This window comes from Mobula birostris, chromosome 3 (assembly GCF_030028105.1).
Source record: "Mobula birostris isolate sMobBir1 chromosome 3, sMobBir1.hap1, whole genome shotgun sequence".
Classification (NCBI taxonomy): Eukaryota; Metazoa; Chordata; class Chondrichthyes; order Myliobatiformes; family Myliobatidae; genus Mobula; species Mobula birostris.
Genome location: NC_092372.1, coordinates 39,586,774 through 39,658,862, shown reverse-complemented (window position 1 = coordinate 39,658,862; position 72,089 = coordinate 39,586,774).

Here is a 72,089-nt window from a genome sequence, read left to right as displayed (position 1 = left end):
GGGGTTTTTGGAAAGCATCAAGTTGGATTAGCCACCGGGACCGGACGGGATGTACCCTAGGCTACTGTGGGAAGTGAGGGAGAAGATTGCAGAGCCTCTGGCAATGATTTTTGTATCATCAATGGGGACGGGAGAGGTTCCAAAGGATTGGATCGTTGTAGATGTTGTTCCCTTATTCAAGAAAGGGAGTAGAGATAGCCCAGCAAATTATAGACCAGTGAGTCTTAATTCAGTGGTTGGTAAGTTGATGGAGTAGATCCTGAGAGGTAGGATTTATGAACATTTGGAGAGGCATAATATTATAGGAATAGTCAGCAGGGCTTTGTCAAAGACAGGTCATGCCTTACTAGCCTGACTGAATTTTTTGAGGATGTGACTAAACACATTGATGAAAGTAGAGCAGTAGATGTAGTGTATATGGATTTCAGCAAGACATTTGATAAGGTGCCCCATGCAAGGCTTATTGAGAAGGTAAGGAGGCATGAGATTTCAAGGGGACATTGCTTTGTGGATCCAGAACTGGCTTGCCCACAAAAGGCAAAGAGTGGTTGTAGACAGGTCATATTCTGCATGGAGGTTGGTCACCAGTGGTGTGCCTCAGGGATCTGTTCTGGGACCCTTACTCTTCATGATTTTTATAAATGACCTGGATGAGAAAGTGGAGGGATGGGTTAGTAAATTTTCTGATGACACGAAGGGTGGGGATGTTGTGGATAGTGTGGAGGGCTGTCAGAGATTACAGCGGGACATTGATTAAAATGCAAAACTGGGCTGAGAAGTGGCAGATGGAGTTCAATCCAGGTAACTGTCAGGTGGTTCAATTTGGTTGGTCAAATATGATGGTAAAATATAGTATTAATGGTAAGACTCTTGGCAGTGTGGAGGATCAGAAGTATCTTGAGGTCGGAGTCCCGAGGACACTCAAAGCTGCTACGCAGGTTGACTCTGTGGTTAAGAAGGCATACGGTGCGCTGGCCTTCATCAATATTGGGATTGAGTTTAAGAGCCAAGAAGTAATGTTGCAGCTATATAGGACCCTGGTCAGACCCCACTTGGAGTACTGTGCTCAGTTCTGATTGCCTCACTACAGGAAGGACGTGGAAACCATAGAAAATGTGCAGAGGAGATTTACAAGGGTGTTGCCTAGTTTGGGGAGCAAGCTTTATGAGAATAGGTTGAGTGAACTCAGCCTTTTCTCCTTGGAGTGACGGAGGATGAGAGGTGACCCGATAGAGGTGTACAAGATGATGCGAGGCATTGATCGTGTGGATAGTCAGAGGCTTTTTCCCAGGGCTGAAATGGCTAGCACGAGAGGGCACAGTTTTAAGGTGCTTGAAAGTAGGTAGAGGGGAGATGCCAGGGGTAAGCTTTTTTACGCAAAGAGTGGTGAGAGCATGGAATGGTCTCCAGCGATGGTGGTGGAAGTGGAAATGATAGAGTCTTTTAAGAGGCTTCTGGACAGGTACGTGGAGCTCAGAAAAATAGAGGGCTATTGGTACCCCTTGGTAATTTCTAAGGTAAGGACATGTTCGGCACAGTTTTGTGGGCCAAAGGGCCTGTATTGTGCTGTAGGTTTTTCTATGTTTCTATCACTGGCACATAGCATCTGATAAGTAGCTTTCCCAAAAACAAAACATAAATCTCCTCCTCCCTTCACTGTTGCTGTTAACTATTTGAGTTTAAATTGTGCTAATGATAACATGAAATTGCCCCAAGGGGATCTAAGGGTTGTATCAGTGGCTGAGCAATCATCTTTTCCAACAACAATCTTCCCTCCACCACAAGGTTAGATGCCGGGATATACATAGATGGTACAGTATGTTCTTCAGTTCCATTGGTAGCCAACAAAACCCCCATGAACTTACTCTCAAGATCAAGCCAGGATTTGCAAGTACAACTTTCATCACCACAGTGCTCAGGAATAAACATATCTATCGAAGGCAGTCTAGGCACATCTCAGCGACATCTTGTCCACCACTCAATGAGCAATAAAAAGCACCATGAATATTTATACTGGAAACTTAACTGTGACAAATACACAAATGTTGTGTATATAAGAACAGATCAGATTGTTCCATGAATGACTCATGTCCTGATCCCCAAAGTCTTTCCAATAGACATATCAAGATTTTTGTAATGTAATATTCTCCACTTGTTTGAATGAGTGCAGCTTCAAAGCATCTCAGTTTATTAACATTTTATCCATTTCTTAAACTTTAGTTCCCTCCTCAGTCCCCATTTTGGAACTGCATTATGTACCATCCAAAAAAAGCAAATTGCCCAGTTCAGAGATTCATAGTATATTTATTATCAAAGTATATTAAAAAATTATACAACTTTGAGTTTTGTCTGCTTATAGGCAGCCACAAAGCGAGAAACCTGAAAGAACCCCAATTTTAAAAAGACCAAAACTCAATGTGCAGAGAAGGAGGAAAAAAACACAAATCATGCAAACAACAGAAGCAAACAACAGCATTCTGAACCATATTGAGTCCAAAGACCTGAATCCCCAGAGCAGCTGGAGTAGGCCCAAAGCCTTGGTCTCAAGTTCATCATGTAACAGGGGCAAGTCACCGTGAAGCTCACAGACATGAAGTGCATAGTGGTGGGAACAGACTGACAGCTTCAGTGCAGTGGGGAGTTGAGTAAATATCAGGGGAGAATGAGTGAAATTGGCCTAACGCTTGCTCTGGTCCTGGCACCCTGCATTTCCAGTCTATCTGCGATGGTATTCAAATTGTCCAGACATTGGATTGTGCCCCATAGGCCCCAGCACAGGGCCCAGTCCTTGCTACCCAGTCTGAAGATGTTCCCAACCTCTCCAAATCAGCTCGGCTCTTAGAGCGATCCTATCTCACACCTGGTTAAGGCGGACAGGTACTGAAACTTCTTCACCTCAACTCCTCTCCAAATCATTCGCCCTGACTCAATCTCTGTCTCCGAAACCACCTCGAACATGTCGCGTTGTGGTAAACTATGTATATATGTTGTAACTTGGTTACCTGTCTGGACACACCCCTCTGCTGACTGCCCCTGTGGCTCCTCCCACAGAGTCCTGTATAAAGGTGTTCGCCTTGCCCCTCCCTCTCAGTCAGCAGACCTCCAATACGACCTCCACAGCAGGCAGACACTCACTGTGGAGGTCGTATTGTACAGCGAATAAAAGCCTTTCAGTATTTTACCAAACCTCAGTCTTTTGGAGTAATTGAAGGTGCTTCACGCGTCCCGGCTTTGCAATGCACCAGCATGGCTCATCCCTTGAGTTAGCTTCAACACCACTTCCTCTTCATTGTTTGCAGTGATAGTATACCAGCAGCAGTCTTCTGTTATGACTGTTGTCAATGTCACAGGACAGGCAATGAATCTGGTGATATAATGTAGAAATCTTTGTTCAGCACAACAGGTAAGCATTCTTATTAAGGCACTCTCAGTAGAGGCTCATCAAACAAAAAGGTACATCACATTTTTACACCCTTAAGATCAAAGATAAGCATCAGTGATACAATATAATTGCTTACTCAATATTTTGGGTTAACAATGCTTCCTTTACATAGGAGACACCTCAGAATATTCAAACACCTTTGTCACCATGTATTTCACACAGGTAGTCCAAAAGCTTTTGGGGAAAGAAATTCCAGACACACAAATTAATGTTGTCAGGGCTGTCTTTGAGTACACATGCAGTATATCCTGAATGCCCAAAAACTATTCATTTCCTACATCTGTGACCATGCTAAGTGACATCAGCCTGATCTGCCAGCTTGAACACATCACGTGGTGCAAATAAGTTAGCCCAATGAACTCTTCTTGGGCTTCCAGCTGGGTACAGATATCGATTAAAACTGATGTTTCAATGACAAACTTTGCCAGCTTCATCAGAGATGGTGTCTGGGCATGACTTGTCCAATGGTATTTATACCCCCATAGTCTGTCTCTTCTGATTGGTTAGACCTCATCCAATCAGATTTCCACTCCCCCACCTTGATTACAATTGAATTCTGATTCCTATTGGAGTGAGACCTTTGTCGTTGTTAAAATATCTTTTCCTCTAGTTTTATTAAAAACTAGATAACTATACCCGGCTGGAAGCCCGAAAAGAGTTTATTCATCATATACACCAGGAAAGCACTAGGTCCTTTTTCAACTTAGCCCACGCTGCCTGGTTTGATGCAGGCCAAACAATACAACTCCACTGCCTCAGTGTTTGCCTCAGGCACATGTAAAAGCCTCATGGTCAGCAGCAGTATAGCACCCAGAAGGACAAGGACAGCAGGCAGATGAGTCATCACCCTCACCATCCCAAGATGGAAATATTACTGTTTAATTGACACTAAAGTGAACATCTGGCCCTTCTTACAACACCTGATAGAGGTGTATAAGATGCTGAGAGGCATTGATCATGTGGATGGTCAGAGGCTTTTTCCTAGGGCTGAAATGGTTGCCACAAGAGGACACAGTTTTAAGGTGCTGGGGAGTAGGTACAGAGGAGATGTCAGGGGTATGTTTTTTACTCAGAGAGTGGTGAGTGCGTGGAACGGGCTGCCGGCAACAGTGGTGGAGGCGGATACGATAGGGTCTTTTAAGAGACTTTTGGATAGGTACATGGAGCTTAGAAAAATAGACGGTTATGGGAAAGTCTAATAATTTCTAAGGTAGGGACATGTTTGGCACAATTTTGTGGGCCGAAGGGCATGTATTGTGCTGTAGGTTTTCTATGTTTCTATATGTTTCTAACACTGTTGGAATATTCAACACAGAAATTGCAAAGGCTCAGGAAAACAGCTCATCACTATCTTTTTAGAGATACGTTGAGATGGGTAATAAATGTAACCTTGCCAGTGATACACGCATTTTATGTAGCAACGAAAACAATGTGTATCATGCGTTGTCACACTGATGCTTGAAATGATGCCTGGACCTCACTGGCACTATCATAATAAATGTAATCTTTTCATCAGTGGCTTCACTAGACATCTCAACAAGGAACATCACAATCTACTGGAGAAACTCAGCAGGCTGAGCTACTTCTTCAGAGGAAAGGAACTGTCAATGTTTCACTTCGAAATCCTGCATCAGTTCCTATAACTTTAGTTTTTATTACGTTTCAAACACCAAATAATAGATGACAATTTTGTGCTTTTCTGTTTCCCTTAGACTCCATCAGTTAAGTTTGAATGTAAATGGAAAAGCAAGCATAAAATAGACTCAAGATTTAAGAAACATTTCTCTTAGTTTCCCCTCTAATAATTTGTACAATGCTAAATTCCTCTATGGACCAAAAAGATTCATTTTAGTACAAAATCTTAAACATAGATTAATTTTAAGAATGTCATTTGACTTTTTTGATGTGATAACTTGATTAATCAACTAATTTGATTACTGAGAATAGATTTATCACTAAAATATATATATGGACTGATATTTGAGAGCAGGAACGAGGAAAAGAATTAAAATGATTAGCCACCGGGAATCCCTTGCGTTTGCAAGGGGAAATACTGCGAAGAGAGGAGTTGGTGTAGAAATAGACCAGGGTGTTATAAGAAGAATGGTCCATACAGAGGGTGAAAGTGTGCGGGTAAGCGGGGATGTATCTACCGGTGGCATTTTGTTTAACATAGAAGAAATTATAGAAGATGACCTGTCAAATGTGTAATTTAATGAGGGACAAGACAAGTGTAAGAGGAATGCTCTTGCTCTTGTTGGAAGGGGAGTGAATGAGTATGTACAAAAGTACAGGAAATAGAGGAGATACTGCTAAGGGTTCTGTCAGCTATGGTAGAGGGGAAGTCACAGTTAAGGAGGAAAAAATACATCTCAGAAGCATTGGTTTAGAAAGTCTTTTCCTCAGAAGTGATAAGATGCCATTGTTATATTTGTTGCCAACAGTTTTTCGAAGTGAAGCAACAAATTATTTGCATCTCCTACAATGTAATGTACTCCCTCTTTTTGCACTTTTCAGACTGATCAGATGTAATCAATTTAGACACCATCAATAGCCTTTATGTCATCTAAATAATCTTTGTCTCCAGCATTTTATGTTTTTTTATTTCAGCTTTCTGGCATCTACTAGCTTTTCATTCCCAGTCTGTTTTGTTGCAACTAATCATTACCTGGCACTTACATGGAACATACTTTATACTCTGTCTTTGCCTGAATGTTGTGCTTATCTTTCAGAGTGTAGCCATGGTTTGCTTCATGGCCTGATACACTCCAAATAGGATTGAAGCAGCTGAAGGTGGCTGAGTCTTGGATAGTGCCCTGAGGAAGTCCTAAAACTGAGATAATTGATCTCTCAAACACGAGGGAATCTGCAGATGCTGGAATTTCAAGCAACACACATAAAAGTTGCTGGTGAACGCAGCAGGCCAGGCAGCATCTCTAGGAAGAGGTACAGTCGACGTTTCGGGCCGAGACCCTTCGTCTGGATAATTGATCTCTATTCATCACAACTATTCCATTGTATGGAAGGTGTGATTTTAGCCAGTATTGAGTTAGCAAATCCAATGTATGTAAGCGATGCAAATACTATACAAGTGTTGAGTGGCAGGTCAGGCATTGTTTGGTTTAACATTTTTGTTAAGATGCATTGCTGAAAATATTATTCTATGATTATTCTATCTTCTCGAATTGTCTTCATTGTCAGATAATGTTTTGCTGCTCAACCTGCAGTATACCTTTATACTTAATTAACAAAGTTCTCTGAGGAAAATTTAGAAGATAAAATTCGGAGGAGCAGGAATAGGATACTCAGACTCTGAAACCTGCCTCACCATTCTACACGATCATGAACATTCTGCACCAGGCCTCATCTTCTCTTCCATGTTAGTCTTCTGCAGCCCTCAGTTCCCTTATCTTCCATTCAACATAGAACATAGGACAGTCCAGCACAGGAACAGGCCATTTGGCCCACAATGTTGTGCTGAACCAGCTAAAAAGGAAATCAAAAATATCCAAGCACTAATCCCCCTTACCTACACAATGTCCATATCCCCCCATCTTCCTAACATCCAAGTTCCTATCCAGGCGTGTCTTAAAAGCCTCTAATGTAAACCTCTACCACCATACAAGGCAGTGCATTCCGTGTCTCTCTCAGTTAAAAAACTTGCCTCTCACAGAACTGCATCTACAAGCGTTTGTATTTCCTTTTTAATTAGCACTGATAATTTAGCTTCCACAAGCTTCCAGGGTGGAGAATTCCAAAGATTCACCACCCTCTGCAAGAACAAGTTCCTATACACCTCAGTTTTAAGCAACCACCCTCTAATCTTGTAATTATGTTCTTTATTTGAGTTTCCCTCACTAGCGGAAATATATTGATACCTACCCTGTTATGTTTGGGAAACAAAAGACAAGGATAGAAATTTGCCATCAGCCTCTTCCAAAAACTGTGCTTATTTCATGGAATATGTGCACTGAATGCTGCTTAGGAAAACAGTCACCTTTTAAATGTTTTTTATTGCAGTGGTGTCACGGAAATTATTCCTTCTTTCTAGGACATTGCACGTCAAGCCTAACTGATTGGTATCTCTGGTCAGTGCTGCACTGTGGAATGAGGAAAGTCAAAAAGACCATGTCAAATCACAGAACAAATTATGTACTGCTGAAGGATGGGAACTGTTGTAATGCAGGAAATGCAGCAATTTGTGAATAACAAAGCTACACAAGCAAAAATCTGCTTATGATCAGATGATCAATTTACACAAAATAGACTTAGAGAGAAAAAAAAGCATTGTCCAGGATTCCTATTTTAAAGGAAAATAGGACAGTTTAAAAGGGATGTATAAGGCAATTTTATTTTGCATAGGGAGCAGTAGGTGGTGCCTGGAATGCACGGCCAGGGGTAGTAGTGGAAACAGTTTAATAGTGGCATTCAAGTGGCTTTTATAGAGCTACGTGAATATGCAGGGATGGAGGGATTTAGATTGTGTGTAGGCAGAAGGGGTTAGTTTAAATTGGCATCATTTTGTCACAATGATGTGAACAAGATGGAAACCGGGGATGTGGGGTAAATGGTATGGGGGTGGGGGGATGTTGCCGTGGGGGTACTGCACTTGGCATAATTTCCCTGCATTAGGAATAAATTCACAAAGAGATTCCTCAGAAGGTATTGCCATTTACATGTTCAAGCTGCTTCCTGTTTTAGGTATTCAAAATCATAGGATCACCGTGCCTCTGAATGAGCCCAATCTGCCCACTGAGTTTGTGCCAACTCCCTTTAAAGCACTGTAGTGAGCTTAATTCCCCTTCATCTGCCTGGAATCTATATCTACCTAATCACGTTGATTGTTAAGCAGATGAAGTTTTGAATTTCAGCTTTGAAATGCTTGCTTTTATATCTGTGAATACTTGTAATTACTTCTCAGCATTTATAACATTAGTTGTAATGAAAACGTGACAAATTACTGTAGGTATATCTTCCTGCTGGACCCATATGATATTTCAGCCCTGAAGCTGGAAAAAGGAAGGCTTATAGTTTGGGGAGAATTGTGAGGTTTCTTTACCCTGCTTGTAGCTGCACTTAAGTATCATGTTAAGCCTGAGGCAAGGTGACTTTAAATGGCCTGCTGAGGCTCAGTTGATGTTTACTGCACTATCCTCAGAAAGCAGTCCAGGATCCTATCTCTTATAAGAGGGCAAGGTCTAGCAGACAGCAGAGTCAAGTTTCCCCTTCCAGGCAATGTTGTTTTTTTGTCCATTGTTCCCCCTGACAAAAGTTTTACCAATCCCGCTGCTTGAATTTCGGCTTTATTTTCCCAGTACCACCTCAGGCGAAGAAGCAACATTATAAACATCTAGAAATGGCTCAAAAGGCTCCCAGGAGCACCAGCAATATGAGGTGCCGGGTTTGGATATATATTAAAAAAAATGTTTGCATTCAGAGCAGTTATTATAAAGTTGTACAAGCAGCCTCACAGGGTTTGAAAAGAAACAAGAAACAATTAAATACTGTGTAGAAGGAGATACTTATCCTTGAGTTTATAAAAGAGTAGTTCAACTGGGATGGCAGGCGGGGTTTCTTGATTCACACTTGTCAGTGCTACATTGATGTTCATCTAGCAAATATGTGGATGAGTCAACAGGATTTAATTTCTTCCTTTCAAGTGCTGACTTCAATGGTATTTTATCTCGAGTTAACATTTCACAACATCAACATATTTTCTTCAAATATTATGCCATATTTTTATTGCTTCCCATGATGTTTTTTTTCATGGAATTAACCACAAAACATGATATGAGTAACTCACAACAGAGTGGATTCTTCTTCCTTCAAGTTGATTATATGGTGCAAGAATATGCTTGGAATAACTGCCAATTTGTATTCATGACAGACATTTAAAACTCATTTTTCATTAACTCTAGTGAAATAATCCGAATTTCAAGTTACTTATAAATCAACATTGTAATACCTCTGAAATAAATTTATTGAAAATGTTATTGTGCTAATAGGTTGGCCACGATATATTGTGGAGATCATTGCCTTCAATCACAAACGCCTGGACATATCCTCTTCATATGTCCAATATGTTACTATTCCAGAGCTTTACTTTTTATTGAATAGGCCATTAAAACACTCACAAAAGAAGAAAAGAACCTACTGCATTTGATTAATGGTCAAGCAGCCAGTAGATTGGGGTGCTGCTCTGATTCAAAATTTGAGAAGTTTCTATAATTCAGTACTAATCCAGTTGTACACCAGGACCCAGCATACTTAAAATCAAACATTATTAATAAGTATGTGTCACTACTACATGTTCTAATGCTTTCTTCTCTTGTTAAACAGTCCCTCAGGATTGAGGATGTCTTACTAATGTTCCAGGTTTATGGGTTAACATACCGATTCTCCAGGATTATAGGTTTTTCAGGTTAGTTAACAAGTCAATGTAGGAACCACAGACTTTTCACAGATGGGGCATGATGGGGTGATGGGTTGGATGAATGATGCCTTGTGATGAAGACATATTACTTTGCGATGCTGATCACAGCTTAAAGATTCTCAATACTATCCCAGATCTTCTTTATCTGGCAATCATGGGTCAGAGATTTTCAGTAGTCAATATAACTCTCAATTTCTTTAAAGAGGCCCGAACCACATCCTTGAATCTTTTCCTCCATCTGCTGGTAAATTGGTAATGATAGTGCTGGTCTTATTTCTTCACTGTCTCGAGATGCAATCAAAGTCACAGAAGCATATAAAAGAGTGGACATCATTACAGCATGAATATCAAGCCAGATTTTTTGGGTATTGATCTTCTAATAACCTGGTTTCACTGTTAGTTTCATTGGCCAACCCTGACACAATAAAGGTAATAATGAATTTCATCATTGTTCTCTGATTTTGCTAAGTGTTAGCTTCCAAGATGTGGAGGTGGCCAGTTTTTTCCAGCAATCTCACTGTGAACTTTTAGCCTTGGAGTGCAACCTGGTGCAGCAGTTGTTAGAGAACATTAACTTGCAGATGTTAAATGTAAGGCCCACTTTATTGTATGCAAAGATTAAATACTAGCTTTATTTGACACACGTGCGTTGAAACAGGGAAACATACAGTGAAATGCATTGTTCGTATCAAATCAAATCAGTGAGGATTGTGCTGGGCTTCCTGCAAGTGTCGCCACACTTCTGGCACCAGCATCGCATGCCCACAATTCGCTATTCCTTACCGACAACTTTGGAAGGAACCAGAGGACTCGGAGGAATTCCACATGGTCACAGCTACAAACAGACAACCTCCTTACAGACAGCTGCAGGAATCAAATCTTTATTTACAGTTGGTGTGCTGTAAAATGTTGTGCTAACCACTATGCTACCATGCTGCCCTCTGCTTTATTGAAAGCACCAGTAATGGTTTGGAGCTCAGCTTTAGAGCATGAGTAAGTGCAAATGTTACTGCACCTGAACTACTGAGGTCAGAGTGACCTTTGACCTGATGTATAGCTGTCCTATAGGTTAGACTCATTATTTGCATCTGAGAAGTAGTTAGCCCAAGGGGATCTTGAATAGTGTACCTGCCCTGTAAAGGTTCACAAATTTTCAATGCCTATTAATTCTGATTTAAAAAATGATTTTAATTTGGAGAAAGTTCTTATGCATCAAGCTCTCATGCATAAATAACATGTAAATCCCAGTTTTAGGCTTGTTTTGTAGTACTTGTATACACTTCATGGTGAAGTCATGCTTAATAGGCAACTGATTTTGGGCATTATCTGGTACAATTCACCCTAATGATGATGTCAGTTCAGTGCAGCAGTTTGTGCATAGAATAATGGCAGAAGCATACATATTGAGTATTATGATAGCAAAGGTGTTAAGAAAAGATTATAATTTATACCCAATGTTAGTCACATGCAGTTCAACGAGGAGTACATCAGCCGAAGGCAATGAAGCCTGCATGATTAAAAAATGACTCTTCAGTCACCATGGTGTGGCATGTGGATGACCGTACTCTGTTACTTCCATTACAGTGGCATCCGTGCTCCTGTCAAAGTCAAAAAGAACTACAGATGTTGGAAATATGAACAGAAAACCTTGGAATCACTCTGCCCACTGAGCATCTTGATGAACAGTCTTAAACACAAAACATTAAAACTGTTTCTTTTTCCACTGATACTCTCTAGTCTGATGGGTTTTTCAGGCATTTTCAATTTTTATTGTAGATTCTGTGAAGTGATAACTGTAATTGTTGATGACCTGCTCTGCGGACCTGGGACCACCCAGAGCTATGGGACACTACCTATGGCCTGGAATGGTCAAGAGGTCTCACCTGGGCAATTCACTCACTCTTCCTTCAGTCCCTCCCAACATCAAATCTCCCCCATGCAGTCTTTTTTTAAAAATTTTTCCTCTTTGATATTTATCCTCTTTGATATTTGCCATGGATCAGGGCCCTGGGGTTTAACATCCTTAAGGTGCATAAGTCTCAATCGCACTTTTTTAGTGTGAACAAGCCTCAAATTCCCAATTGTTTTGTTAAATTCTAATTGGGTGATCGCAATTATCTTAATGTACATTTAGCACACAAAAAATGAATGTAAGCAAACAATCCAAGTTTCAAGATTGTTCTTTTTAGTCTTACCATTTAAAAAAAAAATTTTACCTGATGTAACTATAACAGGTATAGTCGACATTAATTGACCACCTGTAGTTAATGGCTGGGCCCTATTGAACCATAGTGGCTTCACTACACAGATCCACTATGTTATTTTGACCTTGACCCACGTGTGTGTGTGTGTATATATATATCAGAAGTATATAGTTTTATAAAGGACAACTTTTTTAATGGAAAGGACAAATTTGAGTTTGTTGACTAATTTGACTAATTCATAATTACCTTTACATCTTACTGGCTTTTAATTACTAGATTCTCTAAAGAAGTTTAAATTGTCATGGTGTAATTTGGTATTTGACTGCATATTCTTCACATTATTAATAATCAGTACACAATTATACCCATGCAGCTAGACCAGGGTAAGCAACACACACAAAATGCTGGCCAGCATAATCAGAATTACGCAGGACAGAATATTCACAAAAGTAGATTCGAAATTTTGTCGAATATTTGTTGGCTGAATTAAGGGCAAGGTTGTAGTATCATCAGAAGCAGAAGTAAATAGTACAGAGGAACTTTTGACCTCTCACGGTTGGTAAACAACACTCGGGCAGAAGACGGGAATAATCTAAAAAATAGAGGGGATAAATAACACATTAATCATACAACTGATTACTGTACCCAGATATAGCACAGATGGCATCAGCTGATGGAGACTTCAAGCTTTATATGCATCAGGGTTGGCATGGGATCATGGAGCCATAAAACTGTATGTCACAGAAGCAGGCCCTTCAGCCCATCATGTCCATGCTGATCTTTCTCACATTTGCCAGCATTATGTCCATATCTTTCTCTGCCTTGCCTATTTAAGTGTCTGTCTAAATGTAGTAACTAGATCAACCGCCATCATCTCCAGCAGTAAGATCCAGATATCAAACGTTTTGTGTGTAATGAACATTCCTCTTGAAACCCACTTAAATCTTTTTCTTCTCACCTTAAACCTATGACATCACTTTTTTCTGCCAGCAGTGGTATTTTGACGAATATATATCCATAAAAATTTGCAAGGACATTATAGAAAACGCTCCATTGCTCTGTTTCTGCAACAAAGTCATGAAAATTGTGGAGTGGTATTCCCCAACATGTATTATTCTAGATGTGGGACCCAAATCACCTCTGATTTGCGACCTCAGTAGAATGTCAGTGAGATGCAGGTACCGTGATTAGCATTGAGGTGTTTTGTTTTTCTGGCTAAATTATAGATACTTTCCAAATGGCAGTTATTGCTGTTTCTGATCTTTCCAGGTTGACCGCTCATGTGTGCTGTAATTTCAGGCAGCCTGAAGAGAGGAGGGTAGCTGGCACTTGGGTGTTTGGGAGTTGCCAGATAATGGAGTTTTCAAAGAACAATATTGTTGGTCATGACTAGACTGAACTCCTGCCTCAGCAGGGACCTGGACCCATTGCAATTTGCCTATCACCCCACTAGGTCAATGGCAGATGCATTCTCAATGGCTCTCTAAACGCTTTAGTCCTCCGAGACAACACAAACACTTACGTCAGGATGCTGCTCATCAACCATAGCTCAGCATTTAATACCATCATTTGCACAATCCTGACTGAGAAGCTGCAGAACCTAGGCCTCTGTACCTCCCTCTGCAATTGGATCTTCGACTTCCTAACACAGGGGTCCCCAACCTTTTTTGCACCGCGGACTGGTTTAATATTAACAATATTCTTGCGGACTGGCCAACCGGGGGGGGGGGGGGTGTTCAAGTAGGGTTAAACTCACCTCAACATGTCTTTTACAGTTAGGGTTGCCAACTTTCTCACTCCCAAATAAGGGACAAAAGTAGCAGTTAAATCCCAGGACACTTTACCCCAGGAAAGACTACCATGACCATTAAGCCTTGCGTGGGCACCTGTGTGCGCATGCGCGTACGTGCCGATTTTTCCCCACACAAATCGGTTTTGCCTTCATCTTCCTGACTATACTGCACATACATTATTTCTATTTCATATAGGCTGTGTATTTATCATATCATTCCTGCTTTTACTATATGTTAGTGTTATTTATTTTCGGTTTTATGTGTTATTTGGTATGATTTTTCAGGTTATTTTTTGGGTCTGGGAATGCTCAAAAATTTTTCCCATATAAATTAATGGTAATTGCTTCTTTGCCTCACGCCATTTTGGCACGAAAGGTTCATAGGAACGCTCTACCTTAGCGGTGGAAATAACAGGACAAGGGTGCTCCCGTATGGGACAAACCAATTTAGCCCAATATATGGGATGTCCCGGCAAATGCGGGACAGTTGGCAACCCTATGTTCAAGTTCAATAGTGTGTGACAGGGAATGAGGAAAGGTGCAGCTGACTCATATAGCTTCCTCATGGCCTGGTAGCAGATGCTTTGCGGCCTGGTACCAGTCCATGGCCCGGTGGTTGGGGACTGCTGTCCTAACAGGAAGACCACAGTCTGTGCGGATTGGTGATATCGTATCCTCCTCGCTGACGATCAACACTAGTGCACCTCAGGGGTGTGTGCTTAGCCCACTGCTCTACTCTCTGTATACACATGACTGTGTGGCTAGGCATAGCTCAAATACCATCTATAAATTTGCTGATGATACAACCATTGTTGGTAGAATCTCAGGTGGTGATGAGAGGGCGTACAGGAGTGAGATATGCCAATTAGTGGAGTGATGCCACAGCAACAACCTGGCACTCAACGTCAGTAAGTTGAAAGAGCTGATTGTGGACTTCAGGAAGGGTAAAACGAAGGAACACATACCAATCCTCATAGAGGGATCGGAAGTGGAGAGAGTGAGCAGCTTCGATTTCCTGGGTGTCAAGATCTCTGAGGATCTAACCTGATCCCAACATATTGATGTAGCTATAAAGAAGGCAAGACAGCGGCTATACTTTATTAGGAGTTTCAAGAGATTTGGCATGTCAACAAATACACTCAAAAACTTCTATAGTTGTACTGTGGAGAGCATTGTGACGGGCTACATCACTGTCTGGTATGGAGGGGCTACCGCACAGGACCGAAAGAAACTGCAGAAAATTGTAAATCTAGTCAGCTCCATCTTAGGCACCAGCCTACAAAGCACCCAGGATATCTTTATGGAGTGGTGTCTCAGAAGGGCAGCGTCCATCATTAAGGACCTCCAGCACCCAGGGCATGCCTTTTTCTCACTGTTACCATCAGGCAGGAGATACAGACGCCTGAAGGCACACACTCAGCAATTCAGGAACAGCTTCTTCCCCTCTACCATCCATTTTTTAAATGGACATTGAACCCTTGGACACTATCTAACTTTTCTAATATTCAGTATTTCTGTTTTGCACATTTTTAAAAAATCTATTCAATATAAAACCTATTCAATTTAAAATCAATTCAGTGAGAACAGCAGGAAGGGTTTAAATGCGAGCAGAGTTGAAAAGGTGACAGTTATTTCTTCAGCAGTTTGAATGGGGCACAACTGCGCAAGCACGTGGAGGTCAGCCAGTGAGAACAGCGGGAAGAGTTTAAAAGGAAGTCAGATTTACAGAGCGGGCAATGGAGCAGTGGGAGACAGAGTAGGAAGGCTTTGGGTCAACGGGGCTAAGGCAATAAAGGGTCGAGGCCAGGTAGGTTATCTGTTTTGTCACGTGACCGACAACAATAAATATAGAATTGAATTGAGTCAGGTTTTATAAAAACAATCAAACATTTATTCAACTCTGCTCAATATATAAAAAAATAAATAATCTAAAATCTTAACCGGAAGTAAACTGCTACGCGGCCACTTAACAAACCGCCACTCAGTACTAGTTCTTAAAGCAATTAATGCGAAAACAGTTCTTAAAGTGGTAAATTCAAACACAGTTCTTAGAATGGTAAATTCAAAAGTTCAAGAGATTTATACAGTCAATTAGGAGAGACTTTCCTGAAGTAAACAATTCCTCGAAGACACGACGTCTCGCCAGTCCCAGCCGGATCCTGCCTTGTCCGCAGGATTCACGACGACGGAAATAAAACGGTTTAAGGGCACTGACCTTTCCCTTCTAGATACTAGATCCTGCACAGCCTTTTCTGCCACTTTTAGCAGAGGCTATGTCATGCAGATCACTCTTTCTTGAACGAATTCAATAATAGTCGATCCTTCCCAAACCCGTCGAACGTCTCCTTCAGGTTCCTGTCTTCACTCTCCAATACTACTGAAAAGATACGTCAACAAACCTGGCAGCGATTGATTAAATTGCCAGCCCAACACTGTTGTACCTTACAATAGAATGTAAAACATGTAAAACTCTGTTTTAAATCGAAACTGCGTCATAAAGCAAATACGCAGCGGATCAGAGTATCTGGCTAATGTTCTAACTGGAAAACCAGGGGTCCACACTTATATACCTGGTGAGAACAGGTCATCACATGACCTCACATTGGTGGGAAAATTACATCAGGTGACCTCCAAAAGACCATTACATCATCCTCATAAGACAGTCACAAGATATTCATGAGGTATGTAACAGTTTAAAATAAAGACAAAGTATGTGTGCGAGGCCGGTTTTCTGTGCTCGGTGTCAGATGTGGGAGGTCCTGGAGACTCCCAGTCTCCCGGACGACCACATCTGCACCAGGTTTGTCGAGCTGCAGCTCCTTAGAGACCGTGTTAGGGAACTGGAGCTGCAGCTCGACGACCTTCGTCTGGTCAGGGAGAGTGAGGAGCTATAGGCAGGTAGTTGCCCCGGGACCGCAGGAGACAGAGAAGTGGATAACAGTCAGGAGACGGAAGGGCAAGAAGCAGGTACTAGAGAGTACCCCAGTGGCTATCCCCCTTAACAATAATTATTCCTGCTTGAGTACTGTTGGGGGGGACGGCCTACCTGGGGGAAACAACAGTGGTCGCGTCTTTGGCACAGGGTCTGGCCCTGTGGCTCAGAAGGATACGGAAAGGAAGAGGATGGCAGCAGTGATAGGGGACTCGATAGTTAGGGGTCAGTTAGGCAATTCTGTGGACACAGGAAAGAAGCACGGATGGTAGTTTGCCACACAGGTGCCAGAGTCTGGGATGTCTCTGATCATGTCCACGATATCCTGAAGTAGGAAGGGGAACAGCCAGAGGTCATAGTACATATTGGTTCCAATGTCACGGGTAGGAAAAGGGAGGAGGTACTGAAAACAGACCACAGCGAGTTAAGGAAGTTGAGAAGCATGACCTCAGAGGTAGTAATCTCGGGATTACTGCCTGGGCTACAAGACAGTGAGTATAGGAATAGAATGAGGTGGAGGATAAATGAGGTGAAGGGACATGTTCAGTCCGGTGTGTCTATTTTAATGCAAGGAGTATTATGAATAATGCAGATGAGCCTACAAGAAGAGAGGCTGTACTTGATCTGGTATTGGGAAATGAACCTGGTCAGATGGCAGATCTCTCAGTGGGAGAGCATATTGGAGATAGTGATCACAATTCTATCTCCTTTACCATAGCATTGGAGAGGGATTGGAACAGACAAGGTAGGGAAACGTTTAATTGGAGTAAGGAGAAATATGAGGCTCAGGCAGGAACTTGGAAGCATAGATTGGAGACAGATGTTTTCAGGGAAACATACAGAAGAAACGTGGCAAATGTTCAGGGGATATTTGCGTGGGGTTCTGAGTAGGTACGTTCCAATGAGACATGGAAAGGATGGTAGGGTACAGGAACTGTGGTGCACAAAGGCTTTGTAAATCTAGTCAAGAAGAAAAGAAAAGCTTATGAAAGTTTCAAAAAACTAGGTGATAATAGGAATCTAGAAGATTATAAGGCTAGCAGGAAGGAGTTTAAGAATGAAATTAGGAGAGCCAGAAGGGGCCATGGGAGGCATTGGTGGACAGGATTAAGGAAAAACCCAAAGTATTCTACAAGCACGTGAAGAGCAAGAGGATAAAACCTGAGAGAATAGGACCAATCAAGTGTGACAGTGGAAAAGTGTTTATGGAAACAGAGGAAAAAGCGGAGGTACTTAATGAATACGATGCTTCAGTATTTACTATGGAAAAGGATCTTGGCGATTGTAGGGATGACATGCAGTGGATTGAAAAGCTTCAGCATGTAGATATTAAGGAAGAGAATGTGCTGGAGCTTTTGGAAAGCATCAAGTTGGAGAAGTCACCAGGACTGGATGGGATGTACCCCGGGCTACTGTGGGAAGCGAGAGAGGAGATTGCTGAGCCTCTGGAAGTGATCTTTGCATCATCATTAAGAACGGGAGAAGCTCCAGAGGATTGGAAGGATGCGGATATTGTTCCTGTATTCAAGAAAGGGAATAGTGATAGCCCAGGAAATTGTAGGCCAGCGTGTCTTACTTCAGTGGTCGGTAAATTGATGGAGAAAATCCTGAGAGGCCATAGAAGCCAAAGGGTGTTTGTAGACAGGTCATATTCGGTATGGAGGTCGGTGACCAGTGGTGTGCCTCAGGGATCTGTTCTGGGACCCCTCCTCTTCGTGAATTTTATAAATGATCTGGATGAGGAAGTGAAGGGATGGGTTAGTAAATCTGCTGATAACACAAAGATTGGGGGAGTTGTGGACAGTGTGCAGGGCTGTCAGAGGTTACAACGGGACATTGATAGGATGCAAAACTGGGCTGAGAAGTGGCAGATGGAGTTCAACCCAGATAAGTGTGAGGTGGTTCATTTTTGTAGGTCAAATATGATTGCAGAATGTAGTATTAATGGTAAGACTCTTTGCAGTGTGCAAGATCAACGAGATCATGGGGTCCGAGTCCATAGGATACTCAAAGCTGCTACACAGGTTGGATCTGTGGTTAAGAAGGCATACGGTGTATTGGCTTTCATCAATGGTGGGATTGAGTTTATGAGCCGAGAGGTAATGTTGCAGCTGTATAGGACCCTGGTCAAACCCCACTCAGAGTACTGTGCTCAGATCTGGTCGCCACACTTCAGGAAAGATGTAGAAGACATAGAAAGGGTGCAGAGGAGATTTACAAGGATGTTGTCTGGGTTGGGGAGCATGCATTTTGAGAACAGGTTGAGTGAACTCGTCCTTTTCTCCTTGGAGCGACGGAGGTTGAGGGGTGACCTGATAGAGGTGTACAAGATAATGAGAGGCATTGATCGTGTGGATAGTCAGAGGCTTTTCCCCAGGGCTGAAATGGCTAGCACAGCATAGTTTTGTGCTTGGAAGCAGGTGCAGGGGAGATGTCAGGAGTAAGTTTTTTAATGCAGAGAGTGGTGAGTGCGTGGAATGGGCTGCCAGTGGCAGTGGTGGAGGCAGAAACGATAGGGTCTTTTAAGAGTCTCCTGGATGGACACATGGAGCTTAGAAAAATTGAGGATTATGAGTAAAGCTTTGGTGGTTCTAAGGTAGGGACAGGTTCGGCACAGCTTTGTGGGTCGAAGAGCCTGTATTGTGCTGTATGTTTTCTATTTTTCTGTTTCTATATGTAATTGATCTACTTGTTTATTTACTATTATGTTTTATTTTATTTATTATTTGTTTTCTCTCTCTCTGCTAGATTGTGTATTGTATTGAACTGCTGCTGCTAAGCTAACAAATTTCATGTCACATGCAGGTGATAATAAACCTGAATCTGATTCTAATTCTAAGTCATTCAGAGGTCTGTTGTCCCGTCAGTATCTACCCAAGGAACAAACTTTATGTATTTGAACTGCTTCACCTTCATCGTTAAAGATTAGCTTTGTTTGCAACATTAAGGCATATTGCGAAATGCTCCATTTCTGTCCAATCAAATCAATGAGGACTGCCCTGAGCAGCCCAAAAGTGTTGTCACACTTCCAGCACCAAACTAGCATACCCACATCTCACTAATACTACCTGTATATCTTTTTTTTTGGAATGTGGGAGGAAACCAGAACATCCAGAGGAAATCCAGGCAGTCAAGGGAAGAACTTTCCTACTCCAAACAGAATCAAATCCCAATCTGGAAAACTATTGCTCTCTAATTGCTACGGTACCATGCTGCCATTGATAGAGCATATACAACCTTGAAGTTCATTGCATCTACAAAAATATGTAAGGTATTACATGTGCTTTGGCCATCCGTGGAGCATCAAAGAAAAACGAAAGCATCAAAGAATTTGCAAATGATCTATTCTAATCTAAAATGATAGTTGGGAAGGTGGATGAATTCAGTGGCAAGTTATGGAGTATATGACAATTCCTGAATATTTGCAAGCAACAAATCAGAAACATGATTTTAAATAGTCTGATTAAACAGAGGTGTGGGAAGGACTGAGAGATGTGGCTCTGCTTATTTTTCATTATATCTACTTATAGCACTCTGGCCAAAATCCAGCTTTTTTCCATTTTCTGACAATACTATATTGAATATGTTATTGTAACAGTGATGACATCACTGATACTGGTCGATTCAAAGGTGGTGATCATTTAGCAGAAATGAGAGATATTGAAAATCTGCCAGATGAGTGCCACAACAACCACCTCTTTTTCAACACTAGCAAGACCAAAGAGTTTGCTGGTGATTACTGACTTCAGGAGGAGGAAATCGGAGGTCCATGAGCCAGTCGTCATTGGGGGATCAGAGCTAGAGAGGGTCAACAACTTTAAGTTCCTCGACGTTATCATTTTATAGGATCTGTCCTGGTCCAGCATACAAGTGCTATTACAAAGAAAGCACAGCAGCACCTTTACTCTCTTAGAATTTTATGCACACTTGGCATATCATCTAAAATGTTGAACACTTCTATAGATGAGCAGTGGAGAGTATATTGACTGGTTGCATCATGGCAGGGTATGGAAAAACCAATGCCCTTGAATGGAAAACCCGTCAAAAATTCAATATCCTAGAAACATAGAAACATAGAAAATAGGTGCAGGAGTAGGCCATTCGGTTCTTCGAGCCTGCACCGCCATTTATTATGATCATGGCTGATCATCCAACTCAGAACCCCGCCCCAGCCTTCCCTCCATACCCCCTGACCCCCGTAGCCACAAGGGCCATATCTAACTCCCTCTTAAATATAGCCAATGAACTGGCCTCAACTGTTTCCTATGGCAGAGAATTCCACAGATTCGCCACTCTCTGTGTGAAGAAGTTTTTCCTAATCTCGGTCCTAAAAGGCTTCCCCTCTATCCTCAAACTGTGGCCCCTCGATCTGGACTTCCCCAACATCGGGAACAATCTTCCTGCATCTAGCCTGTCCAATCCCTTTAGGATCTTATACGTTTCAATCAGATCCCCCCTCGATCTTCTAAATTCCAACGAGCACAAGCCCAGTTCATCCAGTCTTTCTTCATATGAAAGTCCTGCCATCCCAGGAATCAATCTGGTGAACCTTCTTTGTACTCCCTCTATGGCAAGGATGTCTTTCCTCAGATTAGGAGACCAAAACTGCACACAATACTCCAGGTGTGCTCTCACCAAGGCCTTGTACAACTGCAGTAGTACCTCCCTGCTCCTGTACTCGAATCCTCTCGCTATAAATGCCAGCATACCATTCGCCTTTTTCACCGCCTGCTGTACCTGCATGCCCACTTTCAATGACTGGTGTATAATGACACCCAGGTCTCGTTTCACCTCCCCTTTTCCTAATCGGCTACCATTCAGATAATAATCTGTTTTCCTATTTTTGCCACCAAAGTGGATAACTTCACATTTATCCACATTAAATTGCATCTGCCATGAATTTGCCCACTCACCCAACCTATCCAAGTCACCCTGCATCCTCTTAGCATCCTCCTCACAGCTAACACTGCCACCCAGCTTCGTGTCATCCGCAAACTTGGAGATGCTCCATTTAATTCCCTCATCCAAGTCATTAATATATATTGTAAACAACTGAGGTCCCAGCACTGAGCCTTGCAGTACCCCACTAGTCACCGCCTGCCATTCTGAAAAGGTCCCGTTTATTCCCACTCTTTGCTTCCTGTCTGCTAACCAACTCTCCACCCACACCAATACCTTACCCGCAATCCTGAAGTGGGAAGGTAAATATCAGAGGTCATGGTACATATTGGTACCAACGACAAAGGTAGGAAAAGGGAGGAGGTCCTGAAAACAGACTACAGCGAGTTAGGAAGGAAGTTGAGAAGCAGGACCTCAAAGGTAGTAATCTTGTGATTACTATCTGTGCCACATGACAGTGAGTATAGGAATAGAGTGGGGTGGAGGATAAATGTGTGGTGAGAAATTGGAGCAGGGGGCAGGGATTCAGATGTCTGTATGATTGGGACCTCTTTTGGGGCAAGTGTGACCTGTACAAAAAGGATGGGTTGCACTTCAATCTGAAGGGGACCAATATCCTGGCAGGGAGGGTTGCAGAGACTTTTGGGGAGAGTTTAAACTAGAATTGCTGGGGGGATGGGAACCGATCTGAAGAGATGGAGGAAGGGGCAGTTGGCTCATAAGTAGAGAAAGCTTGTAGACAGTGCGAGAGGGAGGATAGGCAGGTGATACAGAAGGAATGCGCTTTGACCAATGGTTTGAGATATGTCTATTTTAATGCAAGGAGTATCATGAACAAAGTAGATGTGCTTAGAGCGTGGATCAGTATTGGAGATATGATATTGTGGCCATTAAAGAGACTTGGATGGCTCTGGGGCAGGAATGGTTACTTCGAGTGCCATGATTTAGATGTTTTAGAAAGGACAGGGAAAGGGGCAAAAGAAGTGGGGGCATGGAACTGCTGATCAGAAATAGTGTCACGGCTGCAGAAAAGGAGGAAGTCATGGAGGGATTGTCCACTGAGTCTCTGTAGATGGAAGTTAGGAACAGGAAGGGGTCAATTACACTACTGTGTGTTTTATAGACCACCCAATAGTAACAGGGACATTGAGGAGCAGATAGGGAGACAGATTCTGGAAAGGTGTAATAATAACAGGGTTGTCATGGTGGGAGATTTTAATTTCCCAAATATTGATTAGCATTCCACCCCTTCCTCCCAGATCAAGAGGTTTAGATGGTTAGATGGGGTGGAGTTTGTCAGGTGTGTTCAGGAAGGTTTCCTGACACAATACAGTATGTAGATATAGATGAGCCTACAAGAGGAGAGGCTGTACTTGATCTGGTATTGGGAAGTGAACCTAGTCAGATGTCAGATCTCTCAATGGGAGTTCATTTTGAAGATCGTGATCATAATTCTATCTCCTTTGTCATAGCATTCAAGAGGGATAGGGGCAGACAAGTTAGGAAAGTGTTTATTTGGAGTAAGGGGAAATATGAAGCTATCAGCAAGGAACTTGGAAGCATAAATTGGGAACAGATGTTCCTAGGGAAATGTATGGCAGAAATGCGACAAATGTTCAGGGAATATTTGCGTGACATTCTGTATAAGTATGTTCCAATGAGAGAGGAAAAGGATGGTAGAGTACAGGAACCGTGGTGTACAAAGGTTGTTGAAAATCTAGTCAGGAAGATAAGAAAAGCTTTCCAAAGGTTCAAAAGAGTTGGTAATGATAGAGATCTAGAAGATTATAAGGTTAGCAGGAAGGAGCTTAAGAATGTAATTAGGAGAGCCAGAAGGGGCTATGAGAAGGCCTTGGCGACCAGGATTAAGGAAAACCCCAAGGCATTCTACAAGTATGTGAAGAACAAGAGGATAAAACATGAGAGAATAGGACCAATCAAGTGTGGCAGTGGAAAAGTGTGTATGGAACACGAGGAGATAGCAGAGGTACTTAATGAATACTTTGCTTCAGTTTTCACTACGGAAAAGGATCTTGGCGACTGTAGTGATGACTTACAGTGGACTGATAAGCATAAGCATATGGAAAGCATGCAGCTTCTGGAAAGCATCAAGTTGGTTACGTCACCAGGACTGAAGGAGGTATATCCCAGGCTACTGTGGGAGGCAAGGGAGGAGATTGCTGAGCCTCTGGCAATGATCTTTGCATCATCGTGGGGACAGAAGAGCTTCTGGAGTATTGGAGGGTTGCAGATGTTGTTCCCTTATTCAAGAAAGGGAGTAGAGATAGCCCAGGAAATTATAGACCAGTGAGTCTTACTTCAGTGGTTGGTAAGTTGATGGAGAAGATCCTGTGAGGCAGGATTTATAAACATTTGGAGAGGCATAATATGATTAGGAACAGTCAGCATGGCTTTTTCAAAGGCAGGTGGTGCCTTACGAGACTGATTGAATTTTCTGAGGATGTGACTAAACACATTGATGAAGGTAGAGCAATAGATGTAGTGTATATGGATTTCAGCAAGGCATTTGACAAGGTACCCCATGCAAGGCTTATTGAGAAAGTAAGGAAGCATGGGATCCAAGGGGACCTTGCTTTGTGGATCCATAATTGGCTTGCCCATAGAAGCCAAAGAGCGGTTGTAGACGTGTCATATTCTGCATGAAGGTCAGTGACCAGTGGTGTGTCTCAAGGATCTGTTCTGGAACCACTCTTCCTCATGATTTTTATAAATGACCTGGATGAGGAAGTGGAGGGATGGGTTAGTAAATTTGCTGATAATACAAAGGTTGGGGGTGTTGTGGATAGTGTGGAGGTTTGTCAGAGGTTACAGCAGGATATTGATAGGATCCAAAACTGGGCTGAGAAGTGGCAGATGGAGTTCAACCCAAATAATTATGAGGTGGTTCATTTTGGTAGGTCAAATATGATGGTAGAATATAACATTAACGTTAAGACTCTTGGCAGCGTGTCCCGCTTGGTGGTGCAATAATATCAGCGCCGGACGCTGAAGCGAAGGTTCCCAAGGTTGAATCCAAGTCGGGTTGAGTGTCGAGCCAGCAACTCAGCCTCGTAAAAAGAAGAGAGCCTGCTACAGAAACACCGTCAAAATACGGTGCCCCGATAACTCCACTGCCGAGTTAAGGGTTATTCTTCTTCTTCTCTTGGCAGTGTGGAGGATCAGAGGGATCTTGGGGTCCGGGTCCATAGGACATTCAAAGCTGCTGTGCAGGTTGACTCTGTGGTTAAGATGGCATATGGTGCATTGGCCTTCATCAACCGTGGGATTGAGTTTAAGAGCCCAGAGGTAATGTTACAGCTATATAGGACCCTGGTCAGACCTCACTTGGTGTACTGTGCTCAGTTCTGGTCACCTCACTACAGGAAAGATGTAGAAACTATAGAAAGGGTGCAGAGGAGATTTACAGGGATGTTGCCTAGATTGGGGAACATGCCTTATGAGACTAGGTTGAGTGAGTCGGCCTTTTCTTCTTCGAGTGGTGGAGGATGAGAGGTGACCTAATAGAGGTGTATAGGATGATGAGAGGCATTGATCATGTGGCTAGTCAGAGGCTTTTTCCCAGGGCTGAAATGGCTAATACCAGAGGGCACAGTTTTAAGGTGCTTCGAAGTAGGTACAGAGGAGAAGTCAGGGGTAAGTTTTTTACGCAGAAGATGGTGAGTGCGTGGAATGGGTTGCCAGTGATGGTGGTGGAGGCCAAAATGATAGGGTCTTTGAGACTCCTGGAAGGCTTCATAGTGCTTAGAAAAATAGAGGGCTATGGGTAAAGCCTAGGTAGTTCTAAGGTAGGGACATGTTCGGCACATCTTTCTGTGCCAAAGGGCCCGTATTGTGCTGTAGGTTTTCTATGTTTCTATGTTCTATGTTTTCTAAAAAGTAATGGATTCAGCCCAGTCCATCATGGGTAAAGTCCTCCCCACCACTGAGCACATCTACATGGAGCGCTGTTTCAGGAAAGCAACATCTATGATCAAAGTCCACCTGCATCCAGGCCATGGTCCTTTCTTGCACGTTGCCATTAGGAAGGAGGTACTAAAGCCTTTGGGACACACCACTAGGTGCTAGAACAGTTATTACCCGTCAATAATCCGGCTCTTGAACCAGAGAGAATAACTTCTCTAAACTTTACTCATCCCATCACTGCCTGTTCCCGCAACCTAAGGACTCGCTTTCAAGGACTATTCATCTCATGTTCTCAATATTTACTGCTTAATTATTATAGTTGATTTGTTGTTGTACAGTTTGTTGTCTTTTGCACATTGGTTGCTTTTTTATCTTGTTGAATTGAACTGTTTTGACTTTATTTCTTACATCCTTCAAATACATGAGGAGTAAAATTCCTTACATTACATCTCCATCTAAATGTGCAATGTGCAATTTATAGTAATTTATAATAAATAGTATGTACAACAGGACAGTCAATATAACATACATGAATGAATCAGTCCAATGGCCTAGTGGAAGAAGCTGTCCCAAAGCCTGTTGATCCTGGCTTTTGTGCTGCCGTACTGTTTCCTAGATGGTAGCTGCTGGAACAGTTTGTTGTTGGGGTGACTCGGATCCCCAATGATCCTTCGGGTCCTTTTTACACACCTGTCTTTGTACAAACATAAGTGTCCTGAATAGTGGGAAATTCACATCTACAGATGTGCTGGGCTGTCCACACCACTCTCTGCAGAGTCCTGCAATTGAGGAAAGTACAGTTCCTATACCAGGCAGTGATACAGCCAGTCAGGATTAGATTAGATGAGATTATGAGGACACGCAGTCCTCTTTTATTGTCATTTAGTAATGCATGCATTAAGAAATGATACAATATTCCTCCGGTGTGATATCACAGAAACACAGGACAAACCAAGACTGAAAAACTGACAAAAAGCACAGAATTATAACATATAGTTACAACAGTACAAGCAATACCATAACTTGATGAAGAATAGGCCATGGGCACGGTAAAAAGAGTTCAAAGTCTCTCAAAAGTCCCACATCTCACGCAGATGGGGGAAGGAAGAAAACCCTCCCTGCCATGCCCGACCACAGTCCAACTCTGAATTGTCTGAAAACTTCGAGCCTCTGACCAGCGCTCCAACACCACACCAAGCACCGAGCACCATCTCTGCCGAGAGCTTCGACCCCAGCCCCGGCTGCCAGCGGCAGGCAAAGCCGAGGATTTGAGGGCCTTCCCTCCGGAGATTCTTGATCGCAAGTAGCAGCGGCAGAGAACTGGGCATTTCAGAAGTTTCTCCAGATGTTCTTCCGTGCTTCTCACGTCTGTCTCCATCAAATCAGAATTGCGCATGGCATCCTACTTACAAATATGATATCATTTCACCAGAGAGCTGCGCGCACTGCGTCGCATCGCCATCTTCTCCTCACGCCTCAAAATTGATGCTCTCAATTGTGCCCCCTGCAGAAAGTTCTTATGATTTGGGAGCCCACACTAAACTTCCTTAACCACCTGCGGTGAAAGTGGCGCTGTTGTGCCTTTTTCACCACACAGTCAGTATGTACAGACCATGTTAGATCCTCGGTGATGTTTATGCTGAGGAACCTAAAGCTGTTCACTCTCTCAACCCCAGATCCATTGATGTCAATAGGAGTTAGCCTGTCTCCATTCCTCCTGTAGTTCACAACCAGCTCCTTTGTTTTTGCGCCATTGAGGGAGAGGTTGTTTTCTTGACACCACTGTGTCAGGGTGTGTGTGGTCTTTCATTGTTTATATTATGATTCTTTGTACCTTCTGTGAATGCCCACAAGAAAATAAATCTCAGGGCTGTATTTGGTGGCATACTGTATATGTTCTTTAATAATAAACTTTCTTTGAACTTTGAACTTCTTGAACTCAGGAATCGACTTGTCCGTGCTCAGATAAATTCACACTTTCATGCTAAGTATTTGACTCAATAGACAATAAACAATAGGTGCAGGAGTAGGCAATTCGGCCCTTCGAGCCAGCACCGCCATTCACTGTGATCATGGCCGATCATCCACAATCAGTATCCAGTTCCTGCCTTACCCCCATAAACCTTTGATTCTGCTATCTTTAAGAGCTCTATCCATCTCTTTCTTGAAAGCATCAAGAGACTTGGCCTCCACAGCCTTCTGGGGCAGAGCATTCCATACATCCACCACTCTCTGGGTGAAAAAGTTTTTCCTCAACTCCGTTCTAAATGGCCTACTCCCTATTCTTAAACTGTGGCCTTTGGTTCTGGACTCACCCATCAGCGGGAACATGTTTCTTGCCTGCAGCGTGTCCAATCCCTTAATAATCTTACATGTTTCAATAAGATCCCCTCTCAGCCTTCTAAATTCCGGAGTATACAAGCCCAGACTCAGCACTGAGTTGAGGCATTACCTTTTCACCTCCTTATACATTTTACTGGTCTTGTGTGTTTGCGCAATGACTCGCCTTCTTTGCCAATATATTTGTGTCTTTCTGTGAATAACTTATAATCTAGTATATTGATCATCCATGTTAAGTCTTGCTGTTCCTGTTCTGTTTTGTAACTTTAAAATTTTAATTCAAAGGAAGATGTGGGAATCCGGGAATATGGGTCTAATTCATCTATACTTTAAGGGAGGAGGGGAACGTAGCACATGGTAGTGTGATGACGTATGCAATTTGCATACTCTTACATATAGCCCATAATTAATTATCTAAATGGACAAGATTGCTTAATCAACAATATATATACAAGATTACTCAACTATAACTGATATATTAAATACACAATGCTTCTGCTTGCTTAGCTATTAACTCCAACTCAATAGAATGCATCTCAACTATGCACTCAGTATCCAAAAAATATAACTACTATATACAGACATCCACATCATCATCATAAATTTTTAAATTGTCACATTCAGGCCTAAAGATGTAATCGCTCTGGAGGATTTCTTATGCTTGTGGGATAACGTCTTTCCTGACAAGAAGGATCACACTGCTTGACAAGTGAAACCTGTGGTTGTGAAACAGTCTCAGGTCTGGGGTCTTTTACATGGTGATTCCAGGAATTGACTCTGGAATTGCAGGAAGTGGTTCTGACAGCTCTGGATACAGTACATTTCTTTTCCTTTTCTCACTCAGGATATCCTTTAATCTCTTCCTTTAACTTTCTCATATTCTCTCTCTTCATCTCTTCCCTCCTTTTTCTTTTACTAGTTTGTGCATCATGATCTTGGGAAGGTCTATTTAATTCACTGGAGTATTCTCTAATTGATCCTTCTATTGCTCGCTTTACAACCTGATCTCTCCTCTTAGTTTCCTCATCCACAACATCATCTGATGAATCCTCTGTTTTTCTATCTCCTCTGATCTCTTCTTTTTGGCCTTCCATTCATCCAGCTGGACTTTGGTCTTTGCATCTTCTTTTACAAGCAGCTTTTTGACTCCATGTAATAATCTTAATGCCCATAGAGTAGATTCTGGTTCTTTATACTCACAAAAGCCGGATGCTTGCATCTTTTCTGAAGCTCCTTGAACTCTCTTCCAGCTTAAAACCAAACCACATCTTGCAAGTAACTGCCGGGTTAACATATCAGAAGCTTTCTCAGGTATGTTGCCACAAAAAACTGTGGTAGTCAGACCACTGCTTTCATCACACTCTTGCTTCCTTTGAGCAGCATGATCCTTCCTTGGTCCCATCTGCTTTCCAAAGAGAGGCCCAGAGATTGACACTTGTTTGTCCTCTGTTGGGCAACAGTTCAGGGTGTAGAGCATGGAGACAGTTGTAGCATCATCGAGTACCTTTCTTAATTCACTTTCAGATGGGTTCATTGCAGGGAATGTGGCATCCAAGTTGTGAACAGATTTCCAATGAAGTTGTTATTGTCCCAGCCAATCATGACCCCACAATGCTGGTCCTTTCATTATTACCACATATAAGCTCAACGTGGCTTGTTGACTGTTGTATTTCACTCTTATGGATGTCATTCTCATAGGAGCTATCTTTTCTCCATGTCAGAATGGGAATGGGAAGTGGAATTAAAATGGGTGGCGACTGGGATATCTCGCTTCTTCTGGCGGACGGAGTGCAGGTACTCGGTGAAGTGGTCTCCCAATCTACATCGGGTCTCACCAATATACAGGAGGTCACACCAGGAGCAACAGACACAGTATATGACCTCAACAGACTCACAGGTGAAGCGTTGCCTCACCTGGAAGGACTGTTTGGGGCCCTGAATTGTAGTATCCTCCGTGATTTGATTTGACACAAAATGAAGTATTTCATTGTAAGTTTCAAAGTACATGTGAGAAAAAGGCTAACCTTTAAGACTCGTTTCTTGCTTACATGATCTGTATTTTTCAGTGACAGGCCATGTGCTGCCAATTGATACAATGTATGCATAGTATGATGAACGAGTGAAAGATGTTCTCTTTGGAGTGGTGGGCTTTTCCTGTGATGGACTAGGATGTATCCACCACTGTTGGCATTTCCATTCTTGGGCCTTGGTGTTTTCATGTTAGTCCATGATACAACCACTCAGGATATCCTCACACAGATGTTTGTCAAGGTTTCAGATGATGTGCTGAATCTGCGTAAACTTCTGAAGCCTTCTTTGAAGTGACCTTAAGTACTGGTCCCAGGACAGATCCTCTGATGTGATAACACCAAGGAATTTAAAGTTACTAACCTTTTCCATCTCCTTCCCTCAATGAGAACTCCAATTTCTTGCTCATGTAGTCAATAATCAATTCTTTGTTTATTTGGTCAACAACTCTCAGATTAAGTGAATGGCTGTTGTTGGGGCACCATTGGACCAAATTTTCAATCTCCCTCCTATATGCTAATTCCTTTGGTTGGACCAACAATGGTGGCATCAGCAAACTTAAGTATGGTGTTGGAGCTGTACTTAGTCTCATAGTCAAAAGTACAATGCGAGTAGAGCAGAGGGCTAAGCACGCATACTGCTGGTGCACTGATATGTAGTTGGTGACATATATGTACTTTGATAATAAATCTACTTTGAACTTTGAAAAATATGAAGTGATAATGACAGTTGTGTACTGGTGCTTTTAACAATGTAGATTCCTATTCATCCTGCAAATATGTAATGATCTGCCCCCACCCTTCAAACTAGATTTTTCTGTTTTATGATGATCTACCTCCTTTTTCAATTTTACATTTTTTCACCTAATTCATTTAATATATAGTATCCACATCTTCAAAGCCTATTTCAACATTGTTGTCTTTGGTAAGAAATCATAATCATAAATAATTACACATTTTGGCACAATATAATATTGACTAATTTCTGCTTCATTGATGTAAATAGGGCTTCTCCACTGAGCACAGAATCCACATTCAGTGTAACCAGCTATTATTGCTTCATCAGTGATATAAATGCAATATTGTTAATGATCCATTTATATTATCACATTGATTAAATTCTGAAGTAAGCTTCAATTTATTTAATCAGTCATGTCCACACATGATCAAGCATCTTTCATATATTACTTCAGTAGAAAATGAATATCAATCGCAATAGAACATTCTCATAATACATTTAACTACACATTTTTAATGTGCTCATGACTCATTTACGGCAGCCAATTGTAATTGTGAGTTCTAGAAGTTAATGCAATTAACAAATAATTATTGTACCATTTTATGAGACAGTTAACAAAAAAGCAGAGAAGCTCCTTTTATCGGTTTTGCTTGCATATCTTTTAAATAATTTCAGGCATGCATTTTGGAAGGGAAGTACATGACCCAGGCTAGAAGCTGTTTACATCGTTTTATTTTCCCTTTACCAATTCCAATTCCACATCCACATCTCACCATTGATCTTACCCTCCATCTCTTGGATAAATATTGGAACTTCATCAACTAAAAAATCTAGAGCTGGAGTCCCAAAGGCAGACCAGCATTGAGTTCAATGTTGAACAGCAACTCCTGCAACGCTTCTGGTGCCAACGTGTATCGGCCTCTGCCGGTCCTCTAAATTCATCAGCTGCATAGAGAAGGGAAGCCTGTTGCGTGGGCAACAGCTTGCTCTCCATATCATACTATTACAGCTTGCATATTTAGAAAGCTAGGATGCAACATCCATGGTTGACCCAAACCAACAGAGGGCCTCACTCAGTCTGTATATGCTGAACTTCATCAACACTTAACACCATCTCTTCCTTTGTGCTCATCCAGGTGTCCTTCCACAGTGTGAAATCCTCTCACTCAGTTCCCTTCTCCCTTGCTAGTTTACTTATGGTGATCTTCGGCAGGGTGTGCCATCCACGACATGGTTAATAGGTAACTTTGATAAGTTCTTGATTAGTCAGGACATTAGAGATTACAGGGAGAAGGCAGGAGAATGGGGTTGAGGGAGATAATAAGTCAGCCAGGATAGAACGGTGGAGCAGGCTTCATAGGCTGAATAGCCTAATTCTGCTCCTGAGTCTTACGGTAAATAAAGCTGGAGGTGTGAAGCAGCAGCTCTATGAGTCACAATCTGAATATATTTGAGCTACCCTATGAACTGTTACCTTTCAGCAAATTACAGTCATTTTATAATTGCAGAAGTCCTGTGACATGAGAAGAAGTTGTTATTCATGTGCTGAAGAAACTATGTTAAAGATCTAGCTCTTAAGGACACAAACTTGGAATAAATATAGTTAACCGTGGATTATTGTTAAGGGAGGAGTTTGAAAAGTGGAAGCGTGTTTCAGTCTTCACATTTGAACAATCAGTGGAAATAATATATTTTAGTACATCCTATTATGCATTTGAAATGTAACAATCTGGACTGTAAGAAATGCCTTCAAAGCATTTATATAATAGGTAATTATGTTTACTAATTTATATTTATGAATTTACAGTATAATCCAATTGTAATAGTTAATTCTTGGGCATTTTACTGACATAGTAATTTTAATTTTGTATTCATGTTTTCAAAGGACACCTTACGTTAACACCTGCAAAGTTGCATTTACTATTTCAACATCCACCAGCTTATAAATCAAAAAGCATCTGTGAAGAGAAAAGCAAAGTTAAAATCTCAGGTCATTGATAATACCAACGTGACATCTACATCTTGAAGATGATTTGGGGAAACCTTAAATGAATATTATGCATCTGTATTTACTTGGGAGATTGACAAAGAGTCTATAGAATGGAGGCAAAAGAGCAGTGATGTCATGGACAGTATACAGATTACAGAAGAGGAGGTGCTGAGCAAATTAGGGTGGATAAATCCCCAGCACCTGACAAGGTCTTCCCTTAGACCTTGTAGAAATTACAAGGGCCCTGGCAGAGACATCTAAAACATTATTAGACACAGTGAGGTGTTGGAGGACTGGACAATAGCTAATATTGTTCCATTGTTCAAGAAAGGCTCTAAAAATAAGCTGGGAGATTCTAGGCTGGTGAGCCTGATGTTAGTAGCGGGTAAATTATTGGAATGTATTCTAAGGGACACAATATATGTAAGTATTTGAATAGACAGGACCAGATTAGGAAGAGTTGATATAGCTTTGTGTGTAGTAGGTCATATCTATCCAAACTTACAATGTTTTTCAAGGAGGTTATGAGAAAAATTGATGAAGGAACGGCTGTGGATTCTGCCTATAAGCCCTTTGAAAAAGTCCCTCGTGGGAGGCTGATCCAGAAGATTCTGTCACTTGGCATTCAGGAAGAGCTAGAAAATAAGCATTGCCTTTGCGAGAAAAGCCAGAGAGTGGTAATAAACACAAGAGATTCTGGAAATCCAGAGCAACGCACACAATATACAGGTGGAGAATGGAGATGTGATAGATGGTTGCCTCTCGGACTGGAGGCCTGTGAATAGTGGTGTACCACACTGACTGGGGCTGGGTCTGTTGTTGTCTATCATCTATATTACTGATTTAGATGATAATGTGGTAAACTTGATCAACAAATTCGCGGATGACACTAAGAATTGGGGCAGAGTGGACAGTGAGAAGCTTGCAGCGGATCCAGACCAGGTGGAACAATGGGCTGAAAAATGGCAGCGAGTGTGAGGTGTTGCACTTTGCGAGGACAAATCAGGGTAAAACTTACAGGGCACCGAGGAGTAGGCAGGAAATTTATTTCATACCCAGTAAAACTGAAACCAGCATCAGTCCTTCTGTGCAGCAGAAACAGTTGCCACCTTTAAAACTACCGTTTAATATATTTGGCCTGTAACATTGGATGTCAGCAGATCAGAGTAATTGACTCACAGCATGCTTTGCTTCCTCAGAACACTTTAGTTGTGGTAATGACACCCAATTGTGCAAAGGGAAATATCCTTTGAGAGCAATGAAGTAATATTGTATGTAAATTTGTTCTGCAACTGATCTGTAATCAGCTTCAATTCATTTCTTAAAGCAGGTTGTTTAATGTAATCTGGACCACTATATTGACACTCACAGCATGGGCTACCACAGTGGCATAGTGGTTAGAGCAATGTTATTACAGCTCAGGATGGTCTGGAGTTTGGAGTTCAATTCTGGCATCCTCTGTAAGGAGTTAGTATGTTTTGTTCTGGTTTCCTCCGAAGATGGAACCCACCTACTTAACATTAGCAAGTTAATTGGTCATTGTAAATTGTCCCTGTGATTAGGCTGGCTAGTGTTAAGTAGGTGGGTTGCTGGGCGATGTGGCTCATTGGGCTGGATGGGTCTGTTCTGTGTTGCGTCTAGACAGGATTGTGTGTCGATAAAGGGTTAGAGTCTGGGGCTGGTGTGGAGTTGTTCCAAAAAAATTCAAAATTGGGCTTCAAAACTATCTTTCGGAATTTAACTGCTTGGTTCTGTAGGTGCTAACAAGAAAGGCAACACAGAGCTGGTATCCAAACAACAAGCGGTTTTTTGAAACTAGTGAGCAGCAGCAGACCATACAAAGCTGATCTACCCGAACAAAATTTTGCCACAGCCTTATACACCTCTCTCTGCATACATGATTACACAAAAAATTGATTATCATCTTTCTCCTCTTACAATGCTGACTTAACTAACAGTAAAACTAAGTTTTCATTACAGAATACAACAAATGTCTTTAGGTCTAATTTAACAGGAAAGGTAACGGTCAACCACAAAAATAGTGGTATTCTATAAGCCTCTGTTCTTGGGTGTTGTAACAACTGCATCCCATTTCTCTTATCGTAAATCTAGTCAGTGGTTCCTTGTTACCACACCAGCTCAGGCAACACGTTATTTTACTCCTTACTAACCTTCTTTATTCCTACCCCTACAAAAGGCTCCGAATTATTTTTAAGTGGAACTTCCATCAATAGGCCGTGTGGCTAATAGGCTATTTAATTTACTCCCGGATAAATAGCATAAAACCAGTAACATCGTACATCAAGTGCAGTCGTGTTCATCTGCGGAGCGAAGCAACGCAGTTATTAATGATGTTGGGTTTTGCTTCGTAGGAAGTAATGTCCTGCAGACCCTGCCCAAGCGGACGTGCATCTGAATCTATCTCTACCATCAATCAGAATTGTTTCTTCACTCTTAAAATAGCCTTCTGGAGGGCATACCTGGACTTCTTGTACAGTTCTGGATCACTTGCCTTAAATGCGGCAGATCCAGCCCTGAGAAGACTACGAATTTCCTGTTTCATTCATGGCTTTTGGTTTGTGTATGTATGGTATATTCTCAAAGGCACATATTTATCCACATAGGTCTCGATGAAGTCGGTAATAAATGTGATGTATTCATTCAGATTTGAAGTTTAATCCCTGAATATTGTCCAAGCCACTGACTCAAAGCCGTTCTGAAAGTACTCCTCCGACTTCCTTGCCCATACTTCCTTGCTATGGTAAATAATTTCATGTAAATAACATGAAAATCAGTGGAAGAATTAAAATAGCTTAAAAACTATTTAGAATTTAAAATAATAAAACAACTAGAACACTTTAACACACCAAATTACTCCAAACCATTTCGATAAAACTCAGTTTAATCAAAGAAATATAAAAAGTAAATCACTGTAGGTTGCTCACAGCTTTTTCTTTCCACTTAAGTGAATAGACTTACTGTTCCCTTGCCAGGTCTAACCTGGCACAAGTTCAGCGAGCAGGTGCTCCAGGGTTACATCCCACTGCTGTTACTCCGTGAGACGTCTTACATCAGAATGAATTCAAATTTCAATCCCAATGAGCAGTCAGCAAGTTTAGGACTTCTGCACTTGAGCAGGAATGAGGACGTTTTTAGCATCAGTATTGAGGATTGCTAAAGTTTGGCGCACAACTGCCTGCATTGCCCCTTCAGCTTTTGACCCAAAAGTGGAAAAAGTGATGCAATGTAGTTAAACAAAACAAAGTACATTGAATATGAATATCAGAACAACATACTGTATAGTGTGATCACTCAAGCTTATAATGTTTTTCTAAGAGATTGTGTATTGTTGCATCATGCATAGTACGAAGAAATATCAGAATACAAAGACATCCCACACAACTGTAACCGCTGAATCTATACATTATATTAACGTGCAACTAAACTATAAACATAGGCAGTTACTATAAACCTTGTCACTGCCATTTTATCTGAAATTCGGATTCTGTTTTTTTTATTGTACCCTGATTAGGAAACATTGAAATAACGCTAGATGGTCTTTAGATGTATCTGTTTATTATATTTTTACATTACAGTCTCATTCATGTAAAAATCCACCACACCCATACATTCTCTTGTTTTTTTTAATCCATCATTGGGATTAAGTGACAAATTGTGATGAAACTTCCCAAAGCACCTGTTAATTAATGGTTTTGATTACCGCATGTGATCCCATTCTATGCACACTGAAATAGGTCAAAATCATGGTAAATTATATTTCAGAATTATTCAGTGTTCATCAAAAAACAGAAAAAAAATTCCAGGTCATGTGCCTATTTGTAAAATCTCTTAGGAATGCATGGTAAACAGTGTTGGTTTGTACTTTTGACATATTTAGATAAATCAAACAGAATTTAGGTCACCTCTGTCTGATTGAATTGCAAATCAAGACCTTGTTCTTGCAGCATTGAAAATGCTGGTTATGTTGCAATCCTATTGTTAGCTTTGTTTACATAGGTACCAATTAATTCCAGCCGTTATCACTATTAGCTCCCTAAAATAAAAACACACTAATGGAGGTAAAGTAATTTACAGTTTATTAGTATTGAACCAGTTGCCCTTGCCAAAATAATCTCAAGTGGAAGCAAAAATCACTTAACCTAAGCACAAGTGTTTTCAAATGAAACAAGTGTCATATGCTGTAAATCTCATAGATGTAGCAGCATTTGCAGAGCTGTGGGCTTGCACCTTCAAAACAGCAATTCCAACAGCCACTTTCAAATATTAATAGTTGATTTAGTGTACATCATCTATTACTTTTTAAAAGTGGGTGGTGTTATAGTTGGTCAAATGTGCACCAACACAGGAACTGGATAGAACAGTGATTGCCTTTGATCATTCTGATCAAATTTTACTTTCATTTAGTTAAATTTTGGTGCTGTACTTTTAAGTTCAAACTGGAGTTGCAAAGTAGAATTATTTTCAGGATGGAAGTAAAAGTGTTTCTGGTTTTCAATGCAAAGCACCTCATGAATTATTGAACACATGTGATGTAGTCGATCTGGTCCAGGTGACTTATCTACCTTCATGCCTTTCAACTTTCTAAGCACCTTCTTAGTAATAGGAACTGCCCTCTCCTCTGCCCCCTGACATTCTCAAATTTCTGGCATACTACTTGTGCCTTGCACAGTGAAGACTGACACAATATCTTTGTCTCCCATTACTACGTCTCTAGCATCATTTTCCAGAAGTCCAATATCCACTCTTGTCCCTCCTTTACTGTTTATGTATTTGTAGAAAACTTTTGGTATCTTCATGGTTGGCTAGCTTTAATCTTTTCTCTCGGGGGGGCTGTCCTGAATACAATGCCAAGTGCAGGAGGTGGCTGGTTCAGGGAAGAGATAGATGTCTAAACTTTAGGGAAGGGAAACTAGAGTAAGGCTACGTCCACACTACGCTGGATAATTTTGAAAACGAAGCTTTTTCTCTTTGTTTTGACCCTCCGTCCTCACTGAAGCGGCGTTTTCATCCCCCGAAAACGGAGCTTTTCTAAAACATTCTCCAGAGTGTGTAAATTTGAAAACGATTGTTCGGCATTGCAGTGCGGATGGGGTAAACGGAGATATCTGAAAAGGCTGTCATGACAACACCACAACAACAATGCTTTTTCTGCTTCTGCTTGGTACTGCGCAAGCACTGCCGGACGGCTGTTATAACGCGCAGTCGGTGTGAATGGCGTGAGAGTTAAATTGTAAAGTGAGCTTTTTTAACTAGATCCTCTGAACTGATTTGATTGAGTCCATCTTTAAAAGTATTATTGTCAGAAATACTGCGCAGGTCTGGCGGCAGTAGATTCCAATCTCTTGTTGATCTTGGGTAGAGGACAGCTTCATGTGTGTGTTGTTTACTTTATTGTCTACATTAATAGTTTGTTTGAAATTAAACACCTCCATGTTCTCCACTGCTCTGCTGACTTTGAAGTCGTTTGTAACTCGCAGAAATAGCTCGACCTCATTGTCTGTCTAAATGAAGAAGTCCAGTCTGATTTTTCCAGCGGAGATTTTCTTTGCATTCTTCGAGGACATTGTTGAATACTTTCTTTCGCTGTTGTTGTTGGTACTCTAGTTTTTGACCAATGGAAATAGCACAACGCTGCCGCGGAAACGTAAATATTATACCGTTTCCTCTTCGCTTGTTTTCTGTATATGTGTCTGCGCATGCCCAGTAGGAGTAGATTCACCCAAATATCCATTCTAGTGAGAACAGAGATATTTTGAAAAACGCCTAGTGTGGACGCCTGTCGCTTGTACTCGAAACCGGAATTTTCAAAATTATCCGGTCTAGTGTGGACGTAGCCTAAGAACGCTGTCTTCATCAGATGTTTTCATCTAGCATCTTGATGTCATACAGGACTGACAGAGGCCCTTTATCCCACTGAGTTTCCACCTCCCGTCAAGCACCATTTACATTAATCCCAGTTGATTTTTCTCACACTGCCAGATTCCGATTTACAGTGACTAATTAGTAATCCAACTTTCTTGTCTTCAGGATGTGGGAGAAAATTATAACCAATTGGAAAAAGCAGGTACAGTCACAGGTCAAGTATGCACACTCTACAGAGATCAGCATTGAACCTGGGCTGCTGGCTCCTTTGGGATAAATGCACATCTCACAACCCCATGGGTTACCCTAAAGCAGAACCAGCAGTAAAAACGCTATGACCCTGGAGACAACAAATGGCGCAAAAGAAGAATTCTCTTCCACACTTGAGCAACTCTGACCAGAGTCCCATTTGGAGATAAGCTTTTACTCCTCATCAAGTTCAATACCAGGGTTGGTACTGACATAGAACATAGAATAGCACCGCACAGTACAGGCACTTCGGCCCACGGTTCTGTGCCAGCTTTTTAACACACTCCAAGGTCATGATACTTTAGCATAGTGGTTAGCGCAATGCTTTACAGTACGGGTGATCGGGGTTCAATTCCCAATGCTGCTTATAAGGAATCTGTACGTTCTTCCTGTGACCATGTGGGTTTCCTCCAGGTGCCCCAGTTTCTTCCCATAGTCAAAAGATGTACCAGTTGGTAGGTTAATTGGTGATTGTAAATTGTCCTGTGAATTGGTGTGTTGCAGTGCAGGGTAACTCAAAGGGCCAATCCCACGCTGTACATCAATAAACAATCAATCAATCAATCAATAAATAAAACATTTGCTTCTGACATAGCCCTCCATTTTTCTTTCATCTATATGCCTACCTAAGGGTGTCTTAAATATCCTTACTGTATCTGCCTCTGCCAGCACACCTACTACTCTCTGTATAAAGAAAACTTAGCTCTGACTTCAGTCTCCCCCACCCCATATGTTCCTCCAATCACCTTAAAATGATATCCTCTCATATCAGCCATTGCTGCCCTGGGAAAAAAGGCAAAGGCTGTCTATTCCATCCATGCCTCTTATCATCTTATACACTTTTATCCAGTCTCCTCTCATCCTGCTTCACTCCAAAGAGAAAAACCTGAGCTCACTCAACCTTTCCTCATAAGACATTTGTGAGGCTGAGTCTTTATAAGGCATTGGTGAGGTCTCAACTTGAGTATTGCAAACAGTTTTGGGCCCCTCATTTTAGAAAAGATGTGCTGGTATTGGAGAGGGCCCAGAGGGGGTTCACAAGGATGATTCCAGGAATGAAAGGGTTATCATACGAGGAACGTTTGATGGCTGTGGGTCTGCACTTGCTGGAATTCAGAAGGATGAGGGGGGATCTCATTGAAACCTTTCGAATGTTGAAAGGCCTAGACAAAGCAGATGTGGAAAGGATGTTTCCCATGGTGGGAGAGTCTAGGACAAGAGGGCACAGCCTCAGGATAGAGGGGCGCCCTTTCAAAACAGAGATGCCGAGAAATTTCTTTAGCCAAAGGGTGGTGAATTTATGGAATTTGTTCCCATATGCAGCTGTGGAGGCCAGGTCATTGGATGTATTTAAGGCAGAGATTGATAGGTTCTTGATTGGACATGGCATCAAAGGTTACGGGGATAAGGCTGGGAACTGGGTTTGAGGAGGAGATTAAAAAAAAGGATCAGCCGTGATTGAATGGCGGAGCAGACTCGATGGGCCAGATGGCCTAATTCTGCTCATACTGTATGTCTTACGTTCTTATGGTCCTATGAACGTGTTCTCTAATCCAGGCAGCATCTTGGTTGTTGTGATCAAAGTCACCGGAGAGACACCTGAGCTGATGATATAAAAGTCTTTATTCAGCACAACGAGCAGGCATCATTCTGGAGACATTCTCCTAGAGGCTCACAAACTGAAAGCTACATCACATTTTATACCCTTAAGATCACAGCTATGTGATGCAATACTATTTCAATAGTTACAATGACAGTGTTTACTTCAATACTTTGGGTAAATAAATAGTTCCTTTGAGATACATGTTTTAATTGATAAGACACTTCTGAAGGTACTATGCAAATACCTTCATGAAAAACTAATTATCATAAATATTCTAAAATCTTTTGATGACAGAGAACTAGGCATCCAAAATTAAGGTAATGAGGGTTGTCTCTGAGTACTCAAATATGGTAAGTACACAAGAAGTATTGATTGCCTATACCTGTGACAATGTTTGAAATGCTAAGTGACAACATCCATCTGGTCTACCAGTTTGCACTCAAATTACAATGGTGCAAATAACTTAGTCATGTTGCCTGGTTTGATGTAATCTCCATTGTTTTAATGTTTGGTTATTGCATATACAATTTCTTAGTCTGTGAAGCAGCCTGTACTTTTACCTTCAATTTACTGCTTGCAATTTACAAAAAAACTGAAGGCTAATTACAAGCTTCCTGAACTCATTTACATTTACAGAACGGAAGCTTGGTTCTTGTTTGAATTGATAATTGCTACATTCACATAACTCCAGAATACTCACTAGCATTTGTAAATGTCCTTTGCACCCTCCCTACAGTTTTCACCTCTTTCCTATACTGAGGCAACCAGAACCGAACACAATACTCCAAATGTCAATATTAGCAGCTAGAAAAGACAGATTGGGAAAGGAAGAGATGGGAAAGCAAACACCAGCAAACTCTTTCTGACAGATGTTTAGAACATATAGGCACCAACTTGCAAGAGTGACCCCAAGCAAGAGTGACTGTCGGGCCAAGCATCATCTAATCTATCACGTCACCTCCAGAGTGATGACCACAACAGAAATGTTGCCCCTGGCACCTTCATTGTTTGTTCCCATCCTTAGCCAAGCTTGCCAGTTTCTGGTCATGTCTGACCATGAACATTTCAAGTCCATTTGATCAACACAATCCCATCCTTATTAAAATCACTAGAGGACAACTTGTTTAACTTCATGAAGATTTGACAGCTTATGATGAGCACAAGGGCTGCTCTAGTACATTGTAAAAGCTAGTGAAATGACAGATGCATTTGCTGTAGCCAATATGACACTGGTCACCAGCTTCTTATGCCTAATGTAGACAAGAAGTGCTTTTACCTGTGTTACAGATATTCTCCATTGCAGCCCGCAAGGAGTTAGTAATGGGGAAGTTCAGGGCTGCTGTGACCTTAACACGTAATGATGTTCTACTTATTAAAGTTGATTTCTGACCTTGCTGCAGGAGGCGACTTTTCTCTGCCACTTTTCTCCTAAACCATTCTGAAAAAGACCATAGGCAATACTGGCCTATCAATTTTACCATAATGTTAATAATTCCTAAAACCACATGAATTAAGTTCTATCCAAAAATAGAACAAATGAACAACCAGAGATTGGCTATTCTGTTTCTCATGCAATTTTTGCACTGCTGCAAATGTTTATAGAGATCACCGAGGCAGTGCAACATTATTTAGATATTAGTTTCATATACAGCAGATCTTTAGGTAATCTGTTAAGTAAAATAACTTGAAAATAGATTCTTATTGATGGGAAAAGATCTCAGAAAGAGAAAGAATACTAAGCTGGGTACCTTAGTGATTCCTAAAAATTGATCAGACTTAGTTCTCCTTTGATAACCTGGTTTCCAAGTACGTATGCGTTGTAATTCATTCCTGGTTTGACAGAAGTGACAATACACATTGCATTGCATTACTTACTTGGATTTCAATTTGAAATTTCCTGATTTGGTAGCAACCAAATGTCTATCGTTAACTGTTCAGTAATTCTTAGTCAGAATTGAACAGCATAATATCAAATAATAAGCAAATTCAAAATTATATACCCAATGTTCTTTACAATCCTAAAAATTCTTGTACCATGGTAGAATTATATCTAACATAGTATGTTCTATGATAACCATGCCATAACAATTCTATGATTCTATGATTATATGTTGTGTTAGGAACATTTTTAACATTTCAGTATATCATATCAATGCTGATATTGCTCAGAGCTCCAAATAAAGGCAATGCACACATTCAAAGTCTACATTTATCCTTTTTAGCAACACTCACGGCACACTGGAGGAACTCAGCAGGTCAGGCAGCATCAGTGGAAACGATGAGTCGACGTTTTGGGCCGGAACCCTTCATCAGGACTGAAGAAATAAGGAGAGGGAAGCATTTGAAGAATGCTTGTAGTTTCGGTTGAAAAACCAGTAATTTGAAAGACAAAGTGGTGGGGGAGGGGAAGCAGGGATGTCATAGGCAGGAAAACAATGGGTAGTAGAAGAAGGAAGCGGAACCATGAGGGAGGTGATAGGCAGCTGGGGGAGGGGGCACAGTGAAATAGGGATACAGGAAGGGAGGGGGATGGAATTACTGGATGTTCATACCAAGGGTCTGGAGACTACCTAGACAGTATATGTTGCTCCTCCAACCTGAATTTAGCCTCATTATGGCAGTAGAGGAGGCCACGTATGGACATATCTGAATGGGAATGGGAAGCAGAGTTGAAGTGGGTGGCTACCGGGAGATCCTGTCTGTTGTGGCGAACGGAGTGGAGGTGCTCGAGCAAGCAACACCTCATACTCAGGTTGGAGGAGCAACACCTCATATACCGTCTAGGTAGTCTCCAGCCCCTTGGTATGAACATAGAACTCTCCAACTTCCTGTAATTCCATCCCCCTCCCTTCCTCTATCCCTATTTCACTCTGCCCCTCCTCTAGCTGCCTATCACCTCCCTCATGGTTCCGCCTCCTTCTTCTACTACCCATTGTTTTCCTGCCTATGACGTCCCTGCTTCCCCTCCCCCACCCCTTTGTCTTTCAAATTACTGGTTTTTCAACTGAAACGACAAGCATTCTTCAAATGTTTCCCTCTCCTTATTTCTTCAGTCCTGACAAAGGGTTCCGGCCCGAAACGTCGACTCATCGTTTCCACTGATGCTGCCTGACCTGCTGAGTTCCTTCAGCGTGCTGTGAGTGTTGCTTTGATCCCAGCATCTGCAGATTATTTTGTGATTATCCTTTTTAGCAAAGAATCAATACAACCAACCATTGTATCTTTATATGAAATTAGACATTGTGCATCTCTGTGACTCTTCCTGCATTTGAATGCCTCGTTACTTTGAAGAAAAGTCTACTAAGAAAACCATATATGAAAACAGAAACAAGAAATTGCTTATCATTGCTTTACTACTGACATAAGGATGCTTATTAAACTTACTCAAATTTATTTTTCCTGTTGTATCAACAGAAGTATCACTTAGAGGCAAATGATAAAACAGCAAACAAAAGTTGTGTATTGGAAGACATTAGATTAGATTAGATTCAACTTTATTGTCATTGTGCCGAGTACAGTATACAAAGCCAATGAAATGCAGTTAGCACCTAACCAGAAATGCAAATAATGGTGTTATTTACAAAATAACAGTGAATAAAAAGTGCTACAGCACACAAATATAAAAGTACTGAGACGGTACAATATAGGTGCAATACTGCTTAGCGCTGTGATGTGAGGTTCAGTAGGGTCACAGCCTTAGGGAAGAAGCTCTTCCTGTGCCTGCTGGTGCAGGAGTGGTGGTTCCTGTAGCGCCTACCGGATGGGAGGACAGTAAAAAGTCCATGGTTAGCGTGAGATGCATCCCTGATAATGCTTTACGCTCTGCCCAGGCAGCACTTATGGTAGATGTTCTCAGTGGTGGGCAATTGGGTGCCGATAAGCAGCTGGGCAGTTTTCACCACACGCTGGAGTGTTTTGCGGTCCGATACGGGACAATTGCCATACCACACTGAGATGCAGTTGGTGAGTATGCTCACAATGGTACAGTGGTAAAAGTCCGTCAGTATCCTTGGACAGAGGTGAGCTTTCTTGACGCTCGGCAGGAAATATATAATAATTTTAACAGAGAATTTGTCATCAGTTTTCTTCCTAAACTTTGTGATTAACATGTTAATATAACTGAATTATATTGATCCAATGTAACAAGCAATAGCAAATAATTAATTTTAATACTAGTTGAAAAATGAATTAGATAATAATTTTATCAAATTATTTTTACAATTATGCTTCTAAAGATTTTCATTTGCATCCATCTTGATTGGCTAAAACTTTGTGAAGAATCTAAATTTTGCTTTTTCATTGCTTTGTAGATTGCAACACAAAGGAAATTCTGACTTGCATTTATATAACATGACCCGGAAACATCCCAAAATGTAGTTCAGCCAATAATGTAGTTTTAAAGCGTAGTTAAAGTTGTAATGTCAGAAAATACTCACAGCTATAATATCAGATTATCTGTTACTGTAATATTGATTGAAGAGTAAATATTGACCAAAAATTGTTGTAAAGAACTCTGCTCTTCTTCAAAGTAATACCATGGGATTTGTTGCTTCTATATGAGAAAGCAAACAGGAAATTAATTTAAAATCTTGCCTGAAAGATGAAGAATACAACAGGGCAATGCTTCTCTGAAGTTTCAGCCTAGAACTTGTGCTTCAGTCTCTAAAGTGGAACTAGAAGTTCAGCTTTCCAACCCTAAGTACAGATAGCAACTGACTAAGGCTAAATTGACATCTCATATATGAGTCTGTCCAGCGATCAGACTATTTGTGTGCTGTGCAGTAGCAACTACCCTGCCTTGTATTACCATACAATGACACAGCTGAGATCCTAAACCAGCTACTGTGACACCCAAGTCATGTTGTGGAAATGTAATCCAAAGAAACCCTGAGTATTGTCAAAGGAGCTCTGCAAGAGCATCAAAAGACAAGTATCTCTCAATAATGGTTTAATGGTCTAATAATCTATAGAATAAATATTTGGAAGTACTGGAAATGTAATAACTTTGTACAAAAGCAATTAAAGTTAATTATCATTGAATGATCAGTCATATTTATTTTTCTTTTAAAAAATTAAGTTCTTTTACTTTGACTCCGTCCTTTAGAGATAGTAGACTTTAGGCATTACATTCTTTTTTAATGTTTATTCAATAGCCAGGTTGGGTTGCGCTAAGAACTATAGGGTATTCTTTTATAGGTTTCAACTTGCGCAGCTCACAGTCCCAGAACAAATTGACTGAATGCAGAGAAAAAAGCAAACTGTGGGTTTGGGGTGGGGCAGTACTTGATAAAACTGGAAAGGATAACATCAGGCTCTCCAGTCCACTTGAATAAACCAGATGAATCTCTGAATTTAATTTGAATGCTCGTCTCGCTCTTCACCACAAATGCCTGTTTGTTTAATTGAAGGCATATATCTGGTTAGACAACAAAGCAGACAAAAGAAGCGCCAATCTGGCATTTCTCAACTTTCAGTGGCATTGTTCTTGCAGTATAAATAAACCATGTTTGAGCTAACATCTCTTTATTTGTATCTCTGATCCCTCAAACAGTTGTCGCTCTACCAAATAACTGAATCTAATATCACAAATGAAACAGTTCCTTTTAAGATATAGTAGAATAAATTGCAAACTACTAGCTACTGATGATAAACACTGTTCTGCCATTATTGTAGTTGTCACAATATATCTAATTTACTGAGAGAGCAACTAGAAATCAGTGTTAAATAAAATGCTTGCCACAAAATCCTTTTACTTCTGTCGATCTTAATATTTATGTTCTACTTTTAATGCTTCAGAGTAAATCAGATATCAGAACTAAATGAAAACAGCTTTATCTTGAAGGAGGTAAATTACTTCCTGCACAGTTTGATGTGGTTAAGCAGTGACAAAATGATGGCTTAATTGCTGCTCAGTATTTAGTAACAAAGCCAGTATTATTTGGTAACAAAGACTATTAGTAAAATTTAACTGGAGGCTGCAAAAATGTTGTTCAGTATATAAAATGTTCTGATCATTCTGTACAGAATATTGTGACATGCAGCACAATACTTCAGCAGCACTAGTAATTGTAGAAAGATTACAGGATAAGGATTTTAGCAGAATACCAAAGTTTAGAACTATCAGCCCTAGGATATTTTTGTTGATAGAAGAAGAAGACAAAAAATTTAATGCCTGATTCTCAATCCTTTATTTGGCAATTCCTCTAACTTCTTTTTTTAAAAAATAAGCAGTTATCATCTGTACTAAAACAATCAGAAGGGAATTATTAGAACAAATACTTAAAGATTTTGAATATTGACAGCATCTACTTCTGGATGGTGATATATGCTTAAATGTAGAGGAAGAAAAACACAAACTTTGTTTTGTAAAAACATTATGCAGCAGTAATAATGCAAATATAAGAGTGTTTCTTGTCAGATGAGTTTACATTTTTTAATGCATCAAATTATGACTGAGTCAGTTTAATATATCAAAACCTGAGAATCTTCTTTTGCCATTGAACTTGGAAACTCATAAAATCACAAACAGTCCATTATGTTTAAGTTATTTGCTGAATAATCATAATTGCATTCACTGCTGTATTTGCACTTTATATCTAATTTATGAACGTCAGAAATTCACAAGTACAAATTCCAAAGATTTTTAGCTGCATATTCTGCTGTAGATCTTCATCTGGTAATTATACGTTGAGACTTCTTTATAGCTCTGTAGCTAATAAAACTCTAGCAGACCTCAATACAACAAAAGATCAGAGTGTGTTATGTTTTATAGAGATGTTACACATGCAGTTAAAGTGGAATTGCTATTCTTCAGTATATATATTTGGTTATTACTAATGCCATCTTATGAGCTGCCAGAATATTTAGAATAAAGCAATTATATAGAAAAATGTGGAATATTTTTTGAAACTATGCTCACCCCTTTGTTTACTCCAATAAATATCATATATTAAGTAAGACAAAACATAAAGATCGGGTTTTAATGTGGATGCCAGTATATTTAGTCCCTGTAATTATAGTATAGGCTTTTACAAGGAGTCTTACTCTGAAAGGAGTCACTTATAGTTTTATGACTTATTTTGTGACCTTTGCATGATCTTACAACCTTGAGTAGGAGCATAGCCAATACAAACATGGCTGCAATAAAAGAATGACATTGTGGTTAAAGCTTGCTTGCTGAGATTAGCTGCCTAGAAATTTAGCCTAATATTTTAAATAACTGGAATATAGAAAATAGAATTTGAAGGCAAATTTTTTCAAAAAGTATTGTGTAAAAATATCAAATAAATCTTCTTAAAACTTAGATAAATACTTTGGCATATTTGCAATAAATAATATATTCTACTTGAAATTGTGAAGACAAATTATTGATTGTACAAAACTTATAACTTTCTGTTTTGATGAGAGGTTTGAAATTAGCCTTCTTATAATTGAAAGCATTTTAATATTTTGCGTGAGAGGTGCAAGTGCAAAGCATTGTAGAATTTGTGATTGAATTCATATAAATTATGATATAGGAACTGAAAGATATAAACAAGCCTTATCTTCTGCTTTCACTCAGCATGGTACTGACCTAAAACACTGCCTCAGAGCAATTGTAGTATCTGTTTGCCAATCTGCCCATAAAAGTGAGACTTGATTTGCTTTGCATGAGAACAAATCAATAAAAGTTAAGTTACAGCCTGAAAGGGCATCCTTTTTCAGAGATCAAAGATACTAAAAATGAGTTATATAGCTTCCAGAAAAGATCAAACCCTGTTGATGCTGAGTATTTATACCACACATGTGGTCTGATGAGTGCTGTTTTATGAAGAGCAGCATGACTCCTGCTCGTCACATGCTCATATTGAATCTAATTCTTGACGCAAAAAACAAAAGTGACAGAAATGTTCTTAAATGGTTGGATGGTGGTACATTCATTATGAGGTGGAATTTGTTTAAAAAAGCAGTATTTACTGCCCTTTTCCTTTCTGTTGTTCAAGTCCCGGTGAATACAGAATCATTAGGTTCAACCAATACGGTTAGGTCTTATACAGGGATAAATTCTGCTGACACTGGTAGAATGACAGCCAGACAGGTTCTGTAAACAGTAGGTAATCTGGTCTCTGGATTACCACCCACACAAAAATGATGAAAATCTACTTTAATAGTTCGTTGGATGGATTTTTAGTTTTCTCAGTAATGAAAAATGGGTGATAACCAATCAACAACACCATTAACATTTGTCCTGATTTTTATTTCTAATGGTTTCCAGTAGAAGCTATTAATTCCAAATGAAGAACTAACATCTTCACTTAGTTGAACATATGAAGCATTAATCTGAGGTTCCAAGCTGTATTCTCCAACATAAATCTCACGTGATCTTATTGGCCAATCAGAATCAGAATCAGGTTTACTATCACAGGCATGTGGCATGAAATTTGTTAAATTTGTAGCAGCAGTTCAATGCAATACATAATCTAGCAGTGAGAGAAAAATATAAATAAAATAAAAAAATAATAAATAAACAAGTAAATAATTATGTATATTGGATAGATTTTTTAAAATGTGCAAAAACAGAAATACTGTATATTTTAAAAAAGTGAGGTAGTGTCCAAAGCTTCAATGTCCATTTAGGAATCGGATGGCAAAGGAGAAGAAGCTGTTCCTGAATCACTGAGTGTGTGCCTTCAGGCTTCTGTATCTCCTATCTGATGGTAACAGTGAGAAAAGTGCATGCCCTCGGTGCTGAATGTCCTTAATAATGGATGCTGCCTTTCTGAGACACCACTCCCTAAAAATGTCCTGGGTACTACCAGTTTACGGAATCGTGATAGAATTGAGGCGCTCAATAAATTGTGTGTTCTGAGCCAATCCAATGTTTAATTTTTGTCCAGGGGAATAGCAAATAGAATGGATATTTTCTGATGAAATTTACATTTATCCTCTTTTACCTCAGCTATTAGTAATTTTTTATGACAAATCAAAAGACACATTAAAAGAGGTTGGTGCTGAGACCCAACGCAGACCGGGAGACCGCTTTGCTGAACACCTACGCTCTGTCCGCCAGAGAAGGCAGGATCTCCCAGTGGCCACACATTTTAATTCCACATCCCATTCCCATTCTGACATGTCTATCCACGCCCTCCTCTACTGTAAAGATGAAGCCACACTCAGGTTGGAGGAACAACACCTTATATTCCGTCTGGGTAGCTTCCAACCTGATGACATGAACATCGACTTCTCTAACTTCCGCTAACGCCACACCTCCCACTCGTACCCCATCCGTTATTTATTCTTATACACACATTCTTTCTCTCTCTCTCATTTTTCTCCCTCTGTCCCTCTGACTATTACCCCTTGCCCATCCTCTGGGTTCCACCCCCCCCCCCGTCTTTCTCCCTGGACCTCCTATCCCATGATTCTCTCATATCTCCTTTGCCAATCACCTGTCCAGCTCTTGGCTCCATCCCTCCCCCTCCTGTCTTCTCCTACCATTTTGGATCTCCCCCTCCCTCTCCCACTTTCAAATCTCTTACTAACTCTTCCTTCAGTTAGTCCTGACAAAGGGTCTCGGCCTGAAACGTCGACTGTACCGCTTCCTAGAGATGCTGCCTGGCCTGCTGCGTTCACCAGCAACTTTGATGTGTGTTGCTGGTGTCAGATTTAGTTCAGTCATTGGGCGATTCTTTGAATTTAAGCAATTGTAATATTTCTAAAGTGATTTGGGTAGATTATTTTATAGAATTTTCTAAGGATGGTGCTAAGGCAGTGCTGATATACTTCCAGCTTTATGATATTGCAACTGTCAGAGTTATCTTATGTGGTACCTACTACAAGACATATGTGGCATCATGTCAAACTAGAGATCTAGCATCTATAGATAATGTAATCTAGTCTATCAACCAATTATATTGGCATTTATTTATTTATAATATTCTTCAATGAAATTCACATGAAAAATGTCATAAGCATAATGACGAACATCTGATTTTCACTGCTTGAAGTTTTCATAAAATACTTGATTTATTTTCTGCAGCTGATGACTAGAAAATCAACATACAGCATATCACAGCTGGTAATTAGAGACAAAGTGCAGGTAATAGTGTATACAAGAGACACTAGCTACTGCATGAACAATCAAAGCTAGACATTTGCAAACAACTTTTGTGGTTGTTTAGGAATCTTGCCAGCAGACACATCAATGATTTGATCAGAAATGGGATACCAGGTAGCAAAGATTCAGATAGCTCTTGAATTAAGCCAAGAATTTTGAAACCTGTTCTGAATTCAATGCAACAGAAGTCTGTTATTCACCATCAAAACATTTCTTTCTCTGTCTCTTTTGGTTTCCAGCATTACACAATAAGGTGTAACACTTACAAATGTCAGTTAATTTAAATGCTTAATTACTCCTTGTTCTTACATGAACAAAATATGCTTTGCCTAATTTTGTGCACCACGTAAGCCTAAAATATTAATCAAGAAGTCCAAATTTAACTTAATGCAAATTCAGTAATCAAATTCATCAAGGTTCCCATTCTCAAAATATAAAATGGTTGAAAGTAAAGGTTCTAATAATACTGGACGAATCCATAATCTATTTGTGAAATGTCAAAGTAGTTTAACCACAAGACTAAAATAAAGTTATTTAAACACAATAAAGGAGGATGCAAGCACTCGAAATTTCATCATCCATCAACTGTACATTTACTGGGGAATAATTTGTAGGCATTGATTTAAGTGAAATGAAATTCGGAGCGCAATACATTTATATAGCATGTATTGTGCTAACAACTGATGTTGAATCACTAGATATAGATCCACTTCCAGGATTTCCTTAATGGCCTTTTGGGGTGAAACCTTTAAACATCCCAGATATCACTATCACTAGAATGAAGTAGTACTTTCTGCATTAGCATTTCCTGCTCTCAGGCCTTCAATTATAGCCAGTGGTGGCAAATCCCAATTCTTGTCTGTCCTGGAAATCCATTCTGATTGCTGGTTCTTGCACATTTTAATTTCAAATTCACTGTATTGATAATTTATCACTTTTCTTTTGCAATATTTATCTCAATTGGAACTGTTCTGTCCAGTTTAGTTGTGACTTAACTGTATTCTCTCAGGTGCAAAGATCAATAATTTACAAGAATTGTCATCCATTCTGACCATGCACATTTATCTCATTTATAAACCTTACATGGCAAACAGGAATATAATTAAAAAGAGAATCATGTAACTTTCAGGATGACTGTACATATTTAGGATTAAGATTCATATTTAGTGTTTGGCCACTTACATGCTAGAATGGGAAATCAGTGCTTTGGTTGGGAGTGATGATTAGAATTCGTCAGCCTCCCCAGCTTTTGTTTTTCAGAACACAATGAAAATGTGACTTTAATCAGTGCATGGCAAAACCAAGATAATTAGTTTATTAGGATCACTAATGATCTGTTGACAAATGCACATGATAAGGTTTCCAAAAGTACAAAATCCAGGATAACATGTAATGTTATTTCTTCAGTTGACAAAAGGGCTTCAGGAAGCACTGAATGAAAACAAGGTAAAAATAAACATGCAGTGGGCAGGAGGGAACTTCTATTCTGATAACATTATCAATCCTGACTGGGGATACAGATAGTTAAGTTAACTTTAATGTGCAGCTAAACAAAAGAAATCATTCTTTATGCAATCATGCTGATTTAAAAGAATGCAATACTGATAAGCTTTCGAATGATGTGGCCTTAATTTAGTAGCAGAAAGGCTGTGGTTATAGTTACACTTGCTGTCCCAGAGTGACTCCAATGAGGTAAGGTCAGTGATTCGCCTGTCCTTTCCCCATGAGTGATGCAATTCTGACATTACTTTGTAAGCTACCAAGCTAACAGTTCAGAATCATTTTATGTTACCTCTGACACTGTGTAGGCTTTTTGTGTGCAGGCTGTAAATTAGTTCCAGCTACAGACCTGGTCTGTTCTTTTTTGTTGCACAAAAAGAGACCATAAGATTTTGTTCGTGTATCCATAGTTCCTCACATCACAGAAAGATATTCAGCACACTTAGTCTATGCCAACTCAGAAAGCAATCCCATTCTGTCTCTACTGTATATATTATATGTACTTCTCACTGCCTCAGTAAAACAGCCAGCATAATCAAAGACCCAACAGGCCCTAAACATTCTCTCTTCTTCCCTCTTCCATCAGGCTGAGGATACAAAAGGCTGAAAGCATGTACCATCAGGTTCAAGGACAATCTCTATTCTGCTGTGATAAGACTATTAAATAGTTGCTTAGAATGATAAGATGTATCTTGACCTCACAACCTACCTTCTATGAACTTACATCTTATTGTCTACCTTTACCGTACTTTCTCTGTAGCTGTTACACTTTATTCTGCATCATTATTGTTTGACCTTGTTCTCCCTCAATGCACTGTGTAATGATCTGATCTGTATTATTGACAGCAGTAAACCAATTATAAATTCCAATTCCAATCGCATTCCCCACAATTTGTTTTTGTCCTCCCCGGATGCTCTGGTTTTCCCCTGGATGCTCTGGTTTTCTTCTACATTCCAAAGATGAACCAGTTAGTAGGTTAATTGGTCATTGTAAATGTCTAGAGATTAGGCTAGAATTAAATAAGTGGGTTGTTAGGCGTTGTGCTAGAAGGGCCTGGTCCACACAGTATCTCTAAGTAACTACAGATTTACACAGGGAGATTGAAAATCTGGCCAAGTGGTGTCACAACAACAACCTCTTACTCAGTGTCAGCAAGACCAAGGAGCTGATTATTGACTTTAGGAGAAGAAAACCAGAGATCCATTAGTCAGTCTTTAATGGGATATCAGAGGTAGAGATGGTTGGCAACTTTAAATTCCTCGGTGTTATCATTTTGTGGGACCTGTCCTGGGCCTAGTACATTAATGCAATTATGAAGACAGCACAGCCATGCCTCTACTTCCTTAGAAGCTTGCGAAGATTTGGCATGACAGCTAAAACTTTGACAGACTTCTGTAGATGTGTGGTGGAGAGAATGTTGACTGGCTGCATCACAGGTGGTAGGGAAACACCAATGCCCCTGAAAAGAAATTCTTACAAAAAGTAGTGGTTACAATTCAGTCTATCACAGGTAAAGCCCTCCTCACCGTTGAGCACTGTCGCAGAAAAACATTAATCATCATCAGGGACCCCAGCACACAGTTCATGCTCTCTTCTCACTGCTGCTATCAGGAAGATAGGACAGGATCCCCCAGGACTCAGCCCACCACATTCTGGAACAGTTATTACCCCTCAGCTGTCAGACACTTGACTCCTGAGTCACTCCACTTCATTTGCCCCATCATTGAAATACTCCCACATCCTATAGACTCACTTTCACAGACTCTTCATCTCATATTCTCAATATTTGTTGCTTATTTATTATTATTATTATTTATTTCTTCTTGTGTTTGCACGGTTTGTTGTCTTTTGCACACTGATTGAACACCAAAGATGGTGCAGTCTTTCATCGATTCAATTGGGGTTATTGATTTACTGAGTACGCCTGCAAAAAATGAATCTCAGGGTTTGTATGGTGGCATATATGTACTTATTGATAATAAATTTACTTTGAACTTTGAATAAATAAATATAGAAGCAGACTTTTTATGCCATATCGTCCATGCCAAACTTTTTGCCCAACTACACTAATCACATTTGTCTCCATTTGGACTGCCTTGGCTCTTTAAGAGTATAACTGTCCCTGTAACCTATTTACCCTATGTTCCCATCAATTTCAGCCCCACCACCAACCCTTCGCAGATCCTACCCCTCGCCTGTTTACTAGAAGTAACTCACAGCGGCCAATTAAGTCACACATCTTTGGCATGAAACAGGAAAATATAGCACCCAGGGGAAAGCCACGCAGTCACAGGGTGAGTGTGCAACTTCCCCACAAACAGCAGCTCAAGTCCATGTTGAACACAAACTGATGAAGTGGTGCGGCAGCAGATGTAGCAGCTGTATTACTGTGACAACCATTATTCTGTGACAGGTCCAATCCAGTCAAGCACCCAATAGTCTCAATTAATACTTGAAATAAGCATCAACAAATAACTGGGAACAATAAAATTCATGGTGGGGAAGAGGGTGTAATGCCCTGGTTCATATTTTTACTGTTATGCTGTATGTAATTCATTTTGGCAGTCCTTTAAGAGCAGTCTGTTCTGTTTTCATGGCTTGTTGGGTTACAGTTGAAGATAAGAGAGAGGAGAAATGTGTGCCATCCAATTAGGATGGTCGGATTAAGGGGAGGCTTCTCTGGTGAGGGACACTAAGGTTGGGCTTGGGGCTTTCGTTCAAGAGGAGGTGAAGAGAGAAAACGCTTTGCAGACCTGTTTCATAGAGATGGATTGCGAGCGACATTCGGAAGGTGGTGCGTGCTTTCACGTTGACTGAGGGGTCCAGCGCGTGAGTGACAGAGAAGTTCAAGGTGAGCTCCAACTTGTGCACATTTAACTGTTTAATTAGAATGGGCCTTTTTCTTTTTGTTATTCTTTACTAACCCTTTAGTTAAGATTCATAAATATAATTCTTTTAACCGTATGCAGTGTACTATCTGTTACTTCGTGGCATTAACTTGTAACAGGGTAGCAACTGACACAGCATCCACACAAACCGCGATTTGGGCTGGAATCGGGTGCACCTAAATCTCACAAGTTTGGCGAGACCAGAGGTTGTCTTCCCTAGACTTACGCAGCCTAGGAAACCAGGGTGTTTCTGAGGACCTCATGAAAGCATAGATGATACGGGTTTATTGCAAAAAGCCAAAGTAACTTGAGAAGGTGCTCTGGCATACTAAAGACTCCTTTTGAACAACACAGCAATGAGTGTACTTGTTAATATCTTAGCTTTGGTAGATAGTATGATATTTGGACCAACGGCTGCCTACGCATAACAACAAAAGAGGCAACTACATTGGAGACTGCATTTTACCAGACTCAATGCAAGGAGTGTAACTGTTCCAATGTTGCTGTGGAAGCTTTGCCATTAGGAGAGTGTGGAATGAGCTACTAACAGAAGTGGTGAATACGGTTTTGATCTCAACATTTAAGAGAAGTTTGGATAAGTACATGGGTGAAGAGGATATGGAGGACTATGATCCAGGTGCAGGTCAATGGGGCTAAGCAGAATAATAGCTCAGCATGCACTAGATGAGATGAAGGGCCCCTTCCTGTTCTGTAGTGCTTTATGACTCTATGACTCTATTACCTGAGTAAAATTCAATGGACATGGCTGACTGTTACAGCAGAATGGAGATCTTTCTATCTGCACTGGAGCTCCTTATGAAGCCACTGAGAAGTGGAATGGGATAAATAGTGTTCTTTCACCTCTTGTGACTATGATTCAAATAATTCAAAACTCCTGCTGACTGCACATTTCTGTGCATGCAGATTAAGAATGGGTGGTATATAAGAGTTTATTAGCCTCGTAGGTAAACACATAAATATACAGGTGTAGGGATTAGGCCTTATTAGTTTAATTAGCTTGCCACAACAAAGAGCCTGTCCCTGACTGTACTGCTCTATGGTCTAAATTTGATGTATAAATTGGCCTGAAACTAATTCAATAAAGGATTAGACCTGGGGATCTGAATGCCTTTTTTCTGACTCTACCTTCTCATGCTTCACACTAAAAGTGGTTATCAATTGCAATACAATGCCTTTCCAATTTAGAAATAAACTTGTCAAATATTTACTTTGCTTTTGAAAACATGTATATGTTATGTACTAGCAATGCTTCCTGGAATTAATCTAATACATTCTGACAACCTTAACTTTTCATTCCATAGTTTTCAGGTATTGATAAAACACAAGCGCGTTTCTGAAACAACAAAAAATCTTGTGGATTGTTTGATTTAGCCTTATGGATTGAAGTCTGTTTACTATCTCCTAATGTCCTATCATGTTTCTTGTTCTCTTACATCCACATTATTGAGTTCCAAATGTCCATTCTTCCTTCGTTATCCCATTATCGCAGAAGTAGGATGCATGTATGGAATAGCTCCTGGCCAAAGCTAACATGGCTGATCAACAAAGGCCACTAAATCCATTTGCCCTGTTTTGGGAAACTGCTTCCTCAGCAAGTCCTAACATTGCATTTCAACTCCTGAGGATTAACCATACAGCTACATCTGAGATGGGGGAACAACAAAGAAACCACTGTTAACCCACGTCCGGTGCTTCCTCCATTAACTTTAATCATTGTATCTACAACATGTTAATCTGGAGTCTATCGATATCCATCAACAGCTTTCCCATCTTTTGTTTCTCATGAGACCCAAATTCCAACCTCTTCATATTTCTTCTTTTTGAATGTTTGCCACCATCTTCTGGTGCAAGATAGATTTGAAAACCTTTGTTCTGATAACTCAGCTATGTATCTTAATTGCCTACGTTGTTTTCTGCATCTAAAAAATAATTCAGTTACTTCCTAAATTCTTCTATTATCCGATCTGTCCTTCCGATACTGATCACTCTCCTGAACTTCTCATTTTTGTAAATAAATGTCAAACATATCATACAGTGTGCTGAAGACAATACTTTGTTACTTCAATAGTTGGTATTAGCAAAGAATCTTCTCCGATCTGCTGATCAGGTTGATATTAATTTACAACCTAGCTGAATCTACTTAATCTGCAAATAACCAAGGAATCTATGAAACTATCTCCGATCAATCACATATGTTGCATTGTCCCCTTTAGCTTTCTCTTTATTTTCAATTTAAATCTTATATAAAAGAACATTTATAATTATACTCAACATTGACTTTTACGTGCCTCCTGTAAGAAAGCTCTATCTAGTCTAGTACTGTTTGTGCAAACACGAGGAAACCTGCAGATGTTGGAATTTCAAGCAACACACATAAAAGTTGCTGGTGAATGCAGCAGGCCAGGCAGCATCTCTAGGAAGAGGTACAGTCGATGTTTCGGGCCGAGACCCTTCATCCTGATGGAAGGGTCTCAGCCCGAAACGTCGACTGTACCTCTTCCTAGAGATGCTGCCTGGTCTGCTGCGTTCGCCGGCAACTTTTATGTGTAGTACTGTTTGTGGATTTTTTTTTTCAACTGACATTAATTTTCTGGCAGCTTTATTTTCAGACAGATGTCAGCTCACTGAAAGACTGTCAATCAAAGCATTTCCCCTTGCAAGCCTTTGAAAATGCTTTGTTCTTTGTTCCCTTTCCCGCTAGCTTTCACTGTTCTGCTGTTCAGAAACTTACAATGACATTATGTATCTGTGGCTTCAAATTCCAATTACAAGCTTACTGATGTATTCAGTAAAATTACACGTGCATTTACTATAAATGCCTTCATGATCTCGTTTCACATGACGTACTGACAAACTCTTCCCACTTTGTAAAGATGTTTCAACTTGAAGGATCAATAGTTAATGTAGTAAAGAGTATTAAATAAAAATAGTAATAACTGAAGATTTTGCTGTTTCTAATTGGACGACACAGTAGCACAATGTTGAGCATAACGCCTTACAAAACCAGTGATTGGGGTTCAATTCCCATGCTGTCCGTAAGGAGTTTATACTTTCTGCCCATGACAGTGTGGGTTTCCTCCAGGAGCTCTTGTTTCTTCCCACATTCCAAACACGTAAGGGCTAGTAGGCTAATTGGTCAAATGGATGCAACTGCGTGGCACACGCTCATTACATCAAATGGCCTGTTACCATGCTGTAATAAATAATCGAGACTAAGTCAAGTTGTTATGGTTGCAGAACGCTTTTTAGCTTCTTGATATTATTACTTCGCAAAAGATTGATTCTTGACCTTCCGGTTTCTGTATTACCTTTCTTAACCATGGTTTATGCTAATAGTCAGGATAGTGCAAGCACTCATCCATCTACTCCTAATAGATTCTCAGTCAAGTTGAATGACAATGTGAGAGTGAACCATTAATGTCTGTTGCTGTGCTTCTCACTGCCTGGGGAATGGAGCTCGCTGGATAAGAATGGGTGGATAAGAACATACAGCTGTCGCCATCTCAGCTTGCCCATGCTGTAAATTTGGCTCCTGATGAGTTAGGTGAAGTAGGAATCCACTTCGAAATAAATTATAATAAATTATATATTAACGGGTAGATTCTTAGTTACAGTCATAATATTACAGGCTTAGCTGCCAGAAATCCTAATTATGGCATTATGTTCCTTTAAGTATTGCATTTCACACTTTGATTTAATTCAACGGCAGGCCAACTGTTCCCTGATTATATCTAAGGCTTAATAATACTCACTTAATGTATTATTACAATAAAAGTAGTTAATCATTTCACATAATTTATTTTGCAAATAACAGCTAATCAAAGACAGAATATGTCTAATTTTGGAATTATATCAGTGCACAATTAATGATAAGTTCTGCAGATTTTTTTAGAAGTGTGGGTCAATGGTGAAGAGAGCCCAAGGATAGATGCTTGAGATCAAAACATACAGTAATCATACATGAGTAAGAACATTCTCTCTATTAAAATTAATCTCTCCAGATTTTTTCACAACACCCCTCCTCTGCCCAGTTGTGGAATTCACCTGTTTCTCAATTGATCACAGTTTTTGACCAGTCCATGTGGAGTGATTCTCCAACTCTTGATAAGTTTGATAACAACAACCACAATAGCTACATAACAGTATAATACAGATATCCCAGTCAATTCAGGAATGCATAAAAAGGTATAAATTAACATTGCAACAATGAAAATGATCGCAATCATAACTTAAACCATAGACTATGACTATTATTCATTGGTGCAATAGGAAAAGTCTGATTAATCCTGAAGCAATAGGGGGATGAAAGAGCAATGTTTAAGTCAAGTTGGGTTTTTTGTCATATATGTAACCAGGTGACCGTCGACCCCTGTTTCCATCCAGGGGGTCAGTGTGGACATGGTGGAGGATTACGAATACCTGGGGATACGAATTGACAATAAACTGGACTAGTCAAAGAACACTGAGGCTGTCTACAAGAAGGGTCAGAGCCATCTCTATTCCCTGAGGAGACTGAGGTCCTTTAACATTTGTCGGACGATGCTGAGGATGTTCTATGAGTCTGTGGTGGCCAGTGCTATCATGTTTGCTGTTGTGTGCTGGGGCAGCAGGCTGAGGGTAGCAGACACCAACAGAATCAACAAGCTCATTCGTAAGGCCAGTGATGTTGTGGGGATGGAACTGGACTCTCTGATGGTGGTGTCTGAAAAGAGGATGCTGTCTAAGTTGCATGCCATCTTGGACAATGTCTCCCATCCACTACATAATGTACTGGTTGGGCACAGGAGTACACTCAGCCAGAGACTCATTCCACCGAGATGCAACAGGGAGCGTCATAGGAAGTCATTCCTGCCTGTGGCGATCAAACTTTACAACTCCTCCCTTGGAGGGTCAGACACCCTGAGCCAATAGGCTGGTCCTGGACTTATTTCCTGGAATAATTTACATATTACTATTTAATTATTTATGGTTTTATATTGCTATATTTATACTCTATTCTTGGTTGGTGCAACTGTAATGAAAACCAATTTCCCTCAGGATCAATAAAGTATGACTATGACTATTATCTTTAAAAGTGTACTTAGGCATCCATCCAGGTAATGCTAGAATAGTTGTCTGTGCCTTTAAGTGGAGACAGTGATATCATTACGCACGTGCAGGATAGTGGGGAGCCCATTTTTGTTTTCAGCAGAAGAAGCTGGTGGGGCTTTGGGATTAAGTTCCTCCCAGAGATACTGGGAATGGTGAGGAAAGGTGGGTGTTAATTGACGATATCCATGTGAATTCGTTTATACTTGTTGGCGAATCGAGATTATCGGTAATTTGACATGTTTTACATGTGGATGATTTAGATTTTCATGAGTGAAGGCATTGGCACTGGACAGCGTGGCTTGTGCAAAGTTCCTTACCGGCCAAGTAGGTCAGTCTTCCTGTAGTTTAACTACCAGGCATTACCTTGTAAAAGTTGTGCCAAAGTGTACCTTTTGTCTAACTTTATTGTATCAGGACTGATTGTGCATGTAACAGCATAATGTGAATGCTTAGTCTCTGTTTGGAAGTTCAGCGCATGTGTACTAAAAAGTAGTAGACGTCTTAGATGAGATGCCTACATTTTCGCTGCTATGTATAAGGTACAAGGTTGGTGGGATTCTAATGTTGTTTGTATTGTGTCCCTTCAGAATTGCCACTACCGTATTAGTTCTGTATTAGTTTTGTGTAGTTTTCTTTATGTATTTTTATACTGCGTATGCAATTCGTTGATACACAAGGGTGTGGATCGAATGTTAAACTGAGATTGTAACGGCAGGAACTGGTTGTAAATTCATTCGTTTTGTTCTGAGACCCTCTGCCAGCACTAAAACATCTAAAACAGATAAAGGAATTAAAACCCAAAAATATATTTGTTGTCCTGAGTGTTTACCTTTCCCCAGGCTACAAAATATACACAAGTACAATATGGAAGTAGTGCAATTTGTGACAAAGATAGAAGGCATTAACTTTGGTTTTCTTCAGAATCAATTGGAGAAAGTTGTGGATTATCCAGGACTAAATGTTGAACAAGTACCATTTGTGCTTGCTATCTTCTGTGTGTGACTGCTGGTACTGTGCTTTGCACCTTGGACCTGGAGTATCACTGTCTCATTTGGCTGCATTCATGAGTATTCATGTACGGTTGAACAATAGTTAAACCTGGATTGAATTGAATTGAATTGAAGATGATTTGAAATAGATGGAAGTGAAGTAAGAGTGAATTTTATTGATGCATGTTTGGTGCGGTTTTCATATGATATTAAGTGGCAGAAACATGGGACAATTGATGGGCTGCCCTACAGGCAGCTGTAGGGGTAGGAGGAGGAAAAGGAACCATTGCATTAAATTCAAAAGATGAATGCAGGAACAGTGAGGGTTGTCTCACACAGGTCCTCCCAATAGTAGAGAGGCATTTACCTTTCCAGTTATATCCAGAAATTTGTAGGCAGTTATCAGAAACACTGAATGTAACAGGAGTTATGTTGTTGCTGAAGTAAATGGCTGAGGTGATAGGAAGCGATGATATGACTCTATCACTGCATGAAATAGTTGGTAAACACCCAGAGGTTATTTCTGCATTACTGTACTTCTGATTTTATTGCTGCAAAGTTTGAGAAGGACTCCATCCAATCCTTTTGACAAGTGATTGGTACCAAAAGTATCAAAAAATGTTCATAAATCTGTACTTTCCAATTAGGCCCACGCTACTGTCTATTCCCCACAATCCTGCATATCCTATCACCATTAGAAAGTTCTCACTGCATTCTACTTTCACCACCCTTTTCAGGTCTGTTTCAGATCATAAATCTCCACTGTTTAAACAAATAATTTCCCAGTGCTTTTCCCAGTAGCCTTGAAGCCTTGACTTTGTGTCAGGTGGTTAACATCCATACTCCAGGAGGAGCAATTTCTCCCATCTGTTAGAACCATCCATAAATCTAGATATCCCAATTGTCAAGGACAATCTTAGCTTTTCTAGTATTCCTTCAGAGTGAGGTTGTCCATCATTCTCATTATTCTAGCAACTCTGATCTGGATTGCAATTTCAACATATTAATTCTCAGGATGTAGTCAATAGGCCAATATTACTAGTTGTTCTGAGATGGTATTAGTGGAACTTCTACTTAGGCAATAATAGTCTCAAAGCTTGACAGCATTACACAAAGTTGTCAGCGAGGTGGTTGTATTCGAATAGGATTTCCGCTATTGGACTTTAAGTTCATTATAACATTTGGAATAAATAAAAAGCATAATTGTCATTTCAAGCAGACTTCATTATCTAGAGTTCCACAGTAGTACTTTTGGTCCATATCTGCACAATTGCTGAAACTATGTATTATCTATGACTTTCCTGTAATGAAAAATGGCTAATTCTCAGCAATCCTCTAGAACAATAATCAGCACTCTAATCTATGTGGGGATCCTGAAAATGTCAGCTAGTTATTTCAGACCTGTGATCAAACTAATCCAGCAAAAATAAAGTATATTGTGTGGTTTCTAGGGCAGTCTGACACTGAATTGAAGAGAGACGTGGGTTCTTTCCCCAATGTCAAGCTGCCCTGTATTCATTATGATATCAATTTAGTGATCCCTTGTCTGGTAGATTAAGTCACTGTGTATAATTACTTAAAATGGATTCTCCATAACAATATCTGATACAGAGATTTATTCTGGCATGAAAGGCAAATTAAATGTTTTTAAATTTATGGACTAATAACACAGGAATACTGTTTAGATCAACCATTATTTGTTTTATTCTCACAAAGTTCATGGATTCAGAATAAATGGAAGTTGTTAACACTTCTGAATGCACTGCTGTTGTAAAAATGTAGTCTAAATGTTCAAGGCGGACTAATGAAAGGAGACACTTGTGGTCACCGACATCTCCCAGTGGGAGAATCTCATCTAAAAATGGATGCGAGTAATGTCGCAATGTTTCAATATACTGATAGTCTGGCATAACACAAGATCATTGTATTGATTTTCATTTTCAAACCATTGATTACCATAAAATTTGGCTTGAAGGAGACTGGCATGCCAACCACTGAAGGCTGAAAGAATGTTAGATTTACAGTATAAAGAGAGAATACCTATTGAATTTTCCAACATCTCTATGCATAGGATATGAACTATTGTGCAGAATTTCAATATTGTCTGAGTATGAGAGACCTGTGAGACCTGAAAGTTAATAGTGACTTATGTTCAAAGCATGGCTTTTTGCAGTATGATTGAAATGGTATGCATCGATATCCCATCAACCAATAACATTCAGTGAGAACTATCAGTAACAATTGAAGAATATCTGCTGTTCCAATTGCATCATAATAAATGTTACAACACGACTTATAAATTATTCTGAAATTCTTTCATCCACTAAAATGTTAAAGCAGCTTGTACCCAGGACATCTTCAGAGAGCAGTGTCTCAGAAAGTCAGTGTCCATTATTAAGGACCTCGAGCATCCAGGGCATGCCCTTTTCTCACTGTTACCATCAGGAAGGAGATACAGAAGCCTGAAGACACACACAGCGATTCAGGAACAGCTTCTTCCCCTCTGCCATCCAATTCCTAAATGAACATTGAACCCGTGAATATATATAAATATATATATAATTTCTGTTTTTTGCACTATTTTCAACCTGTTCAATATATGTATACTGTAATTGATTTACTTATTTAATTTTTTTTACTTCTTCTATATTAGGTACTGTGCTTGACTGCTGCTGCTAAGTTAACAAATTTCACGACACGTGCCGCTGATAAAAAACCTGATTCTGATTCTGATACATGATTTTATTGTTTACCTTTTTAGTCTCATCTAAAATAATACCATTTGAAAAACCAATTGAAATAGCATGTTAAACTTACCAATGTTATCTGCAACATATTGTTAGTAATTCATATCAAAATCGTGGCTAAACATCTAAGTGCAGTCCAAGAGTTCTAATTCTCATTAGGATTCATTTATCCCTTATATGTGGAAGTATATAGTGAAATGTGCCATTTGCATTAACAACCAACACACATAAAGATGTGTCTGCAAGTGTCATCTCACACTGTGGTGCCAACATAACACGGCCTCGAGGAATGAAATTTAATGTGGTGAATAGCTTGCATAAATCTGTACAGACACAACAATATAAAATATATGGAGAGGAATGTGAAATGATGAATGCAGTTAAGTATGTCTATATCTGCTAGCATCTATATCTGCATTCTCATTTTACACCAATAATTAACTGATTTATGCATATTAACTATATGTAATTACTGATATGTATAAATTTAGTAATTGACAATATACACACATGCATAATTACATAATTTGCAGTATGCAAAATATTTCAATCAAGGAATGGTTAAGAAAGCAAAAGAATTATCATGCAAACATCAAAGAATAAACATCCTTATTTAAGACTAAGCTACAGATTACTTTTCCAATAACTTTTTAGGTGCTTTCTCATTTCTGGAGTAAGACAAACCCTATATCGAAATATATAGATTATATTTAGGAATATTAAGTTTATTTTAATGATTATACCTTCCACTCTATGAGCTCATAAATGTTTTATCTTATTGTTTTGCTTTATTTAGCTGGAAGACCGTTCTGTCTCAAAGTGTTCCAAAGTCCATTTATACTAATGAAAAGTAGCTGAAGCTTACCTTGGACTATTATAAACATTAAATAAATCTTCCAAACAATTGTATGACAATATTAGTTTCGTTTGCAAAATGAACTTGTCACTTAGCAAATGCTTACGTTCGTGTCATTTAACTAGGCAGTATAGAAGCTAACATGTATTAAGTCATTATTAACTACAGTCATTTCTCTGTTTCAAGTACTAGTTAACTTTTAACAATTCAAGAGGCAGTTCAACTCCTGATATTTGCTTTTTTACACCAAATTGTTCAAAACCTGTGTGATTTATAAACTGAGTAAACCGAGGAAGCCTTAAACTGGTCTCTGGGGGTCTCTTTGTTGACTAAGGCATGGAGTGGGATACAAACAGTCTGTGACTGATAGTGGCTTGATTGCTGTTTGCCTGTTTGATTCAGTGGTCAGGATCAAAGTGAGATGACGGTACTCTCTCAAGTCATGGATCAATCCAGTGCAAAGCTTTCCCATCAAAGCAGTAGGAAATGCTGTATCCTTTGTGTATGGTGTCATTAAACGTAAAGCAAACCACTGCATTTAATGGTTTTCTCCCTATTCCCTATCATAAAAGATGATAGCCCTTTAAACTTTCAATCAATTTTGCTTATATTCTGGGGACGTTTGGGATGGTGGTGGGAAGGGGTTCCGATGGGGCTAGTACAGTAACGATGAAGTAAATTCAAAAGAACTATTCATAGGAACTAATTAAATTTGTAATGCATTTGAGTAACTTCTATAGATGCATTTTCTACTGTTAGTTTACTTAACACAGAGATAACAAATAGCTTATGGGTTTGAAGGCATATTCAAATGAATTTTCATTTACAATGAATTTCTGCTTCACCATCACACTGAAATTCCAATTCCCTTTATTATAAAACAGTGATATTTGGTTCTAATTTCCTTAACACAAGATATCCTGTGGATCAACACACACAAAATGCTGGTGGAACGCAGCAGGCCAGGCAGCATCTATAGGAAGAAGTACAGTCGACGTTTCAGGCTGAGACCCTTCGTCAGGACTAACTGAAAGAAGAGATAGTAAGAGATCTGAAAGTGGGAGGGGGAGGGGGAGATCCGAAATGATAGGAGAAGACAGGAGGGAGAGGGATGAAACTAAGAGCTGGAAAGTTGATTGGCAAAAGGGATACAAGGCTGGAGAAGGGAGAGGATCATGGGACAGGAGGCCTAGGGAGAAAGAAAGGGGAAGTGGAGCACCAGAGGAAGATAGAGAGCAGGCAAGGAGTTATTGTGAGAGGGACAGAGAGAGAAAAAAAGAGAGAAGCAAAGAAAATAAATAAATAAATAAATAAATAAATAAGGGATGGGGTACGAAGGGGAGAAGGGGCATTAACAGAAGTTAGAGAAATCAATGTTTATGCCATCAGGTTGGATGCTACCCAGACGGAATATAAAATATTGTTCCTCCAACCTGAGTGTGGCTTCATCTTGACAGTAGAGGAGGCCATGGATTGACATATCAGAATGGGAATGGGACGTGGAATTAAAATGTGTGGTCACTGGGAGATCCTGCTTTCTCTGCCAGACAGAGCATAGGTATTCAGCAAAACGATCTCCCAGTCTGCGTTGGGTCTCGCCAATATATAGAAGGCCACATCGGAAGCACCGGACGCAGTATATCACCCCAGCCAACTCACAGGTGAAGTGTCTCCTCACCTGGAAGGACTGTCTGGGGCCCTGAGTGGTAGTGAGGGAGGAAGTGTAAGGGCAGGTGTAGCACTTGTTCCGCTTATACGGATAAGTGCCGGTAGGGAGATCGGTGGGAAGGGATGTGGGGGGGAAACAAATGGACAAGGGAATTGCGTAGGGAGCGGTCCCTGTGGAAAGCAGAAAGGGGGGGGAGGGAAAGATGTGCTTGGTAGTGGGATCCCATTGGAGGTGGCGGAAGTTATGGAGAATTATATGTTGGACCCGGAGGCTGGTGGGGTGATGTTGGAAATCCAGAGTAACATGCACAAAATGCTGTAGGAACTCAGCAGGTCAGGCAGCATCTATGGAAAGGAATAAACTGCTGACGTTTTGGGTTGAGAACATTCTTCAGGACCCTTCGTATGTAATTTTCTTACATATCTTCTGGAGCATTTACTCACCTGTCTTTTGTTCCACTCTGTCTTTCTACATAATAGTCCTTCTTAGCTAGAGAGCCAAACAAATTAATGTTAGGCCAAAACAGTGTAGAACTATACCTGAAGTGTCAAGAATTTTAGGATTCCTGTAACAATTATGAAACCCTGAATTTGTTGGTCAAGTGCCCCAGCTATTTCCAGAATGATTAAAATCCTCATCAACAATGCACAGACCTGTTGCAGGTAGCTGGAGTTCAAAACAGCCTCCATGAATGAAAGCATGTTGATACATTTTACATGGTTATTTTAATTTTTTCTGTTTTTAGATTTGCTATTATTCATTGCTATATCAGAGAAAACTGTCAGTGACCTATTCCCACATTTCTGCTGTTGTCATTTAATCTGGCTGCAGAGAGATGGCTGAGAGCACCTCATACTAATGTGATGAAAATTTCACCTCCTTGCTTATGGGAAAATATACATTCATTGCAAGCAAAAACTTTGGCTAAAAGAACACAGGAGTGAGGTTAATCTCCCCACCACTCCTTTTATCTGATTGCTAAATAATTGTTACACTCATCCAAACATACTGTAGCAGGTGATAAATTCATACCTAAAATTTACAGATATCCTTAGGAGGTGAAACCATGTCTGATTAAAGGCAGTGGACATTAAATTTATTTCTCTCTCCATAGATGCCACCTGGCTTTGAAAGTCACCATGCTGTCCATTCATTATTTCAATTTTTTTCTCAAATTACAATTGAAATGTCTGGTCTCCCGTATTCATTGTCTGATTACATGCCTTGTCAGCAATTTTGGATTTTCTCTCATGGCCCTGAGAAATTATTGGTGGATGAACTTCCCGAAGAAATTTGATGGAGAGGTATGATTCACTGAGCCAATTCAGGTGGTAAAATTCAGGGACCACAGGTGTTGGACTTGAGTCATGTTAGGCCGAATTGGGTAAGGATAGTCTTTTTTTTTTGCTTTTATGAACGTAGTCTGTGATATATAACAAAAGAATAATTTTATTTTAAACATTGTTTTTTTTCCTCCTTCCTTTCCAGTTCTGGCCTTAGCCCAAAACATTAGCTTTTATTCCCCTCCATACATGCTGCCTGACTTGCTGAGTTTGTCTAGCATTGGGTGTGTTACCTGTGGCCACACCTAATAATATTTGTAATCTGTTTACAGACTTTCTTTAAAGTTGCTCTGAATTCACTTTCGGGGTTACTAATTAGTTCCCTGGACTGCTAGTCATTAATATAACAAGACCACCAATATTCTATCCCAAAATAACTTCTTAAGATGGTATTCACATAGAGCATTATGTTGACATCCTTCTTGAAACCAATTTAGGCAGCTTTAACTCTGTTTAAAGCAGCTGTGAATGCACAAATATAAAACTTCCAATAATTCAGCACAAAATGGACATTATCGCTCAGCAAAGCCATGGGGGTCATGGTTAGAAACTGTGAGGTTACACCAGGTTTTTAGAAAGTGCTCTTCAGTGGTTGGGTTAAAGTGCATCATTGGGGGTGGTGTAAATGGAGCTTTTTCCTCCATCAAACCCACGTTGTATCTGACACTGTGCTTAATACTGAGAGTGTGGAGGAAAAAAACTCAAAATTTTCCATTACATATATTAAAGATAAAGGAATACAATATTACATCTTAGTGAAATGAAAATTCTTAACCTATCAGTGAAGCAACAGTGCTGTTCTACAAGCTTGTCTTCTTATGATATTTGAGAAAACACATATTAATTAAGAAATATCAGTTACCACAACACTTGAATTTTGCTTTAATTATACAGTTATGTTACAATTCTTGAAGTAGGGTTCTTTGAGGCTGAGGAACAACTAGACATTCCTTATAGAGCCTTCCCCAGTAACAAATGTCCAACTACAGGCTCCACCTTCAGATCAACAAATGTTTGGGACACTGACAGGATAGATGAGGAAGGATTTGCCAGATGCTTCCAGTTTGAAGTTGTGGCTTCTGCCAGGCAGTTTTGCATACCTCCTCTCTCTACCACCACCAGCACTGCCAGGAACCCCTCCCCACCCCCCAGCCCCTATGACCACAAAACTGGGGGGCTGGGTCAAGCCGAATAAAGCTGGGAGTGCTGAGAAGAAGCATTTGCTTACTCACTGGGTTAATGAGCTCAGCCGGTGTCTGGTCTTGCTGCACCCGCTTGCTCTCCCGTCCCAGCTGTTTCTGTGATCTTCCCCCACACACCAGTTTCGTTCATTTCCAATTTACAAACTGCTCAGATCATAAACTATTCTCAGGGAGGGACCCTTGTGGTAAACTGGGGTCTGCCTGGTGCTTTAGTGTTATTTTCCGATATTGCAGCCATCCAATATTAATTAAATGAGAAAAAAAACACCACAGCTATAGCTAGTGTAAAAGGACTTCAAGATATATGGGCAAACTAGAGAAGTCAGGATATTAATTGTTTTTATTCTACTGTTTTAGGTCTTCTTCTACTATTAATTCTAATTGTCATTATATATACATATTTTAATTGTGGCATATTTTCATGTTTTCGAACATTTTGATTTAGCTGGTTGTTATACACTGCAGCAAAAACTTGAAGACTGCAAGTTCTTATCCAGCCCAACAAACTTTCCATTCATTCTTTTATAGAAAATCATATCTCGGTAGTGTAACAGTTAGCATAATGCCATTACTGCACCAACACCTATGTTCAATTCTGCCACTGCCTGTAAGGAGCTTGTACTTTCTCTCCATGACAGCATGGGTTTCCTCTGCGTGCTCTAGTTTCTTTCCCTCATTCCAAAGATGTACGGGTTTGTAGGTTATTTCATCACAGGTGTGTAATTGGGAGGCTTAAGCTTGTTGGACAAGAAGGGCCTGTTACCATGCCATACCTCTAAATGAAATAAATAAACAATAAATTACCCGAATGGTGATTGGAATTTTTGCCTGGAAAATGTATTAATAAAACTCAAGCAGGGAGCTATCAAATGCAAAAGGAGTACCTAAAAAGGCGGGAGGAGAAGATGGTGGTGCGCCTGTGCGTACGCAGCCCTCCTGTGAAAAATGATATCGTATTTGTTAAATAGGGGCTGTGGACAATTCTGATTTGATGGTGAATGGATGTGAAAGCACAGAGGAACATCTGAAGAAATTTCTGAAACGCTCGTTCGCTGCTGTCGTTACTGTGTGGTCGGGAATCTTTCGGAGGGTAGGCTTCAAAATCCCCGGCCTTGCCTGCTTTTGGCGACCGAGAAGGAAGTCGAATCGTTCAGACAGAGATGGCGCTCAGTGCTCGGTGTCGGAGAGCTGATCAGAGCTGTAAGTTTTCGGATGACTCAGAGTCGGATTGTGGTCGGCATAGCAGGGAGAGTTTTTCTTCCTTCTGCCATCTGCGTGAGATGTGGGACATTTGAGAGACATTGAACTTTACTGTGCTCATGGACTTCTTCATCAGGTTATAGTATTGATGCACTGTTGTAACTATATTTTATAATTATGTGGTTTTGTCAGTTTTTTTCAGTCTTGGTCTGTCCTGTGTTTTGTGATATCACACTGGAGGAAATATTGTATCATTTCTTAATGCATGCATTACTAAATGACAATAAAAGCGGACTACATGTCTTCATAATCTAAATAATCTAAAGAGGCCACTGACTATATATCTTTTGAGGTGGCCATAGAAAAGTTTCTCTGGAAGATAATAGGGTGCCTGGAAGCAAAAGAATGGGATAAAGTTAATGAAATGCATCTTGGAAAAAGTAGAAAAGGCTACATTGACCGAGTAAAAATTCGGATAGGCAATAACAGAAGGAATGGAAAGATGCACTTTGCAAGGATCATGAGGCTTATAAAAGGGATCAGTTTGTTTTAAGGCAAGAGGCTAAAGCTTTAGATTGAATGAAAGGTAGAAAAGAAAAATTGAGAACTAACTTTTGCTGCAGATCAGAACACCAAGTTCTGGAGGGGCAGGAAGATGACAACAGAGACTTTTCAGTAAAGTTTTCTTAGATTGGATTATGAGAGATAAATACGAGAGGACATGGCTTTAGGGTGAAAGGGGAAAGGTTTAGGGGGAACATTAGGGGGAACTTCTTCACTCAGAGATTGGTGGGAGTCTGGAACGAGCTGCCATCTGACGTGGTAAATGCAGGTTCACTCTTAAGTTTTAAGAATAAATTAGATAGGCACATGGATGGCAGAGTTCTAGAGGGTTATGGACTGGATGCAGGTCAATGGGACTAGTGGAATAATGTTTCAGCACAGACTAGAAGGGCCGAATGGCCTGTTTTCTGTGCTGTAGTGTTCTATGGTCCTATGGTTCTATGGTCCTAAATAATAATTTGCCTGAGGGTTAACTTTCTTTTCCATGTGAGAACCTACTGAAACTGAAGATAATATTATCTCTACTTTAATCTAATGCTGTGAATTGGAATTTTATACCATTTCCGGAAATGTCAGATGATCAATTGTCCATACATGTTACACCTCTCTAAATGTGAGTTCATATATGTAATTGTGACATTTCGGATTCCTGGTGTGATCTATTTTCCTTCTACAGTTCATGTCAATTCAGTACACTTTACAACTATTATGTAGTGGTTACAAAAAAGAACTGTGGACACCGAACATTGAAATGTACAAATATCTCACACAATTAGAAATAATCTGCTTGCGTTGAGAGTTATAAATGAGAAGTTCTGAGATATCAGGTTAAGGTTCCCCTAAGCTATCAGGTTGCAAGATTAACGAAGTTTTCCTGCTGAATTTCCAAAAGTTGCCACAGACATCATAAATATAAAAGTTATAGGGAGTAAATGCCTAGGTACATGCTCTTGGTCAGTAACACAAAATACCTAAATTATATTGAAGTAGTTATAGGTACAGATCTTTTTCTCTGGAATTCATTTTTATCGTCTTCTATAGAGCCTATGAAACCTTTCCTACATAACACATTCAAGACTGCTGTTTAGGAACAAATTTCTAGTTTGCCAAGACTGCCCAGAATCCCTGTCCCACCTTTAATGGTATCCCCTGTCCTTAAATGGTGCATACATATCAGGTATTTTCCACCTTAGGATTTAATTGACCTTCACGCTCAAACTTATTCCACTTTGTCCATTTCAATGCTAATTTCTCAGTGATTGTCCCACTACAAGAAGGATAGTGAAGTTTCTGAGAGGGAGCAAAAATGGTTGACCAGGATGTTGTGTGGGTTATAACGAGAGATTGGACAAATTTGGATTGTTTTCCCTGGAATATCAGAGTCGAAGGGGAAAACTAAAGGAAATCTATAAAATTTTGAGAGGCATAGATAGGGAGACAAAATCCTTTTCCCATGGTAGAAATA